Raw genomic sequence first — 71,610 nt, 5'->3', positions numbered from 1 at the left:
GGTTCAGAAATTTGATTCAATGTACATATATCTATATTGATCTGCTCCATCATGTCCTTTAAATAATATATAGAGCTGAACTTTATTATTCTATAAGTTACATTCATGTTCCCTGTATCGACCTTTGCTTCTCCAACTGGCTATCCTATATTGTAGGCTAACATCTTCATTGCAACATGCCATCCCTTTCTTGGAAACCTCCCATACACTTAGCAAATTAATTTAATTTCAATTCTTAATTAAGAAAAGAAAGAGAATTTAGTTAATAGAAACGTTAAATGAAGACACTCACAATATTGTTATACTTTTCTTGAAATGGGAAATAGTGTAGGCTAATTAGGCAGGGACGAAGGAGTAATTAATTTAATAAGAAGGCATTTAGATGTTGAATCTCTTTAAATCTTACGTATATTTCTACTTTTTCATATTTTGAATTTCTTTAGTGAAAATAATCATGTTAGCAGGGGCGGACATGGAGCCATGGGGGTTCACACCAACTCAATTGTTTTTGCTCAAACCTTGTATATCATGTATTAAAACATTCAATAAGTATCTATAAATATTTGGAAGTGAACGCAATGATTATTATATATCAACTTGAGATTTTTATAGAAATCTATAAATTTTAAATCTTGAATCCGCCGTTTATCAGTCATCGAACTAGGACAGTGAAACAATGACACTAACTTGAAAAATAATGCATCACTATATTAATTTTATAGATAAGGATATCTGATATTCATGTAAATGTACCATGTATTATTCATATATAGAAAGAAATCAAATAAAATCCCAAGATGCAAGGTACCCAAAACATATCTTAAAGCATGTATAGTTGCCATAAAACTGTACTGACAAGGAAACAAAAGTGTCCAATAACCTATATTAATTATATAATATGTATAGTTGCTTTATAATTACTTTAATATAATTGTTAATATTATTATCATTTGCTGCCATCCTAAGGAAATTGATCTATTTAATCAAACCATTGATTTCTTAACTTCCACATTATTCTCAACTTGTCATACACCCTCATTCCATTTCCTAGTTTTTCTTTTAAAGTACATCTTCAAATTCCCTATTTAATTCTACAAAATATGGCATATTTGTCATCAGAAAACTTATTAGATTATATAGAGATATTAGAAAATGACGATAGAGACATTCTCATGTCATTTCTTGATGAACCCCAAATGGAATATTGCGATGATGAGAAATTAAAAAGTTTAATCCAATGTTTAGAAGCAGATATTGAATATCCCAATATTACGTGTAGTCATAATAGTACTTATCCAAATTTAGATGGTTATGAAGGGGATTATATATTTGTTGATGATAATTCGAGTTCGAAATTCTACAATTATGAAGATAACGTGTACACTAGATTCGCATCTGAAGACGGTGAAGATAGCTCAGAAGAACTAGTTGATGTGGATGATTTTAGTTGGATGGATATGGAGATGTCATTTTCAACTAGTCCTAGTAATAACAATATGATTGAATTTCAGAATTTTATAACATGCATTCCAATTGAGGAGGAAGTATATGATTCTTTATGGCTACAAACTGACTTGTCAATGGTAGATAATTATTAGCCAATAGTTAGATTTTTTATTTTTTATTTTTTCCTTATTGTTAAAGATCTAATCCAATTTGGATTCTTACTACTAGTTCAAATGTTAATTTTGTTTGATATTATTTTATAGATTCACATTTAATTTTTCAATAAAAAAGTATTCTCAATACGACTTAAAAAACTGACTTTTTACAGCTTATCAGCTCAATTATAATAATAACACAGTTGCTCTATTTTTATAGTAAAACATGCAACTTTAGTACATACGGATTGTATGTTTTTCATTCATTAATCACTCAACAACTGAAGTCTCAAATTACTACTATACTACCAATAAAATGAGCAATTTTCAGTTTACACCCACAAACTTTGAGGTGAATAACAAAATACCTCATACACATTAGTAGAAAGTGGAGTTATTTTTGTTGGGGTAGCTAAAATTAAAATACAAAGATACTCTTAATATGGTGTAATATATCTGTTTTGTATCAAATAGTTTTTTTTTAATTTTTTTTTAACTTTACATGTGGAACTTTGTTCACGCACCTAATAATCTCTCCCTTGAATTAAGTTTAACATGACTCATCATCATTCATGGGCTAATTTGAAGATTAACTGTGTCCATGTGCCATCCATATCAATCGAGTATTTATGGCCAATTGGCCTCTAAGATGATCTTTCTTTTTGTGTGTGTGTGTGTATAGGTTAGCAAAGCTATAGGTAAACAGGTCCGTAGACGGGCAAAAGTACTAAGTTGAACCCTATGTGATCACTCCCTCACTTCTATACTCACATCTCGCCGAATTATTGATTATGATATCAATTGTTGGGATATATCAATCCATAGGTACTCTTAGTATTCGTTTTGGGCCAGACCTACACATTTTTTTTCAAAAATCTCATAATATTAAGAAAGAATAGAAAAAACTACATAATTAGACATATAACCCTACCATATCTACAAATTCAATCCATACTTTCAAATAATAGCCTATTATCCTCCTACTCCCTCTATTCCATATTAACTGAATTTCTAGAGCTTTTTTCATTGTTCAAAATAGTTAAATTGTTCAAAGTTCAAGAGAAATGTTTGAATCCTTTTCCATGTTTATCCTTTCCATAATGAGGTTTTGTAATTTTCTAGGAGTCAAATTACACTACTTGCAAAGTTATACTCTAATAAGGGACTATTTGTATTTACGATTTCACATTTAATCATTTTTATGAAACTGATTAAACAAAAGGGTAATAGAGAAAAATATGGTTCAAATTTTGTTCTTAAATATTTTTCTTAATATGTGTGTATTACCTTAGAAATTCAGTTAATATGGAATAGAGGAAGTATTTATTCCACTCTCTCCTAATACTTGCTCTCCCACGTTCATCACCAAAATGAGATAGTTAAGTTTTAACAGGTCTAGCTCAAATCTATAAACTTATTTTGAGCCTGATTTTTCTCGTTCGTAGAAATCGTAAATGAATTGCATTTGTCTTTTCTGGAATACAAAGGAGTATCATTGGGATTTTGGTGTCTTACCGTGGTTTCGTTGATACCTACTGGAGATGAATCCGCTTAGCATGTGTATTTGGATGCACCAGATACATGTATCTAGGGACCGAAATATAATAAAAATTGTAATATCAAAAACTTACAGAAAAACAAATAATTAGCCTCTAAACTAATGAAATTTGTTTTGTTTGCACTTAAAAATATCTAACACCTTATAAGTAATTTCATTTTCTTTTCTACTTTCCTTGTGAGAAGGTCTACACACATCCAACAATCTTGATTTACCTAAATTCAATTAAAAAAATAAAATCAAAGGTCTCCCAAATGTTCTTCATTTGTCTTATGCCAAGGTTACAAGAAATAGACAAGGAAAACAAGTTATAGAAAACACAAGTCGGAAAAATAGAAGTTTCGTAAGTTTGAAGATTATATTATATATGTTGTCTCTCTGTTCTATATAATTTGTCAAATTATTTACCGTGTCATAAACAATAGGATATATAATTATGACACACAATTTGTTCCAAAGTTAAGTACTATTAGCCTATTTGTATTGACTTATTTTTAAGCAGCTTATAAGTTGAAAACTGTTTATAAGTTTAAAAGAAAAAGTAGGTGCAGGTCAATTTTTTTTTTTGACTTATAAGTTATTTTCAACTTATAAACTGCTTAAAATAAGTTCATCCAAATAAACTCAACTATTTATTGGGGCTTATTTTAAGCACAAAATGACTTTAAATTGGCCAGCCAAATACTCAAAAAAGCTAAAAATAGCTTATAAGCGAATCCAAACCGTCTCTATATATGTCTTCTAAGTTAAAAAATAATTCATATAATAATGTGTACATGTGCTTATGATCCATCATATCATAATTGAATTATTTTGAAGGTCCCTTCCTGATTCTTGAATGACAACTCTCCAACTGCAACGAAAATCATGTTGGGAAAAATTAAGACAATTATGTTTCTCAGTACTTGAGGACAACTATTAAGTGTCACGCCTACAATTATTTGACTACTAATTTACTTCCATTATAATGTACTACTCCATCCGTCAATTATTAAGAATCTAAGGCGCACATGATCTGTTGAATCATCAATAATGGATGTACCTATCATGTCAAATGGACAAGTTCAACTGGTTAAAATGAATTGAGTAAATAATTAATCGTGTCATCAATTCTTAGTCAATTTGAACTATATCAGCTTAATTTTTAAATATGTTAAATTAGACAGATCAAAATGACTAAGTTAATAAATGAGCGAGCCATTAACTTCCTCAAACTTAAAAATTTTAGATAAATCATATTTTAATGAGCTAATTTCAGCGTCTATCATATACACCCCATGTGGTAGGATAGTTGTCGACTTTGATATGCCTATTTATAGACCTTTTTTTCTTCTTGAGAGAATACATAGTCATTTGCATTCTTTTTTCCTCTCTAATTTATCAATTGAAGGAAATCTTCTCCAAAAATCTTGCAAATTTTCAACATGTCTGCAGCCACATGCACTAATGAAAATCTTGTAGTAAGCAATATTGAGAGTGATATTTTCATGTCATTTCTTGAAGAACCAGAGTTTGAGGCAAGTGATGAGGAGTTATTAAGAAGTGTGATTGAGTCTTTAGAAACAGAGACTATTGGTGTTAATACAAATGATTCAATTTTGTTAGAGCAAATGAAAGCACAGGAATCAACAAATTTGTCTTATGATCTTGAACTTGAATATTGTTGGATTGATTCAGACATGGACTGTTCCACTCCCAGTGATGATGAAATGAATATTTGGTTCAAGGATTGTTACTCTCATGAAAATGGAGTTGAAGATTTGACTAACTTTATTGGTGCATGTAGGGAATTTTCTTGGGAAGAATCTTGTGAATCTATGCTTTATGAATAGTCATTGAGATACATATAGGAGTATTAATTATGAAGTTTGTCATGGCAATTGTAAATCCCAAGTCAATGTAAATTTCTATTTATTGAAGACCTATTAACTTTTCTTCTTTTAGATATTAGTGTAGAATGGTCATCCCTAAAGTGAAGTTTTCATTTTTCTTCTTCTTCTCATGCTTTCAATTCGATGTGATCTAATGTTTGAGTTAAGTTAGTTTTAATAGTCATTTTAAAAAAAAATGATATCAGAGTTATGTCCATCTCAATGCATTATCATTTGATCCAAATGTCCATTCTTAGACATGAGGGGTTGGGGTGTTGAGTCTCATATTGGTGGATAAACATAAATTGATCTCTTTATATGGTGTTGGACGATTCTCTCCTATTGAGATTGTTAGGGTGTTAAGTCCCACATCCATGGGACAAGGAGAAATTAATTTATTTATAGCCTTGAGCAATTCTCTCCTTTTGAACTAACTAGACTGTTGGAATTAAGTTAGATCAAAAGTCATTTCCTTAACAGAATCCAACATACGATCCATAAGCTCTTCAAGCTTACTAACTCCCGTGAGGTCAAGTTAGATTCAAGATTCATTTCCTTAACAAATTCATCATACAATCCATAAACTCCTCTAGTCGACTAGCTCCCATGCTATGACATATAGGATTGGACTAGCATATATTAGAAAATTGAAAAGGAAATCAATATGCAGCAGCAAAAGGTCTGCCATGCTATTGGGCTTAGCTGAAAGCCTTAACTCCCCAACTTTCTAAAATAAGTAGTATTTTTTAAAGGAAAAACACTTTTGACTTCTCAAAAAACTTAACTAAGAAGATCGTAAAAACTTTTTATACGATCCGATACTAAAACGAAAAATAAAAATAAAGAACACACTTCATAGAAATTTTATTCATTGCTTTCATCTAAAAATCTAATTTTTCTATTTTAAAAAAAAAGGATTAACTACACCCTTAAAGTATTAGAAATTGAACAGTTATGTCTTTCGTTAATAGTTTGACTTATATATGACCTTATCGTTTAATAATTGATTTGAATATGCCGTTGATTTAACTGAAGCCCCCAATTGACCTTGTTTATCGATTCACAAGGAAAAAGATAGTCAAATATGCCATTAAGGGGTCATTTAGTGTAAAGGATAACATCAAATAATTTCGGAATTAAATTATAGTGCCGCTAAATTTGTTGTTTGGTTGGCAAGTCCGGAATAACTCATCTCGGAATTAATAATTAGTACTGAGATAAGTTATCCCTCCTCTTGGTTGATATAGTAATCTCGGAATAACTTATCTCTGGATAAAATAGAGAAAATGACAAAAATATCCCTTTAAACCCTTTTTATACATCACTTTTCACATTCATGTATATTCATATTATTTTTAACACCATGTATAATAACATTTACAATCTTCACTACTCCGTATTTTTATGATAATTCTTTATATTTTTTAATCAAAAAATTAGACTATACAAATAAAAAAAAATTATTAATTTATTTGACTAATTCTCATGTTTATTTATATTTTGATTTCTCTACTACTAAATTACATATTTTTAATTATATATATATATATATATATATATATATATATATATATTTAGTCACTTGAAAGCTTGTATTTTATATATCAATTAAAATGAAAACTTGAGTATTTTACAATTTAAGAGTGATATATGCTTAAATGAAGTGATATAAATAATAAATCCTTTTTTTACTTTAACAAATTTAAGATGAAAGTTCTATTTTTAAGTTAAATAAGATGAATGTTTTATTTTTAAATACATATGATACCATCATGGGAATGCACACACAAAAATATTTAAGCTAAATAAGATGAAAATTTTATTTTTAAGAATGAATAACTACAACTTGCAAAGAAAATATAAAAGACTAAATAAAGTGAAGAGTATTTTTATAAATAAATAATTTGTTCTTAAAATCTATGCAAGACATATTATTTTGAATACAACAAATCAAACAATCAATAAAAAATAATCTCAATATAACTTATCTCATCATAACTAATTCTAACCTAACTTATCGCATCATAACTTGTATTCGAATCAAATAATGTATTCAAAATCAAGCAATGTGCTCAATTTGAAGTACTGTAAGGGCATATATGGGTTTTCCATTTTCAATAAGTATTTGGTAAATTTATTTGAACAAATAATATGAATGCACTTTGATAGCCTTCGGCCTTATTGTGGATAACCCAATCCAAAGGTTTTGCAGTTTGCTCCTTCACTCCAAAAATGGCGACTTCTTTATCTTTCTTTTCTTCCACCATTTTCTTCTCTAACCCCAACACCATCCACTCCTCAAAGCAGCAGCAGAAGCAGAACCACCTCCTTTTCAAATCCCCCAACTCCAAACAACAACAATTCTCCATCCGTTCAGATGCCGCCGCCGCCGTCGCCACTATTCCAATCCTGTCCTTTGATGGTGCCGAAGTGGGCTCCACCACTCTCAATCTAAAATCCGCCCCTCTTGATACCGCACGCGCCGTCGTTCATCGTGGACTCACTACTGACCTCCGGAACCAACGCCGCGGTACTGCTTCCACCCTTACCCGCGCCCAAGTACGGGGTGGTGGTATCAAACCTTACCCACAAAAGAAAACGGGTCGAGCTCGACGTGGGTCGAATCGAACTCCTTTACGGCCTGGTGGTGGGGTTGTGTTTGGGCCGAAACCTAAGGATTGGTCAGTTAAAATCAACAAAAAGGAAAAGAGACTCGCTATTTCTACGGCGCTTTCGAGTGCTACGGAGAATGCTATCGTGGTTGAAGAGTTTAATGATAAGTTTGAGAAACCAAAGACTAAGGAATTCATTGATTTGATGAGAAGGTGGGGATTGGACCCAAAAGAGAAATCTTTGTTTTTGATGACGGAAGTTTCAGACAATGTGATTCTCTCCAGCAGAAACATTAGCACATTGAAGATGTTGACTCCCAGAACTTTGAATCTTTTTGACATATTGGATTCTGAGAAGCTGGTTTTCACTAAATCAGCTGTGGAATTCTTGAATGAACGATACGGAAATGATGATAATGATTGGGAGGAGGAAGACGAGGAGGAAGAAGAAGATGGTTAGTTTTTGCCTCGTTTTGGGTCTGAAATTTCTTTTCAACTTTTTCCTAACTCGTTAATTTGTTGTGCATTCAGGTGGCGAGGCGGAGGAGAGTGCTGAAAGTTCTGAGTAGTATATCAGCACGGGGGCAAAAAGGGTCTATTCCATTTTAGAGGAGTGTATCGCCAATGGCTTTACCTTACAGGGGAGCTTTTCATATTTTCACTTTGAATTGTATTTTATTGTATGATAAAATTAGGTGATTTTGGTTGATTTCCTGTCACTGACTGCATTTGTCCATTACCTTCGTTGGATTAGTTAGTCCTAATTTTTGTTGCTCTCTCATTACCGCTTTGAGTGCTTGATTTTTTATGATAAGATGATTAGTTACTTTATTAATGAATTCTTATGTTCCTGAAAAACTACAGTAATTGCTCAGTAGAAGATGCCATATATAAGATTTATGGGTTACAAGTTGTCAGCCAGGCGAGATTCAGCAACCTAAAACAAATAGGAAAGCTCTGTGCTTAAGTCTTAGGCTTGAAGCAATTATGCGAAAAATTAAGAAAAGTAAACCTTTATTTGGGTGGAAAAAGCTTCATCGCCCTTTTCTTTAATACTTGCACCAAATAATTGACAGGAAAAAAGTGCTCTTACATTGTTTTGAGTCATTAGGGGCATATGGGATACTTAGCATTATTAACCTTGAAAAAGACCTTGTCAAGTAGAATGTCTATGGAAGCAGATGACTTAATACATTCGGACTATCAAAATATGTGATGAGTATATGTGTATCTCTACACTTTTCTAGAAATTTCGAGTTCGAGACCTAATTGCTACTCTGCTTTTAGCTTCAATATAGAAGATTTGAGAATGATCAACGAGTTGCACAAGCTATCTTATAGATCAATTTTATATGCTTCAAAGCCAAGTTGTTTAAATAGCAAAAGAAGAACAAGAAAAGTGAAATTTGACATTGTGGATGGCGATGCTGCACTGATGTCTAGAGAAAAGAAGTAAACTGATTGTATAGTTTCATTAAACTCATTTGCTAGTCAAATATTTTATGGGTGACACTGAAACATAGTTGTCTTAAATTTGCCAAACATGATTTTCATTGCAGTTTGAACATTGTTACTGTATTATTCTGAGTCTCCTTCCAATTTGGCTATATACCATCATTTACTATTTAGTTTTTACACAAATGATATCACTTTTTGTCGAGCATGGTAAATGCTGTGAAAAATACAATAGCAAACCTCATGATTCCAGCGGCAAGCATGTCTAGCTTTGACATCGTTAGTGTAGCATCCTTAGTGATCCACTTGTCAGTAGGTCTACAAAGAGCAGGGTGATTATATCGAGCTAACTCAACTTCAAAGGATGGTTATTTGCATCGATGACTCTGCCAGAAAATGTTTGGCAAGCGACATGGAAATGATTGTCAGAAGATATCCTCCGTGAAGAAAGAATATTATAGACTAATCCAGGTACAAATATAAACCTTCTTATTTTAAGTTATGATATGATTTCGTTTTACGTGATTTCAGTATGGAAACAAATAGCCTTAGCACTGATGAGCAGATGTCGTTAAAATATTGTATGCTCTATTGCTCTTGACACAAATCAAACTCTACAAATGCATTTAATATGTCATCTCTGTTACAATAGTGGCCTTCTTTTCTGGTGTTCCTACAATGAGCAGATTATAATCTCCGTCAATTTCATTTTTTTCTTCTTTCAAGAACTGTGAGAATGTAGACGAAACTATCCACAAATTTAACTTAGTTTACGTAATTTTATTCACAGTCAAGCATCAGTTTGACTTTGACACAAGCAGAAGAAACTAGAGAGTCAGGAAACATGAGAGAGGAAACATGAGAGATGTCAGTATATATATATATATATATATATATATATATATATATATATATATATATATATATATATATATATATATATATGATATTTCTGTATTTCTGAAATTCAAAAAGAAATGTATAAGGTGACTAATTTGTCACCCCCTTTGCAGTTAGAAAAAGGTTAATGGGGAGGATTTATTATACCTAGAAGTGGCTTTTGATATGATAGATGGTTAGGTCTTCATGAACTTTAACTTCAACACTCCCTTTCATGTAGCTTCTGTAGAGTTAAATCAATCGGATATAATAATATTAACCTGGACTCTTACTCCTCCTAATTGGTAAAATCATCACCTGAACATAGCTAAGATTAAATAAAGATGTTTTGGATGGTTGGTTTTAATTGCAGCTAGCATGAATTGTTAGGTTGTTATTCTAGCTTGACAAGTTTGCTTGGAATGTTGGAGTACATTCACTGTCATGATGTAGGCTAGATATTATGAATAACTCAAAGTGTTTCACTCTATGATCTATTCTTCTGGTATTTTGTCAACGATCTCCATTTGATTATTTGTACTAAGGTCTTTGAGAAAAAAGTAAATTGAATGAGTGATAGAGGTCATTCGTAATTGTTCGAATAAGATTAAATCATTGAAGCATCTTCATCACAATTATCAAATCCAAGCATTTTATAGTTTCTGTTAGGGTGTCAATGGGCAGGTCGGATTGAATTTGGGCGGGTCAAAGTTACTTGGGTTGAAATGTATTGGGCTTAAATGGGCTAAAAAACTAGATCATTACCCCACCCGTCCAAGTTTTACTAAATTCTAAATTCTTTGTTTGATTACTTATAAATTGTTTAAGTACCTAATACGACTTTTTTTGTTTTATTATGGCTATGTATAATATATCAAATAAAAAAATTGTCATTCTTAAAACTATTAGTTAGTTTCTCATGGGTCAATTTGGGCTGCATGTCAGCTCAATTTTTGAATGGACTGAATTGGGAGATCAAATGAGTTGAATTAGTAAAATAAGTGGGTCATTAACCCCCCAAACCAAAGCGGGTTGAGCGGATCATTAGCCCGCCAAACCTAAGCGGGTCATGATTTTATAGGCTGATTTGTCACCCCTAGTTTCTCTGAATTCACAAAGCTTTTTAGAAGTTAGAAGGTTTCCTTTTAATAAGTCTTCCCATTCATGAGAATAAATTTTCTTTCCTTGCCGGATCTAGCTAATATTATTTAAAAGAGGTATGAATGTGATAGTGTGAAGAGTTTGAGATCTAGAGAAGTACTCGTATATTTCTTTTAAACAATTTGAATGAAGCTTTTCTCTTATCCAAGTAAGTAATCCTCTTTCTATGAATACTTTAATGAGCAATTTACTTTTGCCTTTAACGGTGAGCTGCTTTTGTATGTGGATTTGGTAAACTTAGCTGGAATATGTTTAAGTTAGAGACAATTGATGTCCATATCCATTCGGCCATCTAGTTTACCAAATATGACCCAATTACTCATTTATTATCTTCTTGTTTTTATTTAGAGCCTGTTTGGATTGGTTTTTGGCTTATGACTTATAAGCCAAAAACCATTTGTTAGAAATCCTAACTTATGGCTTTTGGTTTATTTTTATTAATTTTGGCTTAAAGTTAAGTGTTTAAAAGTGCTTATTTATTTCATCCAAACACTATAAAAGTTCTTAAAAGCATTTAACATAAGCCAATCCAAACTTGCTCATAGCCAAGTTTTTGTAAAATCCTAGTCCCCAAGCTCTATTCCCTTCTTTTTCTGTTCTCAATTGTCGTTGCCGCATAGAAAAGGGTAATAAATGAGGAATATAGCCATATTTAGCCAAGTTTTTGTAAAATCCTAGTCCCTAAGCTCTATTCCCTTCTTTCCCTTCTTTTACTAATCTCATTTGCCGCTGCCACAAACCACCACTTTACCATTGTTTGTCGCCTTATCTCCACTGGTCGAAAATCACCGCCACCGATTGATAACCTCTGTTCACATTCAAAATACACCACTCCAATCATCTCCTTCTCCTCCACCAAGATCCATAACCCAAAAACCTTCAATTCACTTCATCACGAATTTCAGAAAATCTGACATCCCTAGTTTCGTTCTTCTCAAATTTGTGAAGCTACTCTCATCTCCACCACACAAAACCTACACAAATAGATAGATCTTGGACGGATCTATCATCTGGCATCGGTTTCAGTGCGAAACTCCGACAACCAATTTTTCCGTCGAGTCACCGGCAACCATTGTCCTCGATCATACAATGACAAGGTACGTGTCAGTTATCAAAAGTTGTTGAAATGTTTTGTGTTGAATGAGCTGCATCATAGACCTCCCAATGCCTAGAATAAGTTCCTTTTTTTTAAAAAATAAAATAAAAAATTCATTGGGGTTAGGGAAGAAGGGGAAATGGGGGAGAGAATTACAAGGTAGGAGAATTACCTCTTCCGCTCAATAGTTTCTTCCTTCTCCTCTACCAAGATCCATGACCCAAAACCTTCAAAATTCACTCCATCTCTACGAATTTCAGGATACCCGAAATCCCTAGTTTCTTCTTTCTCCTCTACCAAGATCCATAACCCAAAACCTTCAAAATTCACTCCATCTCTATGAATTTCAGGATATCCGAAATCCCTAGTTTCTTCCTTCTCAAATTCATGTACGCTCATCTCCACTACACAAAACCTACATAAATAGATAGATCTTGGACGGATCTATCATCTGGCATCGGTTTTAGTATGAAATTCTAGCAACCAATTTTTTCGGTGAGTCATCGACAACCATTGTCTTCCATCATATCATTCATGTCAAGGTGCATGTCAGTTATCAGAAGTTGTTGAAATGATTTCTGGTGAATGAACTGCACGTAGACCTCCCAATGCTTAGAAGGAGCACCTTTTTTTTAAAAAAAATTACATAGGGGGTAGGGAAGGGGAAATGAGGGAGGGGATTACAAGGTGGGAGAAGTACCTCTTCCGCTCATTAGTTTCTTCCTTCTCCTCTACCAAGATCCATAACCCAAAACCTTCAAAATTCGGTCCATCTCCATGAATTTCAGGATATCCGAAATCTCGATTTTCTTCCTTCTCAAATTCGTGTATGCTCATCTCCACCATGACCACACAAAACCTACGTAAATAGATCGATCTTGGACGGATCTATCAACTGGCATTGGTTTTAGTATGAAACTACGGAAACCAAGTTTTCCGGCGAGTCGCCAACAACCATTATCCTCCATCATATCCTGTCAAGATGTGTGTTAGTTATCAAAAGTTGTTGAAATGTTTTGTGTTGAATGAGTTGCATTGTTGACACCTCCCAATGCCCCAAAGAAGCAGCACTTCTTTTTTTAAAAAAATTACATTAGGGGTAGGAAAGGAGAAATGGGGGAGGGGATTACAAAGTGGGAGACACACCTTTTTCGCTCACATCAACAACAACAAACCCAGTGATTTGGGGATTGTAGAGTGTACGCAGACCTCTTTGAGGTAGAGGGGTTGTTTCCGAAAGATCCTCGGCTCAAGCACCTCTTTTGCTAACGTCAAACCACATTTTTTTTGACGAGTAAAGATATTTATTAAAATAGTACCAAGATGGTGCAGAGAAGATTACGGAACCTAAATTGCACCTCTCACTCCAAACATACTGCATAGATATCCCTAATAAATGCAAAAATTTCCAAATACTTATCCATCCTATCAAGAGAACTACTATAACACCAAAAATACATGTTCTTGATACATTTGTTTTCGACTCTAGGTATTTGCAATTTCTGAACCTTGAAGCATGTCTTGTTCCTTTTCAACCATTACATATACTCTCCAAAAATGTTGTCGCTCCTATGTATAATCTTTAAAATGTACTACTTTTGAAGGATCTGACACACACTCGATGACATTTTTGAGGAGTCCGAGCAACATAGTGTATAATGATGTGTATGTAATATATACACTTTTATACATCATGTTATGCATATTTTAAAAATGAAAAATAGAATAAATGAAGAGGGCTATAGTAGTTCGGGGAACAAGGTAAAAAAAGAAAACATTAAAATAGATTTGGTTTCGTAAAATTCAATATAAACATATGTTGTGTATTCTAGTTATAAAAATTTATTAGGCTATACTCATTGTAAACTGTTTGTTTGGGTAGTACACATGGATAAGTATCCCTTTAAGTTACATGTAGAAAACCAAGACAATATTTTGCTACTTGGTAACCTTAGCCTGGAATCTGTCAGTAGCTTATGAAACCAATTGTTGAAATTTTTTATGGATTCATCAACCGTCTCTAAATCTTATTGCACATGAAACATGATCTTATGGAAATTATAGATGGACGAAATATTTTTTGTTTCTCTGGTGGCCTCTTATCAATGGTACTAGATCAAATGGTTAAACTTTTATTGTTGATCAAATAATAAAAATTTGATGTGATTAAGAGAATAAGATAACAATTTATTGAGTATGACTTTTTTCTCTTTAATATATTGTGCATTGCGCGGGTACTATAGTAGTTAGAATTTGATTTAGATAAAATAATTCCATCTATGAATAAGGGCATAAGTGAACACTTTTGCTAACAGCGGGGCTCATTTGATTCATACTATGAACAGAGGGTAAATTAAACCCTTTCACATAGTTCAAAGGAATTTTGGACTTGTTTCCTTCTTTTTAACAGTGATGTCTAATGCAACTTGCACGTACCTCGACTATTTTAGCGGGTACTTGTAATCTTCCGCCAACATAGGCACTGGAGTTACTCTGTCATCAAGACTTAAACAAAGAAGTCATCTGACATTTTCTCTATTGAACTCAAGTCTCCCAACTTCCATGGTTTTCGGTCACTTTATTGACCACTGGACCAAACCCTCAGTGCACTTCCATGGTAGTTGTGTAGATGGTAAAACCCCATTGCAAATCCAAAAGATTTGATATTGCTGCTATTATCTCGCACATGTGTTATTCCTCTTAATCATTAGTGTTGATTGTAATAGTCCTCGAAAAACTTAATTGACAGAGATTTGCATTATTAGCACTAGCATCACAACTTTACTTATTCAAGTTAGAGTTGCAGCTACAAAGAAGTACAGAGTGGAGAACTCCACAATTGGTGGTAGAAAAATGCCACACACCAATGGTTTCAAGTGCAGAAATGCAATTAGAAGTTCAATCCAATATGGCAACAAACTCTCATACTTGTGACTTTGTCATTCATAAACCATTAACTGTAAAAGTCACATAGAGCTTATCCCATAGATGGTCTCTTCAGCATTCTATAATTATGCACTAAAAATAATTTTTTTCATGTTGCAGGTTCCAAGTTGGAGCAGCTGTGGTGATATTTTAAGGAACTTGACAACCAGAAGCAGAGTGATCACAGCCAATGGCGTCTTTGCCCTATTCACAAGTTGAAATGATCAAATGTGTTTTTGAGACTGCTGCCGATTTAGCTCTGTAATGATCTACTCTGCAGTTTCCTCACAAATGGCATCATGCTTTGTCGAGCAAGGTGATGCCATGAAAACTACACAAGTGAACTTCAGGATCCCAGCAGCAAGTATGTCTAGCTTTGACATCCTTTGTGTAGCACCTGCCATATTTCTCAAACACGGAGTTCTTGATCCACTTAGGTTTAAGAAGAGCAAGGGTGACCACACTGAGCTAATTCAACTTCAAAGGATGTGTATTGGACTGGTCACAACGGCGATGGCTATGCTTTCGGTGGGAATTGTGGAGCACTATAGGCTTCATTATGCTATAAATGACTGCAAATACAGTGAAGGCTCTAGCTCGGTAAAGTTATCCTTGCTCTTCTTAAACCTATTGACAAGTGGTCAAGAACTCTGCGTTTGGGAAATATGACAAGTGCTACACTAAGGATGTCAAAACTAGACATACTTGCAGCTGGAATCCTGAAGTTCACTATTGTAGTTTTCATGGCGTCACCTTGCTCGACAAAGAGTGATGTCATCTGTGTGAAAACTACAGAGTATATCATTACATAGCTAAATCTCTATTAGCTATGTAATAGTAGTCTTTTCCGACCAAAACATTCTCTGTTATCAGAATTTGAACCTGAGTTTTTATTAAAGCAGAGCGATCACATCTATTTCCACCATAACCCTTGGTGGTAGACACTTAAACTTCTAATTCACCTGCATCCATTGAGATTCTACTTGTCTCTTACCCTCTAATGTTTCTATATTTGCAAAACTTGTTTTAACAGATACTACCAATGCAATTGATGGACCTGTGGATTTTACGGAAAAGATTCCCTATCAGACTTTAAGTTAGAAGAAACTGCTTGAAATTGATCTATGCACTATTTCAAATAAGAATTTAATTCATGTACATCTTCAATTTTAAAAAGTACTTGCGTTATTAGGTCATCAAAGGATATCTACATTGTAAACCTTTTTTTAAAAATGAAATTTTGTACTATTGAAATAAAATTAATTGCCTGCTACAACAGGAAAAATTAATTTGATGATATAAAAAATTTTCAGTGAATACTCTTCAAACAATTATAGAGCCCCTGATTATCACTGATCCTTTTTTAATCCTTAGCATGGAAGAAATAGCTAAAGGCAGTCATACTATAAGTTACTTTTCCAATGTCTTGCAAGTACTTTTTGATTGCCCCATGGCCTATAAGTAAGAAATCCAACTACTTTTCTCTTTTTATTGTAATTGCAAAAAAAAAAAAAGAAATCTCATATTCTTTTTTAAAGGTTAATAAAGCTGAATACCCCACAGGCACTCCATGAACAACATTGTAAGAGCATTTTTTGTGTCAATTATTTGGTTGTGAGTTAAAGAATAAGATAGGTGAAGCTTTTTCCACTCAAATAAAGTGTTCCCTTTTATTAACTTTTGCTTAATTGCTTCAAGTCTTTGTGTTTATTGCTTAAGCACATAGCTTTCCTATTTGTTTTACTTTGTTGAATCTTGCCTGGCTGACAAGTTGTAACCCATAAATCTGATATATGGCTTCTTCTACTGTGCAATTAAAGTAGCTTTACTAAGACATAATAAGACTTCATCTTGTAAAGTAGCTAATCACTTTTGTCATAAAAAAATAAATTAAATCAAGAAAACCATTAGAAAGGATTATCACGGTGCTGTCTAGATCAACTTATAGGCATCTTGCTTATTTTATTGGGTATTTGTTATCCCATTAACATAGATATGAGATAACTTTGATATGCTTACTCAAGCCAAAGGTCTATCTTCACAAGGTAGCATACAAATTACCATTCCTAGATCCCACTTGTGGGTTTGTATTGGACATGCTGTATACCTTTGTCTACCAAATATTTAGGTAGATGTGAAAAGGTTTAGACAAATGAGAAAGAATTACCAAATATTTTGGTGGTCGTTCACTTCATTAACCGCTAGATTATATCATTGGGTTTAAAGGCGTGTTACTCTAGGCAAATATTATATCAATAAATTAGAGAGGGATGCTAGGTATAAAAGGAAACAAGCTGACCCTGTCACACATTTAAAGTCGTGCTGGCCTAGACTTAAAGCGGACATCGTCATTAATGGGCTGGGCTGTTACATATGGTATTTACAGCCACTCCACGTGCAACCTTGAGCAATGGTAGGACAAAACTGTAGATGTTTCCTTTTTGTTTCATATTCTTGCAGTATCAGTTAAATCAGAACCCTAGTATTCTATACAAGTCCACTACTAAGGGATGAGTCATGATATCTCTTTTCTATGGATTTTCCACTCAACTAAATTTGCCTACAAGTTGACTTGATACAGAGAGAAATTTAAAAAGATAAAAAGAGAACTAAACAAAGGTGAGTTTATTTTAAGGCCGAATACATTGACATCGCCTTTAACTTGCCAGTAAATTTCAGTTATACACTCGAATTATGATATGTTTTAATTGAGTACTTCAACTCATGATTTTTTTGCTCATGTTCTCAAGCATCAATTATATAGAAAAGTTAAAACACTCCTTTAATTATACACATCAACCTCAATTGGAACAAAGTTTAGGTATTACGACTTAGTGAGGTCAAGATGTATCATATTTTAAATGGTTTAACTTGTTTAGGTAAAGATGCTTTAGAATATTCGCAAAAGCTTTTTCAAAATTTTGAACTAGGGTGTCTAATAGCTAGGACCACTTTATCATGTGTTCAGGTGCTGAATCAGAACATACCCTAGTTCGAGTATCTAAATGAAATTTACTCACAAAGTTTAAGGACTGTCCATGTATTCAGCCTAATTCTGAATGGTTTCTTTATGTAATGTCATGCCTTAACCAGGTGAACAATGGCTTTTTCTTGGCCCCATTCTTTATAGTAATATTATTTTAACATTAAAAAATACCCGCTTAGAATTTCATTCAACTTCCTTTTTTGATTTCCACAATGGAAAAGATCCCTCTCTCATTCAGAAAACACAAGCATCAAAAGCAAAAGTGAAAAGATTACATTCCAAAAGCAACCAAAAAGCAAATTCACACTTTGACACCAAACATGTATATACAGTCAAGATCCTATTTTTATACTCTCAATCTCATGCATTCTTGTTCCTCTACATTCCCAAGTTTGTTTCTTGGCCTTTACCAAAATGGCAGAAATTGTTCTTGCTGAACCAATTCAAGAAAGTACTGCTAGTACCAGCAGGAGAGTTTATACCACAAGCAATGAAAGACAATTCACTAGATCAATCACTTACGGGCGTGACCATGTGCCTGAGACCTTTGATAGTGAGAAGTTACCAGTGACTTTGATTTCAGAGATTCAAAGATTTCTTCGAGTTGCTAATCTTATCGAGTCAGAAGAGCCTCGAGTGGCTTATCTTTGTAAGGCTTTATCTAAAATTTTCTTGTATGATAACTTGTTTTAGTTGTTATAGTGAAAGTGGCAGAGTGTCATTCTTGTCTGTGATGGGTTGTAAAAGAGATTATTAGTATAATTCATTGAATTCGAAAATGGAGTTCTATTATGACATGTCCGTTTGTATGAGAAAACAGTCAAAGTATACACAAACTAGATATTTTCCAATTCAACTTTTCCAATACATTTCTCTTAGCTCCGTCCCAAAATAAGTGTCGTTTTAGCTCATTTCATGCACATTAAGAAAAATAGTAAATACAAGGTGTAGTTTACTATGTTACCCCTATTTATTAGATTTTTCTTGAGAATTGAGCTATGTTACCCATATTTATTAGATTTTTCTTGAGAATTGAGCATTATTAATAAGAAGTAGTTCTTTAATACTCTTTCCATTCCATATTAAGTGATTTTTTGAGGGATTTTTCATTGTTCAAAATAATTGAATTGTTCAAAGTTTAAGATAGATGTTTGAAATTTTTTTCATATTTGTCCTGAAATTTTATATTTTTTAGGAGATAAATCACACTACTTGCAAAGCTATATTTATGATTTTAAAAAGGCCAATAGTGGAAAGTATGGTTCAAATTATGTCCTTGAATATTTTTCTTAATATGTGTGCATTGTCTCATAAATTCACTTAATATGAAATGGAGGGAGTTTAAGGATATAGTTAGAAACAATTGTTATTTTTTGTCTTGAATTCCTAAAACGACTCTTATTTTGGGACACTTTTTTTTGGGACAGTGTGAGTACTATGTAAAATATTCTCCAACTTGTTTGGGACTGAGACGTAGTTGTTGTTGGGGACTTGTTATAGTAATATGTAAGTTTTTCCATTGACCATAAATTGTGGTCACAATTGTGGAATTTGAATTCAATGTGAATAATTGTTGGCTATTTGAACATTTATGTAATTGTTCTTCTAACAGCCTGTAGTTCTCTCTTCAACCATGCGTTTTTCATTTCCTGCAGTAAGGTGGTTGTTTGAACTTACAGTTTGATTAGTAAACATTTTTGTATTGTTGAGATTTTACATATCACAAACAGTATGAACTGATTTTACACTTAATCTTTGCTAGTTTCTAATTTAGGAATAAATTTTTGAGAAATGTAAAGAGTGAATAGTAAGCATGTGCATTGGTGAAAATTCTTTTCTCATCTATACAACCATAATGTACACAGAGGAAATGAATGGCCTAAACAAATATTATTCATAATTTGGGTTTCTCATTCTTCTTCTTGATGTTATAGTACTTGACTTTCTTTTTGGTGATAAGTGGTTAATCCAGTTTTCTTAAGCAGGTCGGTTTCATGCTTTCGAAGTAGCACATAACTTGGATAGGAATTCAAATGGCCGAGGAGTACGACAGTTTAAAACTGCTCTTCTTCAACGGCTTGAACAGGTACACTCTTATGGATTTTGGACCAAGTCTTCTTTTACAGTCCACTAAGAGAGATTGAAATGTAAATATCAGTTTTTGCTTCAATTCTTCGTGGTCCACTTACAATAGCACCATTTCATTTCATCCCGAGACCTACCATCACAGTTGATAGTTTTTGTAAAATAGTTTCGTGGTACTTCATTTCTGTCTAGATTCATGCTATTGAATTGCCATGTTGTCTAATTTTATGAACTATAGGATGAAGAAGTTACTCTCAGGAAAAGAAAGGAAAGGACTGATTTACGTGAACTTAGACGTGCTTATCGTGAGTATAAAGACTACATCATCAAACATGGTGGAGAGAGAAATCTCGAAAATAGGTAATGATTCCACTCAGTTAGGAATTATCTTTGTCACCAAGAATGCTGCTGTCCTTAAAATCATCAGTAACTTTCAGTAATATTCGTATTCTGTTCTCTTACTTACACAGAGAAAGGCTGACTAAAGCACGTGTTGTTGCTTCAGTATTGTTTGAAGTATTGGATACAGTTTCCAGAGCAGCAGGTGTTCAGGTTTTGTTTATGCGATTTCCTTCTCTTAGTATTTTGATTAGCTCAATCGTTGGTTTACATGCTAATAGAAACTTCTGCAAGTCTTCTTATTAGGGTCTAGCTGCGAGTGAGAGTAGCGATGCCAAATCTGAACTATTTGTGTCATATAACATTCTTCCTCTTGATCAAGGAGGAATTCATCACGCAATCATGCAACTCCCTGAGGTATGTATAGATAATTATACGAGTTTGACTGTGGCAGTTGCTTCCCCTTTTTTCCCATGTTAGTGAAAAAAGCCTATTTACTGGCCAATTTTGTTTTCTTTCCTTCCCTGTGGCAGCTCATATGTAATGAGCTTAATGTTCCACAGGTTAAAGTTGCGGTTACTGCAGTTCGCGATGTTCGTGGTTTGCCTTTCCTGGAAGATTGTCGAAAACAAGAAACCAACCTGGATTTGTTCAAGTGGCTCCAGTTTTGCTTTGGATTTCAAGTACTAACCTTTCTAGAGTTTTCAGTTCATATATTCTCCGTTCCACCGCCATTTCTTTCTTTATCCATTTTTGTTTGTGTCAACATTATCAAATCTGGAAATTTTATCATTTCTTATGGACTTCACAACTTTCTAAGTCAAGCATGTTATCCTCCCTATCTATGGCATCTATAATTAATATCACTTTTCTCTTATCAGAAAGGGAATGTGGCCAACCAGAGAGAGCATTTAATTTTATTACTTGCTAACATGCATGTTCGGCAGACTCAGAAGCAAGTATTAGTACCCAAGGTGCTGTACTAACGTTTACCCGGCTCTTTCAAGTTTAGGTGTCATTTTAATCGGCTTTGTTATGCTTACTTTCCTGGTATTAGCTAGGGGATGTTGCTGTTGATGAGCTGATGAAGAAGTTTTTTAAAAATTATACAGATTGGTGCAAATTTTTGGGACGAAAAAGCAATATTAGGTAAGATAATCTGTGAAATGGTGATAAATTTTGAATTCTGCTGCTTTCTGAAGTTGTTGTTGCTCTTCTTACTTCATGTCACTCTCTCACATATTTTTCGTTATCTTATTGCTCTTCAGGGTACCATATCTGAAACAGGAGGCCCAACAGTACAAACTTCTGTATATAGCTCTTTATCTTCTAATATGGGGAGAGGCTGCTAATTTAAGATTTATGCCAGAATGCTTGTGTTACATGTTTCACCATGTAAGCTGAAAGTTTATGCCATTTCTATAAAGGCGACTCTATATAAGATTGACTAGCAGGGCAAGTAGTTTTGTTTTTACTCTGAAATCTGTCTTTAGAGGTTCAAATACTTGCATAAGTTCCATCAGTCCATTCTTCAACCAATGTGGGACTCTATAACCAACTCTAACACCCCTTCACGTTTAGGCCCAAATGGACCACGACCGGAAGCCCAAATAGGGATGAACATGGTTCTGATACCATGTAAAGACATGACACTTGAGTCTAAGACAACCCCAAAAACTAGCTCATGAGGGGAGGATTGCCAAGTCTATATACGTAGATCACCAGTCCATTCCTCAACCGATGTGGGATTCTAACCCACTCTAACACCTCTATTTTAAATACAATGCAAATATGCTGAAAAAAATATATACTCCCGTGCAGATGGCATATGAGCTGCATAGCATGCTAACCGGTGCTGTAAGCATGACAACCGGAGAAAAGGTCATGCCAGCATACCAAGGAGATTCAGAATCTTTTCTCAACAATGTAGTGTTTCCGGTGTATGATGTCATATATAAGGTACTTCAAGGTTGGACATGCATTTACCTCTGATCTCCATAATTTCAGTTTCTAACCTTGTCCCTAAAACACTTAAGGAAGCAATGAAAAATGGAAAAGGAACAGCTGATCATTCAACATGGAGGAACTATGATGATCTGAATGAATTCTTTTGGTAGAGCTAACTTTCTCTCAATGCCAATCTTATATTTCAGTTGAGTTACTCCTAAATATATCAGGAATTTGTTGTGGTCCGCTGGTTGCTTCGCTATTCCAGGTCTCCAGATTGTTTTCAAATAGGTTGGCCCATGCGTCTGGACCATGATTTCTTTTGTGTAGGATCTCCAAATAATGTCAAAGTTAAAAAAGAAAAGGCTCCTGTTTCCAACCTTCAAGAAAACAAGGATGCAAATGAAGATGAAGAAATGGGGGTAAGTTACCCTGTTCACATTTCAAATTATAGTAAATAGTGTATATAGACACAAGAAAGCGTCCTGACATTTCATTGATAATACAAGTTTGCTTTTTTTCTCGTATTTGTATTGTTAATAGCCCTTTTCTGTAAAATCAAGAAAAAATGGGCTCAAAACCTTTCGATCGCTCAATGTCTATATAAGGTCTATGGGAAGGGGTACATGTCTTTTCTCTTTCAATGATTCAGCCTTCTGTCTATCAACGTATTGTAGTCCTGTTTGTTATGTGTAGCATTGTCACATATTAGCTTGAAAGGTTCTCTGTATTGGTTCAAACGACTCGTATATTTTATGATTTTATCAACTAAAATGGTTATTATTTGTATTGTAACTACAATGGAAACCTTCAAAAAGGAAATGTGAGTTAATATATGCTCTAAGGTGGCTTTTGATGTGGCAACATAAGTAATTTGCTTCTCGCATACGTGTGTGTCCGTCTTTACAATGAGTTGAGCTTGTTGCAACACCAGGACTAAGCACGTGCAATATCAATTCTTTTGTCCTTATGTTTATGATAGTAAATTCCAAAATTGAAGGGGAGCCTCAGAGCAATGGTAAAGTTGTCTTCGTGTGACCTATAGGTCACGGGTTCAACCTATGGAAGCAGCCACTAATGCTTGCATTAGGTTAGGCTATCTACATCACACCCCTTGGGGTGCTGCCCTTCCCCAGACCCTGCTAATGCGGGATGCTTCATGCACCGGGCTGCCCTTCTAGTAAAATTCCATAATTACAGTTTCATTCTGTGATCTTCAGATCCTAGTGGATGAACGGCGTGAGCCAAAGTGGCCGGGGAAGACAAATTTTGTAGAAGTTCGCTCATTTTGGCAGATTTTCAGATGCTTTGACAGGATGTGGAGCTTTTTTATCCTATCACTTCAGGTGTGTTTGTGTAAGAGAAGATAATAACAATAGCTTAAGTATACATTCTTACCAAGCTCCATTTTCTTTTCTTCATTTCTTGACTGTTTTCTTTTAGGCAATGATAATTATGGCATCTCACGATTTGGAGTCTCCTCTACAAGTCTTTGATGCAACAGTACTCGAGGATGTTATGAGTATCTTCATCACTTCAGCGGTTCTTAAACTTTTAAGTGGTCTGACTACTAAGTCTCTTGTTATTTTATTGTCCACCTTTTTCATATTTTATAATCTACTTCCGTATCATAACTTAAGCCAAAACGTATGAAGAGATTCTCATTCTTGCAGTTATTCTGGACATCATCTTTACATGGAAAGCTCGATGTACAATAGACCCTAATCAAACTTTGAAACATGTGCTGAGGATGGTTGTTGCTATGTTGTGGACCATCATTCTTCCCATATATTATGCTAGTTCTCGCAGAAAATATACTTGCTATTCAACACAAAGTGGGAGTTGGCTTGGAGAGTGGTGCTATTCTTCCTATATGGTTGCAGTTGCATTCTACTTGATGACCAATGCAGTTGACATGGTTCTATTTTTTGTGCCTGTGGTTGGAAAATATATCGAGACCTCCAATTACCGGATATGCATGTTCTTATCCTGGTGGACTCAGGTAAACTTTCACTGCCCTGATCCTAGCATGCACAACTGTGTTGGATAAAGGAAGTCCAAGATTAGGGCCTGTTTGAATATAAGGAAAATAGTTTCTTTTAGTTATACATTGTGTCAATTATTCACTTTTCTTAGTTTTCAAAATGCAGCCTAAGCTATATGTTGGGCGAGGAATGCAAGAAAGCCAACTCTCCCTTCTGAAGTATCTCCTACTACTCCTACTCTGAGCCTATTTTTTTATTTGAAGTAATCTCTTGATGGGTTTCTCATTATGCCTTATTTCTGATTTTAGGTATACCATTTTTTGGCTGTTCTTATTAACAAGCAAATTGATATTTAGCTACACATTTGAGGTGAGTCGATCTAAGCCTTCTTATTGGTTTAAAAGCTAGTTATAAATCTAAGCCTTCTTATTTGAGATGAAGAAATAGTTTTACTTATGCTCTGCAAGACTTTGGAACAAAAGTCTTTTCGAGTTTCAATTGGAATGTGTAGACATCTGTGCCTACAAGCTAGTTAACTTTTCATGAAATATCCAGATAAAACCACTTATATCACCTACAAGACAGATCATGGCAATCGGAGTAAAAAGTTATGACTGGCATGAGCTTTTCCCCAAAGGTAATTGTCTAAACCTTTTTATCTTCTTGAGTAGCTGAAGAGCGTACATATGTGAATCCTTTGAATGAATTTTTTCCAATTTAGTTAAGAGCAATGCTGGAGCAATAGCTGCTATATGGGCTCCAATAGTACTTGTAAGTTATATATGTTTGCATCTTTTGTTTCTGAAGCTTCATATTTTCTTTTTAAAAAAAAAATCTTCCGTGCTGAATCTTGTTGTTACAGGTATATTTCATGGATGCACAAATCTGGTATTCTGTCTACTGTTCCGTCTTTGGCGGAGTGTATGGAATCCTCCACCATCTTGGTGAGGTGAGTTTTTTTTAGTTAATTTTTAAGCCACTATATGGACACTCTCATCTCTTTTGTTTACCACAGATTCGGACGCTAGGAATGCTGAGAAGTAGATTTTACTCATTACCTGAAGCTTTCAGTGCTCGTCTTGTCCCACCCAAAGCAAAAGATTCTAGAAACACCTTAATGAATTGGCTCATCCCTTTGACGTTCCAATTCCAAAAGGTTTTTACCATTGAAATTTTTTAAGTTTACTTACTAATTTCTTTATAATTCTATCTCATCCATCCGGAGTTACGTTTGGCAGAACTTTCACTTATCAGAAAGGGAAAAGAGCAATGTTGTGAAGTTTGCTCTCGTGTGGAACCAGATCATCAGTAGCTTTCGGGAGGAGGACGTGATAAGTGACAGGTTAATTATTTCTGTCTAGCTTATTTGGACATGCTGTTCTTTATAAAAAGCTATATATATATATATATATATATATTTCCTTTGCAATTTTCAGAAAATGCCTCCAAGACATGCTGTTCTTTATAAAAAGCTAAAACTTTTGTGTAATAACTGACAACAGGGAGATGGATTTGATGAAAATACCTGTATTACCAGAATTATTCTCTGGTCGTGTTTATTGGCCTATTTTTCTTTTAGCAGATAAGGTACCATGCTAATCTTGAAGCTTTGTCTAGTTTTGGTATTAGCATTGATTACTGTTTGACTTATCGTCCATCTTCTGGTAGCTTGCAAATGCATTATCTATTGCACGAGACTATGAGGGAAAGGATGAAATGCTTTTAAGAACAATAAAGAAGGATACATACATGTATATGGTTGTGATAGAGTGCTATGAATCACTGAAATACATCCTCGAAATTCTTGTTGTTGGTGACCTAGAGAGAAGGTAATTTTTGACTATTATTTCAAATGCAATTTATTACTCCCTCCGTTTCAATTTGGTTGTCTTACTTTCCTTTTTAGACCATTTCAAAAGAATGTCTCTTTCCTTTTTGGGGAACTTTTTAATGTTAATTTTCCACCTAGCATTTTTAAAACAACAAGATTAAAGGACATTTTGGTAAATTTTATATATCCTTAGTTTAAGACCATAAGATTCAAAAGTTTTCTTTACGTTTTTAAACTCCGCGTCAAGTCAAAACTAGACAAACAAATTGCAACGGAGGGAGTACTGAAATCAGTACTAGTGACAGTGCTTTCTGCATTTTCTCTTTTTTCAATTTTAGACTCCCATTCATGACATGGTTGTCCACTTTTCAGGGTTATTTCTGGTATCTTAGATGAAATTGATGAAAGTATTCAAAAATCAACACTTCTCAAGGACTTGAAGATGAGCGAACTGCCGGTTCTGTGTGATAAGTGTATTACTTTACTTGAACTTCTGGTAAATTCGCAAACAAACATCAACCTTTTGCTCCCTTCCTATTACCAATCTCTTCATTTGTCCGACTCATGCTTTCCATATTGACACATTGGTTTATCAAGATTGAGGGAAATGAAAGCCTTCATAACAAAGTCGTATTGGCAATTCAAGATATCTTTGAGCTTGTAACAACCGATATGATGTTTAATGGGTCAAGGTTAGATGCCTAAAGAATTTCAAGTCATAACAATTCTTATATTTATGTTGTGTCTAATCAACCCTTCGTGGTTGCAGAACGTTGGAGTCACTTGATGCTCACCTGCATAGTGGGGAAGAGGTTGCTGAATATTTTGTCTGGATTGAAGCACCACTGTTTGCATCTAAGGATTCAATCCATTTTCCATTGCCAGATAGTGATTCCTTATTGGAAAAGGTGGTTCCAAATACTTTACTACTTATGGTTTACTTTACTTATAGTGTACTTGTGAGTACTTATAGGCATACCTAAAAACATACGTGTAGCTGCACAAACCTATTGCAAGTATGGAGACTGATTTAGTTTCAATTGTAGATCAAGCGGTTTCGTTTACTGCTTACTGTCAAAGATAAAGCACTGGATATACCGACCAACTTGGAGGCTCGCAGGAGGATTTCCTTTTTTGCCACTTCTCTGTTTATGAACATGCCAAATGCTCCAAAGGTGCGGAACATGTTATCATTCAGGTCAGATCTCATAACATTACTTGATACTTTTGTCACTTGCATAAAATTCCTACCCGTATGTGGAATTCGGTTTCATATCATCAGAAAAAATGTACATACTCCACCTATTAGGCATATATCTGATGTACTGATATCTGGCCGATCATACTTTTGAATCAGAAGGGACATTTCATGAAATAGCAGTGTTTCAATTTAAAGTTCATCCTTTGTGACATGACCAATATTTAATAACTCACATGGACCCTGAGAAATAAACAAATGAAGTAAACCTGTACAAGTGTAACAGCTTACGATGAGTATCAACTCTTAATACTTTTGTAAACAGATTTCAACAAGTAAATCTACTTACAGGGACATGTTTACTTTACAGTGTTCTAACTCCACATTTAATGGAGGAAGTCAAATTTTCAAAGAAGGAGCTCAATTCAAGAAAACAAGGGGTCTCTATCCTTTTCTATATGAAAAAGATATTTCCAGGTTGCCACGACAAAACTTCTCTATGATTTTAGAGAGTGAGAGAGAGCTGCTTCCATCTCATAAGTTTTGATTAACTAAATATTTTTATTAATTATACATTCTCAGATGTATGGGAAAACTTTTTGGAGCGCATGGAAAGGGAAGGAATAGATGAATCTAGTGATGAAATTGAAGAAGAAGAGAGAAATTGGGCTTCTTTCCGAGGACAAACTCTAAGCAGAACAGGTGGATTTATCTTTCCTCTAAAAGTTATTTCTATATAAGCTGAAATTTAAACTTTGTCCTTGCTAGAAATGTTCTTTATATGTTTTGTTTCATTAACCAAAACAGTTCGAGGAATGATGTACTACAGGAAAGCGCTGAAGTTGCAAGCTTTTCTTGACATGGCTGAGGATGAAGGTTTGTCATATTCAGATATTTTGATTTTCTCCCTACCCCGATATTCGACTCAAGTGAACATCATCTGCTGGTTTCCGTCTTTCCGCAGATATCCTCCAAGGTTATGATGCAATTGAGAGGAAAAACGATACATTATCAGCTCAACTTGAAGCCTTGGCAGACATGAAATTTATACATGTTGTGTCTTGTCAAATATATGGATTACAGAAGACTACTGGTGACCCTCAGGCCCAAGACATACTTAATTTGATGAGAAAGTACTTTTTCCAAGTGAAACTTTAATCCAGGGTACTTTTGTACTTGAACAGACGTTTTTCATCAATTTAATCGTGTTATTTTATCAATGTGTTACTTAAAGGTATCCTTCTTTGCGTGTTGCTTATGTTGAGGAGAAAGAAGAAATTACGGCAGACAAGCCACGAAAAGTTTATTCATCTATTCTAGTTAAAGCTGTTAACGGTTTTGATCAGGTATGGAATCCTCCAAGCGGTTGAATATATTAGATAGAAAAATTGCTTCGATAGTGTAATTACACCATGCTTTTCAGATAGGAAATGATTTTTTACCCCATTTTTGTGTCCATGCACTGTGACATTTTATTAAGGTCAAGGATTATAGTTGTGTTAGTTGCAGAGTCTCGTAGTTAATAGCTGGATTTTATCGAAAGAGACTTATTTTATGACTCGTAGGTCCAAATCTTTACTAAATGCAAGTTCTTATATGTCTTCAATATACAAAATTTTGTCCTGTTTCAAAATTTTAACACATAACTTGAGGTAAATAAAGGTATCATTTACCGAGATCTCGATTCCTAGTATCATCATCACTTGTTGAACTTTTTGTGGTTAATCACTTTGACTACATACTCTATATGCTTAGAAAGTTCAAAAAGCCGTCTTTTGCTCAATACTTTTGGATACTTCACTGTCAATATGCACATAGCTGCTCAAGAAAATGCAGTAAGGAAGATCTATCTGTTTGTTTTGTGTCGTGTGTCAAAATGAACGATGTCTTGTAATTTTAAATTTTTGGTCTATGTTTATTCTTACAGATCTTTTTCAACTGTTGTAGGAAGTATACCGCGTAAAGCTTCCAGGTCCACCAAATATTGGAGAAGGAAAACCTGAAAACCAAAATCATTCCATAATTTTCACACGCGGTGAAGCTCTCCAAACAATTGACATGAACCAGGTATTCACTAGCCTTAGCATTTGAAAAAAGAATAGTCTCACTCTCATATATTTTGTTCTAATAGCTTTTTTTACAGGATAATTATTTAGAAGAAGCTTTGAAAATGCGAAATATCTTGCAAGAGTTCCTGAAAGACCATGGTCGACGTCTTCCTTCAATACTCGGCATGAGAGAACACATATTTACAGGAAGGTTAGCATCTAAGGATTGTGATTATTGTGACCTGATTATGAAACTATATAGTACGTTTACCCCAGTAAATGGCCTGATTTACTCTTTCATACTTTGACTATCTGTTTTCAAATTGTCTAAGAAATTAGGCTTGGGAGAACCTAAACCAACCACCATTTTGTTACAATTGGCCGATCGTTCTATAGCTAGAGCTGATGGTATTATTGAGGATGTGTTAATTCAAGTAGGATCACTCATTTGATTTTGTTGTATTAGACTTTGAGCCTAATCCAGAGGTTCTCACACATATACAAAGGATCAATAAAATGGCCTAATTCATATGAATTATAACGTAATTCCTAATTTAGGCCACACCCATGATCCTAACCCCCATTGATTATGAAACTATATAGTACGTTTACCCCAGTAAATGGCCTGGTTTAATCTTTCAGACTTTGACTATCTGTTCTCAAATTGTGTAAATTTTAGCATTTGTGGTTTTCTCTAGCTTCTTTTTGTTAGTCTTAAAATTTTCAAACCTTTAGTTTCAAAATTAAATTGCCAATGTTCGTAATCAATCTTAATATTGTTTCAATTAAATTGCCAATGTTCATAATCAATCTTATTATTGATCTTTGAAACGAATGCCATCTTTAAGCTATGAATGTGAATTAGGAATTCCTTGTATCAACTGCATTATCAACAAGAATATTTTTGCGTGTTATGCAGAACGAGTTAACTCTAGAAAGAGGAAAATAGTTATTAAAAGAAAAATAAGACTAAAGAAGAGAAATTCTTGAGTAAAATGCTAAAGAAACTCTCATCCTGATTGCAGTGTTTCTTCTTTAGCTTGGTTTATGTCCTATCAAGAGACCAGCTTTGTCACCATTGGCCAGAGGCTTCTGGCTAATCCACTCAGGTAATTTAAGCCCTATTTTTACATGCTTAATTTTATGTAATAGTGGTCAATTAACTAATAAGGAAATTATCTATGGGGGGATAAAAGATTAGTTCTAGATTCCTTTGAGTTAATGGTAAAACACATACCTAAACTATCACATTTTTGCGAGGTTTTACCTCAACTATCACTCCCTTTGTATTAAAACATGCCTTGATGTTGAGTTGTCCTACACGCGCCTGTTGTCGATTGGGAACAAATATTTGGCCAACTCAGCATCGAGGTGTGTTTTAATACAAAGTGAGTGATAGTTTTAGGTAGGTAAAGAGGACAACGAATAGTTGAGGAATGAAACTCACGAAAAAGTGATCATTTAATTGTGTTTTTGACCATTAACTTTATTCCTTTACAATGTCACACGGTGTTTTTCTTGTTTAAAAGCTCCTTGCATAAAAGAAACAAGAAATATATAATGTTGTGTTCAGATTGCTTATAGTAATTTTTCCTTTTCCATCGGAAATTTCAGGGTCAGGTTCCATTATGGGCACCCGGATGTGTTTGACCGCGTATTTCATTTGACAAGAGGTGGCATTAGCAAAGCATCTAAAACAATCAACTTGAGCGAAGATGTTTTTGCAGGTTTTCCTGTTAATACAAAATGTTTATTTGACATCATTGAGTTGTATAGATAAGAAAACACATGACAGTATCTGATGTAATGTAGGATTTAACACGACTCTGAGACGGGGACATGTCACATATCTTGAGTACATGCAAGTTGGAAAAGGTCGTGATGTAGGCCTTAACCAAATTTCAAAGTTTGAAGCTAAAGTTGCAAATGGAAACAGTGAACAAACAATCAGCCGTGATATGTACCGCCTTGGCCATAGATTTGACTTCTTTCGAATGCTCTCGTGTTATTTTACAACGGTTGGCTTCTACTTCAACAGCCTGGTAACTACATTAAATCTTATAAGTTTTCTTCTTTTGCCTGTCTTTGAGCATGGAATTTGTTTATTAAGTCACTAATATGCTATGTCTTGATATGCTGATTTATATGTCTCTTTTAATCCCTGCTGTCAAAACTTTGCAGATATCAGTGATTACGATTTATGTGTTTCTATACGGTCAGCTATACATGGTATTAAGTGGTCTACAAAGAGCGCTTCTCGTTGAGGCAAAACTGCAAAACATAAAGTCACTAGAAACAGCTCTAGCTTCTCAATCCTTCATCCAGCTTGGACTTTTAACGGGGTTACCAATGATCATTGAGTTGGGACTTGAACGCGGGTATCTTAATGCCCTTAAAGATTTTGTTCTCATGCAACTGCAGTTGGCTGCTGTTTTCTTTACTTTTTCCTATGGAACAAAATCTCATTACTATGGCAGAACAATTCTTCATGGGGGTGCCAAGTATAGACCTACTGGTCGTAAAGTTGTGGTTTTTCATGCCAGCTTCACTGAAAACTATAGGCTTTACTCTCGGAGTCACTTCATCAAAGGATTTGAACTTCTGCTTCTGTTAATTGTTTATGATTTGTTCAGGCGATCATACGAGAGCAATTTGGCATATGTTTTAACTACATATGCAATATGGTTCATGTCATTTACTTGGTTGTTTGCACCATTTCTGTTCAATCCTTCTGGATTTGATTGGGGCAAGATAGTCGATGACTGGAAAGATTGGAACAAGTGGATTAATCAGCAAGGTGGTATAGGGATACAACAAGATAAAAGTTGGCAATCTTGGTGGAACGATGAACAAGCTCATCTTCGTCATGCAGGGCTATTTTCGCGGTTAATTGAGATACTCCTTTCACTAAGATTTTTCCTTTACCAATATGGACTGGTGTATCACCTTGACATATCCAACCAAAGTAAAAATATTGTTGTCTATGTGCTCTCATGGGTTGTCATTGCTTTTATTTTCCTCTTGATCAAGGTAAGCTTCTTCCTGCACATTGCCTTCAATTTTCAAAGTCTCTTTACAATGCTGACATACCTCCCAAGACCCCACTTTGCGGGACTACACTGGGTATGTTGTTTCTTGCTGAATTTTCCTTCATGACACAGATGCTGAATATTGGAAGGAGGTTTTTAAGCGCAAACCATCACTTAACTTTCCGGCTGTTTAAAGCTTTTCTGTTCCTAGGAGTTGTGGCTACTATTATTACCCTGTCAATCATATGTCATCTGTCTGTCAAAGACTTGATTGTCTGCTGTCTAGCTTTTCTACCAACTGGTTGGGGCTTGATATTGGTAAGTCCAGTATATGTTCTTGCCTATTTTGCTACACGATACTTTCTCCTCATCCTATTTTTTTGTCTCGTTTTTAATCTATTTCATTGGCGTACATGGTGTTGTTTTCCTCAGGTTGGACAAGTAATGAGACCCAAGATTGAAGGTACTGGATTGTGGCACTTCACTCGGGTGTTTGCTCGGGCTTATGACTATGGAATGGGTGTTGTTCTTTTTGCGCCTCTAGCTTCATTGGCTTGGCTTCCAATAATTTCGGCTTTCCAAACTCGGTTTCTGTTCAATGAGGCTTTCAGTAGGAGGTTGCAAATTCAGCCAATTCTTGCAGGAAAGAAGAATCATTAGTGATCTATACTTGAGTTTGCACTACATAACTAGCATGTACACATATTTTTCTGTTACTGTAGAATAGCAAAATAGTAGTAGAAACATCTTGTCATGTGGATATACTCCATTGGGAAAGCAATAGGTTATATAATTCTTTCATTTACAGGTATAGTACTATAGTAGGCTATTGTGCATAGACATTGATAAATACTACACATTCTTAAAATCTAATCCTTCTGAAAAGTTATGATCTTTTCATCTAAGTGTTCAATCACACAGAATAATTGCACCATTTATGTCATCCTACCTTAGGTTATGAGGATAAGGAATAATAATCTCGAGATAAAATATTAAAATATGGGATTGTTTTATCTTGCATTGAGTTTAACTTTTGATTCCTGCATAAGCAAACCAAATACATATTATCTATTATATCTCGAATATCCTGATTTTGGTCCAATGAACTATATACCTATTAATAAAAGTATATTCGCTTAAGTAATTTCCTCATTACCAAATCCCCAATCATAATCTTGGTTATAACTTGTTCACAAACCAAACTTGAGGTAATGAGACCTTTCTCAACACATAGGGCTACATCAAGAGAGAAATTAGTACAAGAAGCCGTCGATGCACTTACTCATAAGGCAATATTCACACTTGATTTTTCCAAAAATTCCATGATACAAAACTTGAAACCACAACAAAAACCATGTACTTTGAACTTATGGTACATTAGATTTAGTTGACATGAAGCTATTACATGCAGGACATAACAGCATATACATTCAGAGACTGTACAATGGGGGAAGCTGAGAAAAAACATCCTGTTATAACACATTCAGACCTCACCTCGTTGGTCTACCTAGGACTTTCAAAACTTGAAGACTGACTGGAGGCATGATTTTCTTTCGAGTCCCCTGCTACCTCATCTGGAGCTTTGATGCTTTCATCGTCTACCAGTTCACTAGTCCTTATTGTGGTGTCAAATATCACAATACCAGAGCTGGCTGTGGAACTGTTGTCAACTGAAGGTGCTACAACTTGAGGTGAATCAACTGATGAAGGTTGAGACTCTGCACCAGAAGAATCAGATTCCACCGAGCTCAGTCTTTCTGTCTCTGATGATTCTAGTTCCTCTTTAGATTTTCCTGATGACTTCCCGGACATCACTTTCTTTATGCCACCACCAACAGACTTGCCAGCATGTTTAAAGATTTTCTTTGTCTTGTTTCTCACTCTCCCCTTTTTGGGGGGTTTCCCATTTCCTGCACGGCTCTCTTTTCCATCTTCTGTAGGTGTTGTTTCTAATGATGAAGGCAAAATGGTGTCATCCACTATAATCTTCACTCCAATATCCTTGGCATTAACTGCCCTAAGATTCACACGCGGAGATGAATCAGGCTCTCCAAGATTGCCCGACTTATCCTCTTTACTTGAACTTCTCCGGAAAAGCGAGCTGAACTTATGTAAACCCCTGTGAAAACGACCTGGAGAATCTGGCTTACTTCCATTAACACTTTCATCAAGCCTGCATTCATTATAGAGAGAGGAGCCGCCTGATGTTGACTTACAACTTCCCTTAGAATCCGCAGTCCCACTAATAACTTCTCCATTAATAACCCTGCTCTTTCCCTTTCTTGGTTCCCATAATTGTGCTACTTCACTCCCTGGGTGGTGTACCCACATACCAGTCTCCCGCTGCCCTTCAATATTAATAGGTTCATACTTATCTGCAGCTTTTGAAGATTCGTCAACTGATTCAGTGGCTAAGGAGCTTCGTTCAGTTTTATCCATCTCAGCAGATTTGCTATCCTGTTCATTGACCACAACTCCGCTATCATATGACTGCTCTGCGCCCTAAAAATAGCTGAAAACTTAGTACTTCCTTATTTTCTGTCATTATTTATCATTATAGTTCTATTCCTCAGCGCCATTATTTTGGTTTAGTGCAATCATCCATTATAGAAAAATGAGTAATGCAAAGTATTTTCAGGTGCAAAGAAGATGATACATGAGAAATCTTTGCTTCTTAACACTCTATTTTAGTGTTCATGACAAATTGCACCAGGAGAAATATATACCGTTTTGGAACAGTCAACAACAGTTATGGCAAGATGCAATCTCCCCATTTTGATGTTCTGAAGAGACAGCCACATATCATGCCTCTGGCCATCCCTAAAATCACAGATATTGATGGAACATTTTCTGTTCACAAAAAACAAAAAAGTAAATAAGCTGGTCTATATCAACTTCGAATAATATTCCATTGGAGAACATACTGATGTCGAAAGAAAAAAAGGGAAATTATAGGTAACTCATACACCTATAGGAAAGAGTCTTAGCATTTAAATTGCCAAGAGGAGAATAGGACGAACCCCAATGTATCATCAATAAAATGGTCTTTGTCACGAACTTCGACATTGAGCATGTTGTTAGGAGACTCCCATGTACAGACTGGAATCTTGAACTCCTCATGCCACTGTGGATTCAATGTCTTCTTCTTAGTCTTAGTCCTGAATCTGTAAAGGCCAATGTTCCCCTTAACATATGGATCAGCCAATCCTGAAAAAGACCACCCAGCTTTTAGGCATAGATATCTAATAATTTGACAGCAGTACAGTAAGCCTATTTTCTACATACCATTTAAATCTGATGGCTTCATGTCAACTGCTTCAAGAACTTCTAAAATCACAAAAGCGATGGGCTCCTTAGCATCAACTGAAAACCAGTTTTCTGACAAAATGAAAAAGAAGAAACTTATGTAATTGAATTCAATCACTTCAAAAACAGAAGCCCAACAACTCTAATCTCATATTTCCATCTAGACAGGTTATGCAGCACACACAAATGCGTGATTAATTAGTATTATACAAACGAAAGATGATAAGTGTTGCATCGAAAACTATCAGCATGGAATATCAAATCTGTGAACCATGTCCACCATAATAGAAAAATACTTGATGGTATCCCATCCTGTCTTATGTATTAGACATCAAATAGACTAAATTCAAGTACATTGAGGTGCTAATGCTTTTACTTTCCTGGGGGGAGGGGGGCTTGAATGGTAGAAAAAAGTTCATCATTTTATGTAGTTTAAATTATTAATTAGGTCAAGACACCCACTACAACACACTAAACATTTTAGTGAACACTGACCTCCAGCTTACACTTCTTTTATAGTTAATCCCCTCAAATACAATCCTATCCCCTACCAACGCAGTATGGCGCTTAAATTAGAAAAATTTATCAACAATATGTTGTGTATCAGCTAGTTCAAGTTCTCAAAGATGAATAACTGACACAGTTCGCTCACTGCCTAATACCACCTTACAACATTGTGGATAATGATCTTAAAACATATGAAACATTCCAGGCTTCCATACATTCAAATTAACTTCGCTGCCATTCATGGAATCAGGACTTCTTCCAACAACACTAGCACAGAATCATATATTGGTAGAATAAAAATGTTTGCAAGCCGCTATAGTCATCCCTCTGTCACAGCTCACTCAAACAGGAAGTGGCCAACTAAATCTTCTTTTTCTTGATTGACTTTAATTCAGATAACTAACCTGATATCTGAATGGGTTAAGTAGGTTAAAAATTCAGGGACAGAAAAGGTTTAGCTACCCTCTTAACAAAGGCGAAAGAACAAAAGCAACAGAAAAAGGCATAACACTGTAAATCTGTAACATTTACTGGTGTCACCTTTTGGATGAGAAAGTGATGTGCCATGCAGATGACTCTTATTGTTAGCCTTTTCTCAATCCATTCAATTTGAATTGGTATTTTCTCCATCACAATTATTGTGAAGAGACATCTAAAATAATTAGTCTTGGACATTTTATTTGTGAAAATGTATGTATAGCCAAAAAATGAACTGCTTTTAGCTGCTCCCATTTTCCTCCTACTACAGGAATCACTTTTGCTTTCTTTTCCTCTAGCTACTAAGATGTGTTTCACTTCGCCAAGTTGTCTCTTGCCCAAGCCCATTTTCATTTTTTTTGTGAACAGAACTTAATAGACTGAAATCAAATTCCTTGAATATTAAAAAAAAATTATCATCAAACACTATTTTTAAGAATTTCAACAATATTTATAATGATTTTCCGAAAGTGAATTTCCATCGCAACTAATTGAAACATTCTCTAATTATAATTGGGTATTAAGTATTCAAGAAATGAGAATTCTTTTAGTTTCTCGAATATCTTATATTTAATGTTCAGGTCAAATTTCCAGTCAATGAGTTGGACTCAATTATCTTGGAAACCAAACGACAAAGGGGGGAGCTAGGGTGACCATTACCTGCTTGTGGCGACACAAACTTCTCAACATCCACCACCAGCATGTTGGGCTGCAAGATATCATGAATAACTTAGTCTAAAAATTCTTCATGTCTTTTTTTTTCCTTTTCTTTTGGGCACATGGATACCACAATACCTGATTGTAAACTATTCAAACCATTTTCAGCAACTGGAAAAAAAATCATGCAATTTTATTTCAAAAGCGTAACTTTTATTTATAACTTCTGTCGCCATCTAAGTTGCTCGAACTCGGGTGCGGGTGTCCGATACGGGTGCTTCATGATCTAAATTTTAAGATTTGGCGGTAAGGATCCAAGTACGGAGGCAGGTGCGGAATTTGGTTAAAAATAGAATTATATGTCTAAATTATGAGACATGGAAAATTTAAACGGTATTCCGAGGAGAAAATATTGATCAAGAGGCCATTCCAGAAGGTGATATAACGAAAAGGACTGATGTGGAAATTACTATATACAAGGTGCTCCATTTTCTTCAACTTTACCTTATCTTTTGTTTAGATTTCAGAATCATTGTATTTGTCCCGAATTTCTCTGTCAATTTTGGTCAAAGTACCCAAAATTGGTTGACCAATTATGGTACGGATCCCACCCGCATCCACGTCGTGTCAACACGGGTGCGGCACCAAAATTGAAGAGTCCGAGCAACTTAGTTCTCCATTCTTAAGCGCATCAAAGTCTAAATTATGCTTCTACCACAAGTATATTAGGGGAATAACATTAAACAGAAGACGGACTCAAATATGAACGAACCGCACCTCGACAAGTGTCTGCTCAAAGGCAACAGAGAGAAGTTTATCCTGATAAAGATGACAAGCAAATCTTAGGAAGATTGTACATATGTCAATTCAATGTTAGACAGGCATAGCGATACTCATTGAACTAACCATCCATCCAGCAATTCCAGGAAGTTCTGTTACATCAAGTCCACGTGTGAAAATTGGCTTCACAGTCATCTGAAAATAAGGAGGCTCCACAAAGCACACCCGCAAACGACCGAGAAATGGCCACTTCCTTAAGAACTTTACCCCAACCAAGACCTATATCGAACAGTGACACCTCCAAATATATTATTTTAGGAACTAAAATCTGATCATCAAACAATACAATGGAACAAAACAATTGAGAGGAGAATGACTATATTCAACCGCTAAACTACCAACACTGAACATAGAATTCTCTAAAATTGTCATGAGTTTCCTCATTCCTTCATATGCCGTATGCGTGCCTAGAACACCTAAAAAAAGTGTGCTAGTTTGCTTGGCTAGCAGCACCGAAAGACATTCCTATAGCTGAAAACTTAGGAATAGAAGGGTAGCTCATTTCATTTGGTGCTTCATGTGCAAGAAATCAGGAGAAAATGTGAACCATTTGGTAATTTGTGTCATGTAGCGCATTCATGCACACCCACTGACTGTGGAGCACAATATGGGATATTTGTGGTATTGAATGCGTAATGCCTAATTCTACACAGGCTTGCGCTGAGTTATGAATTTAGAAAAGAGAAGTACAGCATGGGAGATGGCCATTAGGGCTATAGCAATAATATCAATAAAATAAATGGGGATTCAAACTTTTAAAGTCAGTGTGTGCAAAGTACCACTACACCTACAATTCTTTGGATACAATGGGTACAGATTTAGTATAAATATACCATTGAAATTTTCTTACAACTATATAGCTAGCATTGGAACATTTAGGCTTGTGTACGATTATATATATACCATGTTGTTACCCTATATAATGATAAAGATAATATAGCAATACTATGAAACATAAGAATATCTAGAGGGGACCGTATATCCTAAGCATACAAGAGTAGGGTGCCGCAAATACTTGAATTTCAAGTCCTAAAATTCAGTCTCGAACTATCTTTTTAGCTAAATATTTTTTTAATCAGGTCTTCTTAGCTACATATTGCTCACATATAGAGTGAGTAAAGCAGTCCTACGTGAAAAGAGCCATGCGCAACAGACTTACTAAAAAATTTAAGGACTTGATGCTAATAGTTAAGACCTTCACAAAATCTGCAACTTTAAGTACTGAACATTAAACTGATACTAATAATCCCCCACCTCATCTCCCTCTTCGGTATCAGATTTTTACAATGGAAGAAGATTTTCACAATATTAATTGCCATTAGTGAATCACCTTTCCCTCAACATGCATGCCCAACAGATGCAACTTCGCCCACATCCCAAAGCCCAACCTTTTTCTCAGTTTCACAGCAAGAATTGCACTCATGTCATCGGCAGCACGAAAATTCATTCCCAACTCCAGGACCTGCACAAATAAATTTTTAAGCCTCACCAAATAGAGCACAAACAGGCGGAAGCCGAACCACTGATATATATAAACATTCTTGAGTCAAGACTACATACCAAGTGATCATCTCCGGTAGATTCACGAAGAACCCTCATTTCTGTGAACATAGGTGGGCTTCTTCCTAAATAGAGGTGCTGAACTATAGCTTCTTTCTGTATGCATTAGGGGGAAAAAATTACTCTTGATAACTCAACTCGGCAAACAAATTAATTCTTCAGAGTAAGTTAAAAATTTGCTGGTTATGGCATAACATAAGGATGACAACTATAATGTTGAAGAAAGCAGAACAGCGAGAATTCAAGAACACTAAATAAAGGGAAAATATAGAAAATAGAGGCAATGAAATGTAATGCGTAGAATTCAGCAAGTAAGAAAGCAATTAAAGGTACACGTGGTTTGAACACCTACAGCAGTCCAGGGTTTGTACTTCTGAAGAAACCATGGAATGATAGAGAGCAGAATTTTCTGTGAAACAATCTCCTCCATGCAGAGAGGCCAAATCTTTTCAATCGCATAGTTTAACCATCTCACTGATTCAGAGTCTGAAAGTACCTGGTAAAATCCCAAAAACACTTTAAAACCCAAAAAAAACGAAAAAGGTGGTAACTCCAAATTACTCTAGCGTCGGCAGGGAAGCTGCTGCTTATTCTAGCTGTTAATCGAAATTCGCTTAGTAATGAATGACTCGAGTCAAATCTTTGTCGGAAAGGAACACAGGGGGAAAATAGCCAATATTTAAAGCTTGGAACTTGTAAGTAACTGCAAGAATCAGAAGAAACTCAGGCATACTACACTTCAGCAAATCAGAAGAAACTCAGGCATACTACACTTCAGCAAAACTGTTGGTAAATCTTAAAAAGTTCCTGAATTTAGAATATTCTTCTGCTTTCTTGCAGTTCAGTATCTTTTCTCTTTGAGAATCACCCAAAAAAAAAAAAACTTTTTTTGAGAATAAAGTCAGTATCTTTTCTTTTGCCTGTCAAATCTAACGACAACAAAAATAATAAAGTTTCCGTATCTATCATATTAACTTCTAAGTTCCAGTAAAAGAGAAAATCAAGATATTAGAGGTGCTGCAAAATGCTTACTCGACGCTGAGAAGACTGTTTTTTTTCCTCAAACTGTAGCTTCCTCCTTAATTTAGTCACATACTGCTCATGAACCTTCAAAATTTTAAGAGCATAACATGATAAATCCACATCAAATACTGAAAATTAAAGCAAAAAAAAAAACAGCATAAGACCATCAAAGCTTGATAGTCAACAAAGAAACAATAACAACCTATCCACTGTAATCTCTGTAAGAAACAATACATAAAAGAGTACAAAATTGAAATAAAAACTCAATCTTTTGCAACTTACCATATAGAGATAGATAAGGGAGAGGAAGTAAGCAACAGGGTGGCAACAATGGAAGGAATTAAGCAACCATAGTGCAAGCAACACAATACCCACATGATGAATTATTGTAGCATCCGTTATACTCGACATTTTAATCAAACCCCCAAAAGCCAAAACCCCTCCTTCTCTCTACTATACACAGTTCTTGATCCAAAAATGACAAAGACCCACTAGGCTAATTAAATACTTACGATTATCAAAGTCCATTTGACTTGACTCCCATTAATTGGAATAGTATTTAAGACATTTATTCAGTGTATTTTACGCGTAAGTTTACACTTTGTATATTACTGAAACTGATGTAAAAACGATTCGAAAATGGGTTTTAGATTGGGTAATAAAGTTTCGCGACAACGAAGAAGTCAAGCAAATCGGCGGAAGATTTTCATTTTTGGAGCGTCAGCCGTCAGATAGGAGAAGTTTATCAGAGTTGGAGGATTCATGTTTATCAGAGTTGGAGGATTCATGTTGCAAGTTGGGAAAGTCTCTGTCTTTTTGGTGTTTTCTGTTTTTTCATGCTTTTGACTGTCAGAATTTACCCAGTTGTGATTTGTGGGTTCCATCTAACGTAGACGTCTGTTAGGAATGGTAATAATAATTAATTATCATTTTTATTTATCCATTATTAATTTTACACATTTTTAAAAAAATTATAAATAAAAGAGTGATTTTACCATATCACTTTTTGAATATAATATATTGAAAAATGTAATAAAAAAATGACTACTAATTAATGATAAGGGTAAACTAGAAACTAAGTTAAAATTATCTCTTAATTTCATAAATTGGACAAGTATTGTTGGAGGAAAAAGGCATAAATTCCCTCTTGAAATTATACTGAAAAGTCAGTTACACACTTAAACTAACCTAAACTATCCAAAAGTGAATTTATTACCCCTCATGAGACGTATAACAACACTCTCACAATATGTGGTGAATTACATTCGTCGACCTAGTAAGAAATTATGTTTTTTTTTCTTTTTTTTTTATTAATTAACTTTTATTTTATTAACTATATTCTATACTAATTAACTCATAATTAATTATTAACCACTCATCCAATTTTTTATATTCTTTTCTTTTTTTTCTTTATTAATTAACTTTCCTTTTATTAACTATATTTTATACTTATTAACTCCTAATTAATTATTAATCACCCATCTGACCCCCCCCCCTTTCTACCAACCCCAATCGTCTTCTCCACCAACTACCAACCCCAATCGTCTTCTCAACTAAAATTTTCTTCTTAATGGATTTTGAAAGAAAAAAATCAAGATTCAAAATGAAAAGTAAATGGAGGTGAGTGTGGAGAAAAAGAGGGTAGGTGGATGTAAAGAAGAAAGAACGTGGGGGTGGGTGATTTTATTTTTTTAATTTTTTTTTACTTTAATGGATTTTTAAAGAAAAAAAATCAAGATTCAAAATGTGAGTAAATGGAGGTGGGTGTGAAGAAGAAGAGGATAGGTGGTGTGAAGAAGAAAGGACGTGAGGGGTGGGGTGATTTTATTTTTTTATTTTTTTTACTTTAATTTTAGTATCTGTTGTGCTATATTTTTTTATTTTTTATTCTTTTGCCACGTCAGTTTTAGGGGGTAATAAATTCACTTTTGAGTAGTTTAGGTGTCTAATAGGCCGCCATGATAGTTTAAGTGTGTAACTGACTTTTCGGTACAACTTTTGGGAGAAATTTATACCTTTTCTCTATTGTTGGACATCTATTTTTAGTATAGTGGACAAGTAAAGATAGACGGAAGAAGTACTTAATTGTGGTTATATAAAGGGAAAATGCTTAAGTAAGCCATTGATTTTTGAAAAAAGAATCATTTATGTTATTTGTTGAAAATTTAGCTTATTTATGTCATTGGCGTTTGAAAAAACATCATTCATGCCATTATTTTTAATTTTAATTTTGTAAAATTATTTTTTACACGGAAGACACAAATAAGTTTTTTCTCAAAATATGATGATATATTTGAACCTTTTCTATTATATAAATTTAATATATTATGTATTCATTATTTGATTTGGTATATTAAAAAATATTTTCACTTTAACTATACTTATTCATGTATTAATACTATCATATTACTAATATTATACTTTGCAATGTATTAGCTATTCACTCCATTTAAAATATATAGCTATAGTCATACATAAACTATAAAATTGATCAAACTGTTATAAAATAAACTAAATCTAGTAATTTGAGACGGAGAGAATCTGAGAGAAGAAAGAACAAAAGAGAATTATCGTATGTATATTTTGTACTAATATGTTTTCTGTGTGTTCCTTCCATGTCAATTATGACCTCTATATATAGGCATAATTTAGTGGGCTGCCCATTTTCAGTGGGCCCCACTTATTTAAATAATTTTACTTAGTGGACATTCCACATATTCTACTTAACACTCCCCCTTGGATGTCCACGTGTAATGTGCCGCTATAAAAACACTTTACAAGAAATAAGATACATAGTTATTCTGATGTTGTGCCTCGTTAAAACCTTACTAGGAAAAAACCCAGTGGAAAAAGCCTAATGAAGGAAAAAGAGTACACAGATCTGGTAATACGCCTTGATTGCTGCCTCATTAAAAACCTTGCCAGGAAAACCCAATGGGACAAAAACTGTGGTTAAGGGAAAAAGAGTGCAGCGCGTATTTTACTCCCCCTGATGAAAACTTCATTTGATATTTTGGAGACGGCGCATTCCAACCTTATGCCTTAGCTTCTCAAAAATTGATGTTGGTAATGCCTTTGTGAATAAATCTGCAAGATTATCACTTGAACGAACTTGTTGTACATCAATTTCACCATTCTTCTAAAGATCATGTGTGAAGAATAATTTTGGTGAAATGTGTTTCGTTCTGTCTCCTTTTATGAAGTCACCTTTCAATTGAGCTATGCACGCGGCATTGTCTTCGAATATAATTGTGGGTATTTTAACATTATTTTCCAGACCACATCTTTCTTTGATGAACTGTATCATCGATCTCAACCACACACATTCTCTACTTGCTTCATGAATTGCTATTATTTCAGCATGATTTGAAGAAGTAGCAACAATGGACTGTTTTGTAGATCGCCATGATATAGAAGTCCCTCCGTGTGTAAACAGATAACCTGTTTGAGATCGAGCTTTATGTGGGTCTGATAAATAACCTGCATCTGCATAACCAATAAGGTCTGCGCAACCTTTGTTAGTATAAAACAAATCTATATCAATAGTACCCTTCAGGTATCGCAAAATATGTTTGATACCGTTCCAATGCCTTCGCGTTGGGGATGAACTATACCTTGCTAGCAAATTGACAGAAAATGTTATATCAGGCCTAGTTGCGTTAGCAAGGTACATAAGTGCGCCAATAGCACTGAGATATGGTACTTCAGGACCAAGAATTTCTTCATCCTCTTCTGGAGGTCGAAACTGATCCTTTTCCACTTCAAGTGATCGAACAACCATTGGAGTACTTAATGGATGTGCTTTGTCCATGTAAAATCTTTTTAAGATTTTCTCAGTGTAGGCAGATTGATGGACAAAAACTCCGTCTGCAAAATGTTTAATTTGCAGACCTAGACAAAGTTTTGTCTTTCCAAGGTCTTTCATTTCAAATTCTTTGTTTAGATATTCAATTGCCTTTTGGACCTTTTCAGGGGTTCCAATGAGATTTATATCATCAACAAAAACGGCGAGTATAACAAACTCTGATTTTATTTTCTTAATAAAAACACATGGACAAATGACATCATTTATATAGCCTTCATTTATCAAGTACTCACTGAGACGATTATACCACATACGCCCTGATTGTTTTAAACCATATAATGATCTTTGCAGTTTTATTGAGTACATTTCCCAAGACTTTTTACATGCTTCAGGCAATTTTAATCCATCTGAAATTTTCATGTAAATTTCATTATCAAGTGAACCATAAAGGTAAGCTGTAACTACATCCATTAGAAGTATTTCAAGATTTTTATGTACAGCTAAACTAATGAGATATCAAAAAGTTATTCCATCCATAACTAGTGAATATGTTTCTTCATAGTTAACTCCGAGTCTTTGAGAGAATCCTTGTGCAACAAGGCGTGCCTTATATCTTACAATTTCATTTCTCTCATTTCGTTTTCTAACAAAAACCCATTTATAGCCAACTGGTTTTACACCTTCAGGGGTTTGGACTACAGGTCCAAAAATCTCACGTTTAGCAAGTGACTCTAATTCTGATTGAATTGCCTTTTTCCATTCTGGCCAATCACATCTACGTCGACATTCTTCGACGGATTTAGGCTCAAGACTTTCACTATCTTGCATGAGGTTAAGTGCAACATTATATGCAAAAACATTATCAATCGTGATTTTAGATCGATCTAATTTTATCTCATCACCGAAAGAACTTATTGAAAGTTCTTCATTCACTTGAGTCTCGGGTTCACTGATTTCTTCAGGAATATCAGGATTACTCAAATCTTGACCTTCTTCAGGAGGTTTTATTGTAGTATCATCTTTATTGTTTCCCACGCTTTTCTTTCTAGGATTTTTATCCTTTGAACCCAACGGTCTACCACGCTTCTGGCGTGTTTGGGATACAGAAGCTATGATACTTGTAGATGGTCCTTTTGGGACATCAATCCGGATAGGTACATTCACTGCAGGGATATGTGACTTAGTTATCCGTTTTAAATCAGTAAATGCATTTGGCATTTGATTTGCTATTTTCTGCAAGTGGATGATCTTCTGGACCTTTTGTTCACATGTGCGGGTGCGTGGATCAAAATGTGATAGTGATGAAACTTTCCACGCAATTTCTTTTTCTTTTTCGGGTTCCTTTTTCTCTCCCCCTAATGGCGGGAAAAATGTTTCATCAAATCGACAATCTGCAAATCGAGCAGTGAATAAGTCTCCAGTCAACGGTTCAAGGTATCGAATTATTGAGGGTGAGTCAAACCCAACATATATGCCCAACCTTCGTTGAGGACCCATTTTTTTACGTTGTGGTGGTGCTACAAGCACGTATACCGCACAACCAAAAATTCTTAAATGGACTATATTTGGTTCATGACCAAATACTAATTGTGACGGAGAGTATTTATTATAATATGTCGGTCTGAGATGTACAAGTGCTGTTGCAGCCTGCATGTAAGATAGCATGACCCCAAACAGTAATTGGCAATTTTGTTTTCATTAGTAAAAGTCTTGCTATCAATTGTAGGCGCTTTATAAATGACTCTGCAAGGCCATTTTGAGTATGAACATGAGCAACAGGATGTTCAATTTTTATCCCAATTGATAAGCAATAATCATTAAAAGCTTGGGATGTAAATTCTCCAGCATTATCAAGGCGAATGGCCTTAATTGGATAATCTGGGAATTGCGCCCTTAATCTTATTATTTGTGCTAACAACTTCGCAAACGCCAGGTTGCGAGATGATAATAAGCACACATGAGACCATCTAAATGATGCATCTATTAGGACCATAAAATATCTAAACAATCCACTAGGTGGATGAATAGGTCCACATATATCTCCATGTATACGCTCTAAAAAGCCAGGAGATTCGATGCCAACCTTCAGGGTCGATGGTCTGGCAATTAATTTGCCTTGATAACAAGCAGCACATGAAAATTCATCATTTGTAAGAATCTTCTGGTTCTTTAACGGATGTCCAGTTGAATTTTCAAGAATTCGTCTTATCATTATTGATCCAGGATGACCAATTCGATCATGCCATAGCACAAATATATTTGGATCAGTAAACTTCTGGTTTACGATCATATTTGCTTCAATTGCACTAATTTTTGCATAATATAGGCCAGATGACAGAGTTGGTAATTTTTCCAAAATATATTTCTGGTCTGAGACACTCTTGGTTATACCAAGATATTCAATATTCATTTCATTTAATGTCTCAACATGATATCCATTTCTGCGGATATCTTTAAAACTTAACAAGTTTCTTGGGGATTTAGAAGAAAATAATGCATCTTCTATAACAATTTTTGTTCCCTTAGGCAGAATTATAGTAGCTCTTCCGGAGCCTTCTATCATTTTTGAATTATCAGAAATTGTAGTAACATTTACTTTTCTTCTAAGTAAATTGGAAAAATATTTGTCGTCTTTAAATATAGCATGGGTTGTTCCACTATCAATTACACAAATATCCTCGTGATTTATCATTGATCCAAACAAGATTTGAGATATTTCCATATTTTCTTCACAAAGAAAGAAAGTAAATATTATAATTAATACATAATTTATTATACAAAATTTTATTTTATTACATGGATCTAAAAAAATACAAACATAATATTTAATACATACAACAACAAAGAGAATTGTTTAAATATTATCAGACTTATCAACATTCATAGTTACTTCTGGAAGATTAAAGAAATCAGCTACATCCAGATGCATGGGCTCAATATTGTCCTCAGAGATAAAATTTGTCTCTGAATTATTTTCTGCCCTTTTTAACGATGCCTGATATAGCTGAACCAGACGTTTTGACGACCGGCAAATCCGCGACCAGTGCCCCACACCTCCACATCTATGACATATTGTTTCTGAATTATTCTTCGGTAAAGCTTCTGGCTTTTTACCCTGCCTTTTATATTGCTGGTTATTTCTCGGTGCCAGCCGAGCATCATGATTAAAATTTCTTCTTTGACTACGACCACAACCACGACCACAACTGGGGCCATGGCCTCTTTCTCGTTGGTTAGAATTTGCCTGATTCACTTCAGGGAGTGGCAAAGAACCAACGGACCGACTATCATGATTTTTCATTAATAATTCATTATGGCGTTCAGCAATAAGTAAGTGAGATAATAATTCAGAATATTTTGTAAAGCCTTTTTCGCGATATTGCTGCTGCAGGAGCATATTCGCGGGTGGAAATGTGGAGTATGTTTTTTCAAGTTTATCTTGTTCCGTGATTTCATCTCCGCATAAAGTTAACTGAGCTATAATTCGAAATAAAGCAGAATTATATTCAGTTATATTTTTAAAGTCCATTAGTCTCAGATTTAACCAGTCATGACGTGCTTGTGGAAGCATGACCAACTTCAGGTGGTCATACCTTTCTTTTAAATTTTTCCACAATTTCAAGGGATCTTTTAATGTAAGATATTGTAATTTAAGACCCTCGTCAAGATGGTGGCGGAGGAAAATCATAGCTTTTGCACGGTCTTGACTAGATGCCTGGTTATCATCTTTAATGGTGTCTGCCAGACCCATTGATTCTAAATGAATTTCGGCATCTAGTGCCCATGAGGAGTAGTCTTTTCCAGAAATATCAAGAGCAGTAAATTCAATTTTTGAAATATTTGCCATTTTATGAAAATAAATTTCAATAAAATTCTTACCATTTTTTGTTACCTTGAAACAATAGCCGGAGCCTCGTGCTGATAACGTGTTATAAAATAAACTAAATCTAGTAATTTGAGACGGAGAGAATCTGAGAGAAGAAAGAACAAAAGAGAATTATCGTATGTATATTTTGTACTAATATGTTTTCTGTGTGTTCCTTCCATATCAATTATGACCTCTATATATAGGCATAATTTAGTGGGCTGCCCATTTTGAGTGGGCCCACTCATTTAAATAATTTTGTTTAGTGGACATTCCACATATTCTACTTAACACAAACAAAATAATTAAATAAAATAATGTTTAATACATCCTACCAAACTCCCTTTAGTTATATGATCCTTTTTACATTAAACCAAAAAAGAATAAAATATGTGACAGAGAATATGTTGCACGTCTCGTCAATATTGGGGTATACGTAATTACATATATTCAATTAACTCAATCTTGCTTTATCCACATGACGGAAACAACGCTCTTGGTTCCAGGGACGTGGCATGTGCTGCTCAAAAGTCAATTTGCTCCCCATTCCCCCTACCACACTCGATAAATTCATTTTTATGTATTTATAAATTATATAAAAAACAAAAAGTTACATTAGATAAATTTAATAAGATGAGCTTAATTGAAAAGATATTAACGGTTAAAATTGATTTCTAATATTTTTCACGAGATATCACCTAGCAAACTATTGTCTGCGTAGAAATTAATCGTGTGAGGTCATTGTGATTCAGTATTGATTATTCCAACTTCACTGTCTTGTTACTAGGAGTGTTTATGATTTGGATAAAAATTGATTCAAATTGAAAAATCAAATTAAATTAATTAAATAAATCAATTTTATTTGGGTTTGATTTTAGATTTTTAAAAATCGATAGTATTTGATTTTGGTTAATAAATAATCGAACCGAACTGAACCGATAAATTACATACATATATTTTACTATTATTCATACATAATATATTATTTTTATAAATAATTATAAATATATTATATATGTTTTCATCAAAATTATTTATAATTTATTTATAAAAGCAAAAACGTTCAAGACGAGAATATTTATCTTATTGATTTCATGTATGTGAGTGTCTACTGTAATTCTTGGTGAGATTAGGAATGTCACTATCTTTTTCTTTTAGGCCAGAATGGTGAATTTTAAAGCTTTATTCACAGTTAATTCAATGATCGAAAGTTTTGTAATGTCAGTCGTTCTAACTATTTTTTGTTTTGAATGAATCGTTACCTTTTTTTTTTCTCTTTTGAATGAATCATTTTTTTTTGTGTATAATTAATAATCGAATCAAATCGAAATCGATAACAACCAAATCGATAGATGCATATTATATTTGATTTAATTTGATTATGATAATTTGAAAACTAATTAAATTAATTTGATTTTAATTTTAATTTTAATTTTGATCAATAATCAATCCAAACTATACATATTAATTGAAATGATTTCTTTTTTCTCAATATATATAATTATAATGGATGACCATAGCAGGAAACTCCTCAAGATTTACATCTCACCTAATATTTTGTCCTAACAATACATATTGATTTATTCCCAACGTGATAGTAAATTAAATGGTTGATTGGATATAAGGCGTATGTTTCTACTGAACTTTCTTTCGCAATCGTACTTTTAAAAACAATATATAGTTAATTAAATAGCCCTTTCACCAACCTCGATTGTGGTGTGATGGGGGACTATTTCAGCTTTAATCAAATATCTCGAATTCGATTTTTGGATATGAATTTTTTTTTAGGGAGCGTCATTCCCAAATAGATTTTATAGTGCACAATTCAAATTTATTCGGAGCTCCAATGCAGACTTCAAACATAAGGCGGAAAACTAAAAAAAATAAATAATTAAATAGTCCCTCCTTTGAGTTTTTTTTTTAATATGATTTCTCACACCTTACATCTTCCTACAGTGTATTAAACCATGTTAATGAATCTTATTCGATTGAACAGGTCGGATTCAATGAACTTGCTCAATTAGACATATATTTGTATTAAATTATTATTAAAAAATATAATTAAATTTGATGTACTAGTTCTTAATTTCACATGTTGAGTAGTTAATACAACTGAAACACTATCCACACAATTCAACATATTAACATGCTGAAATATTGAAGTCCAAAATTCTTTATAGCACATTATAATTAGAGTTTGTGCCTGAAAGACAACAAATAAGCTTATCAACAATTTCTTTTAAATCGAGATTTTGTTTTTAAACTTTTATTAAGCAAGCTAAAAGTTCAAAATCATATTCTAAGGATAGTTTAGCATGTGTGATGAATAAGAATAGTAATTTCAAGATAAAATTTGAAATTAATTTTATTTTATATTTGATTTAACATATTATAGATAATATCAAAATTATTTTATCTATTATTTATACTAAAATAGTGGAATACTCTGTATATCGTAGTCACCCCTACTTCAATAACCTTTTGATCTGGCTTCGTTCTAGAAGTTTCAAATGTATGTTTACCGTTCTTTTTTTTGCAATATTTGATATTTGAATTGTATTCTTTGTTACGCACCAAAATAGATTTGAGGTGTGTGACATCGTAACATCAAATTTTAAATTATAACACCGTGGGGAAAAAAGTGAGATAAAATAAACCCATAAAACCATACTTTCATTAGCAATGATTAAGCTCAAGGCTTGCTGACAATGGAGGCCAATGAGAGGCATTGTACACTGTAAAAACCAACACCAATTGGAAAGTTGCATTTCATTGACGTCACTCTTCTTGTAAAATACGGAAACCCCAAAGCCAATAATCATCGAAATCAACAACTTGAGCTTCTTTGATACCCTTTCTTGAGTTCCATTATTGAGATAATCGGCAGCAATTCTATAAGATAATGCTGAGATTCCGATGTCTTCGATTATTCAAATCACCGTTCGACGCCTCTTTTATTCAATCGTTCAGACCCCAAGCTTCTTTCATTCGAGCTAAAATGGGTTCGTATTCTACGACGTCGTCTTCTGCTCATCACTGCCCTAAACTTGTTTTCCGTCAGCTTTTCGAGAAGGAATCGTCTACCTATACTTACCTTCTTGCTGATGCTTCGCAACCACAAAAGCCTGCTCTGGTAAATCTATTTACCCCCTTTTGTAAGATTCTATCAATATCTTGTATTGATCTTATTACTAAGCATATTTTGTTCTTTACTTTGAGTTGATTTGGGTGTGTACAAATTTTCAATGCTTTTATGAATTTAGTTTACGAAAATAACAACATACTCATTGTAATTCCACGAGTGGGCTCCAGAGAGATTGGTGTGTACGGTAGCCTTACCCCTACCTTAAAGAAGGCAGAGATATTGTTTTTAACTGACCCGGCTCAATTAAAGCATATCAAAAGTCTAAATACAACAACATATCCAGTGTATTCGCACAGAGTGAGTTCGGGTAGAATGTATGCATACCGAGAGGTTGTTTCGGATTGACCCTTGGCTCAAGACAAAAACAGACTAGAACAAGATGCAGTGAAAGTACAAGAGACAAGTATGTAAAGAAAAAGACATAAAAGTACAAGAGACAAGTATGTAAAGAAAATAAAAAGTACAAGACCCAAACTCTGATGAAAAAGCTTGTAGCTTTTTTGTCCTCCTCTGAAGTGCAAGGGCTGGTCTTGTAAATGAAAATAGGTGATAATGTTTTTATAGAAATACATAGAGGGTGAAGAAACTGAAGTTTTACTCATAGTCTATTGTTAAGTATAAGCTTGTTATGGTGTCAGCTCATTGAGTTGCTAACTGTTGTTTGGGCCATCTGTCCAGCTACAATTTTGTTTGTTTGATGTACAAAGCTCTTATTGGTAATAAAGTTTCTGAATTACCAAATGGAAAAACATAAAGGTGGAAATGGAAAGGAGAGGACTTATTTAAAGAACTTAAAACTAAGTTAAAATCTATTCTTTTTTTCAATCAACCTTTAGTTGATATCATGTTTCCTATGAATAACTAGATCAACATTTGAAATCTCACGAATTAATCATTTAAAGGAGTTTTAGTAGAATAAACTCAATGTTCACCTTTTCGGTCTGAAGGACTCATAGAAAGAAAAGTATTATTCCGCCAAAAAGAAAAAAAGAATTTCTGTGAAGAAAGCTTTGAACTTCTCAATTACATTTCCCATCCTTTTCAAATCGACAATTTCTTGAAGATACTTTCTGTTATGCAATACCAATGTACTTACAAGCCAAAGCCCATGAAACACTAGTAAAGGAGAGGAATGTCTAACTAAACATGCATTATTAAACCTCAACTCTGGTACATCAGTTGTGACAATTTTCTGGATCAACTAGGAGCATGTGAAGTGGAATTTAAATCCCACACAATAATGGATTGAAAAGTCAAAAAAGGAGACAGTGAAGTTAGTGCAGCTTGTTTATAGTCTTTTTCAATGTTTTAGGGTGAAAACTGTAGCACAGAATTCATTATGTTGCATTGTGTCTATAATTATATTATTCATCAATATCTATAAGTTGAATTTTTTTATTAACATTGCATATGTCTTGTAAATTGAAGGAACTTAATATTGATTAGTTCAATTATACTTAATATTGATTTAGTTCAATTATTTTTAAACACCTCTCATTATCTGCTAATTGCTTCATGTTAGACATTGTGATTTAAAGTTGACGCATGAAAGTAATCCATCTGCAGCTGATTGACCCAGTGGACAAAACAGCAGATCGTGATCTTGCACTTGTTAAGGAACTGGGTTTGAATCTTTTCTATGCTATAAACACACATGTACACGCTGATCATGTCACTGGCTCTGGCTTGATCAAGGTTGGGCTTAATCTTCTTGAATTTGGTAACTAATTAGTTTATTTGTAAATGATTATTTGCTTGATACTGCTTTTCCATTTCCCCAGCTGATTTTATAAAGGTTCATTATAATTTTCAATCCCACAGACAAAGTTCCCTGGTGTGAAATCAATCATATCCAAAGCAAGCAATGCAAAAGCTGATCTTTTTGTTGAACCTGGTGATAAGATCTACTTTGGTGATATTTTTCTGGAGGTATACAGACGTCTGAATTGTTTTAACTTTAGATTTTTCCAAATAGCTTTAGAGGTAGAAAATTATGTCAATGATTACGGTTCTATAGTATTTCCTTTGCAAGGAAAAATTAGTTCCATGTTAGGAAAATCACCATGTTCTAAATGTCTGACCCATGTTCTAAATGTCTGAACATATGTATGTACTACGAAAACATTTATGGGGCTGTGCCTAACGGTTCTTGAACAACTTACAAATTCAGGATCATTGTACCTTTGCTTTTGTGCTCTCATAATCAGTAATCATGGTGAACATGATATTTTGTTTTGAGATAAGATGAAGTTGTTTTAATGCTCTTCGTTAGTTTGGCCTAGTTGCTGTCGCATTTAAATATAGAATGAGCTTGATTTTTTATTTTTATTTTTGTAATTACTTGATAGGCCCTTAATTGAGTTAGTCAGTTTTCTTTGATAAGCATTAGTTCTTTAAATTCCCAGTTCTGGGAAAAAAGATCTATGTTTAACATCATTAGTGTAACATGGATTTCGAGCATTATGGCAAATTAAATTGGTTTAACTTTCATTTTCATATCATAGAAGAAACAATTAAGATACTCAATTTCAACTCGTCCTACAAATCTCTGAGAAAGAAATGTTTATGATCTTGTTAGTTGAATCTTGTTTGGTCTTGAGTCACTGATATGTATGGCTGAGTGACATGTCATCTCAGTAAAGACGTTGATGACACAATTAATACATCTCCTTGGAACTTTCTCTGACCTGCACTTTTTTCTAGTTCATCTCAGCTTAGAACCATTCCATAACTGTCATTTCTACCTCTCTAACACTATCAACATTGCTTTTTCCCCATTTCCGTGCTAGTCATATTGAATCAAATAGAATTGTATAAAATGAATATGAGCTGAAAATCAACTAAACTAGGCTGTGGTGCAGGAACAGTGGCTGGAAGTTACCTACATCTTTGAGCCGTTTTCTAATGTAATAGTGCTTCCATTGTAGGTTCGTGCAACTCCTGGTCATACACTAGGGTGTGTTACCTACGTCACAGGAGATGGACCCAATCAACCTCAACCAAGAATGGCCTTTACTGGTGATGCCCTTTTGATACGTGGATGTGGAAGGACAGACTTTCAGGTACATCCTCTCTATGCAATTTGCTGACTTTTAGTGGACCTTTGGCTAAAGGGAAAAGTTTGATAATGCGTACAACTCATTTATTTATCTGGTAAACTCTTAAGATTGGTTTTTTTAGCTAATATTAGCTAAACAATGTGGTTAGATAGATAAGAATATTCTTTAGCTAAGTGGATTAAACTAGAAAATAATAGGATAATGACAAATGTCATTGTTGATAACATCATATTTGGTATTGATAATATCTCTACTTGAGGTGGTGGGACAAAGAAAGCTACAATCCATGCTAGTAGCATCCTTATCTTGGATGCCTTCCATACATGATACTGAATTGAGAGCAGATTATTTCAGGGGCAAATTTTCTTTTTCCAATTGACTATGGTCCACACTCCCTTATCTTTTATCCTTCTTCTCCTTGTACATTCTGAAAGTAAAATTTATTTGACAAAACAGTTATAAGTCATCTAGGGATTGGGTCATAGGTATTGTAAACAGTATTAAGTCTTAATGCATCAGCTTTTCCTATTTTGCTTCTCATCTTGTTTATCAAGGAATATGTCTTTATTTGTTTGGGTTATAATATCAGTACTTTTTCTTACTTTATGACAGGGTGGAAGTTCAGACAAATTGTATGATTCAGTTCAATCACAGGCAAGGACATAAAAACTGTTAAGTATTTTTAGCACGAAAGAGAAAAAAACAGCATACTATGATGCTGAATGTTCCTTCTATTCTTTCTGATTCATCATCTTTTTTGTGAGGGCAGATTTACACATTGCCCAAAGACACATTGGTATATCCTGCTCATGACTACAAAGGGTTCACCGTAAGGATACATCTGTTAGTTGTTCACTATTAATTTGCATACTTCAGTTGCTTGTTTCAAGTGTATATGTTTTATTTTCAGGTCAGCACAGTGGGAGAGGAGATGCTATACAATCCACGCCTATCAAAAGATAAGGTACTTTTCTGGCATGTTGTTTTTACCATAGTTCCAAGATTGGACTAAATTTAGTCTCCGTAGTTAAGAAGTGGAAATACTTGCTGAAAAGAAAAGGTTTTGATGATAGTGTGATTTTGTTTTTGCTTATTTGTTCAACTTCAGAATTATCTTGCTGTCATATGAAGAGGCATGAAATTTACTTCATTTGCATATTGCAAACACTCTTTGAGTTCCACGAAATTTCACATATAAGCTGAAAATATATGTTCCCTCTTATCTTTTCCTTATGAAACGAGTTGAAGGACTCATATTTTTTTCTTAAATATTCTTCACAGGAAACATTCAAAAACATCATGCAGAGTAAGCCATTCTACCTCTTTGTTTTTCTTTTCTTTTGTAATTTTCTCATTTCCTTTTAGATTTTTTATCATTACTTGCTGATGATAGCATCTTCTATAACAGATTTGAATTTGTCATATCCAACAATGATGGACGTTGCAGTTCCTGCTAACATGGTTTGCGGATTACAAGAGACAAAATCAGAAGCATGCTAAATTTTTGTTTGATTCTCTATTCATTTCATGGTCGCTACGAGTGTAAATGGGAAGCAGGGTATACCCGTTTGAAGTGAAAGCTTACTAAATAATGTTTAGCTGGAGAAGTTTGAATAAGATATACCACAATATAGTTTCAAGAAGCTATGTAGTTTTAATTGATAAGAATCTTGAATATGTGTGATAAGACAAGTCAGTGAATCTTGAATATATGTGTGGAACTTGATTTGTGAGATAGCTAATGGGAATAACAAAAGTGAAATTTATCAGCTGTTGCTGTATTATTTGAATTATAGTAGCAATTCAGATCCAAGTTTATGCCTGAAAGTGTTGTATTGTGTAGAACAATGCTTGGGAATTTGGTCATAACAAAAAAGAAAATTACTAACCTTCAACGGATTTGTGATGGGAAGTCCCACATTTGAGGCAGGCAAAGTGCTTCCTAATGGTCCATGGGGATTCAAAATCGAAACCTCTAATTAACAACCCTTATCATTGAATGCACTTAAAGACTTAAATGCAAGGAGAGTTTGGAGGACAACCCATGTTCTATGTCAAAACTGAAATAATTGTAGAAAGAGAATAGAAGTCTTGACAAAGAAGTATCAATAATTAGGTGACAAATAAATAAGGACAATTTTTAAAATGAAAATTGTATAATTATAAAATGAATAGAGAACCAATCAAAGATGAGAAATAGAAGGTAGAAAATATCCAACTCTTATTTCATTTTAGTTATGATTCTACAATTAGTATTATGGACTTTACAACTGAAAACTATTATCAAAACGCTATCTTCATACTTTATCCTTCTTCTTGTATGATTATTATGTGTCATAGACAAACGCGAATTCAATGTTTAAAATTTAGGAAGTTTGAATTATAATATTTTTAACATAAAATTCATTGTACTTTTGAATTTTCGAGTTTAGATTTATTATTTTTAAAAGTATGGTGAACTTTTACACATATATTAAAACTCTATATAAGAAAAAAATTGGATTTGATTGGACCCCAAACACTGACGCTGCATTAAGATGGATTTAATTTATATACATTAATTATGTAAATTATTTTTTATACTATCAATAAATCTTGTGATAGCATATTAGTTGCATTTTTTTTACATGAATATCCGTGAAATTTGAGAGTCTTTCGAAAATATCTTTTTTATCTCTATAAGCTAGTAGTATGATGTGCATGCACTATATCATTTTCATATCCTACATAGTGGAGTTTTACTGGTATGTTGTTGTTGTAGTATAAACTAGTAATATTTATTAAGATATTTACTTGCAATCTAAGTATATATATTTGTTAAACCGTCTGTGCATGTGAAATATCTTAGGGGCTAACACAGCACTTGGGTACTGATAATTGGTCAAATCGAGATTTTTTTTGAAAAAAAATTAAATCTAATTATTAAAATAATTGCCGGAGACTCAAATGATGAAATATAGAAGCAAATTTAGTCAAACAAGAAAATGAGGCAATGAATATAGTATTTAATTTCATTTTAATTTATTTATTTGATTTTAATTTGATATTGAATAAAATGTATCAAAATATTCGTGTAATCTCATTATTGAAATTAAAGATGGATAATAATATATATGTGAGAGAAAAAAGTCACTCGCTTTTGTTTCTTTGTCTAAAAAAAATTCAACTACTTTTAGTTGAAAACTCCAAATTTCAATTATGAGTGAAGGCAAGGACAGTCATCATCACCACCATGAGGAAGGGCAACCACCCCCACCACCAGTAGTAGCTGAATATGGTACTTTTCAACCACCTCCTCAACCGGTAGTCGGTTTCCCTCAGCCAGTTCCTCCACCTGGGGCACTTGAACCTTCTGAATACTATGCTCGGGGCTATCAGTCTGTTCCAGGTAACCCCTTTTGTCCTCTTCTCATAATTCATTATGAATAGATGGACTTATATTTCTTGAAATGATTCAATTTATTTGATTCTGATTGAAAAGTTTGTGTCTTTTTGCAATATTCAGTTGAATTGTGTTGAAAAGTTTGTGTCTTTTGCATCATCCAGTTGAGTTATGGTGAAAAGTTTGTGTCTTTTGCATCATCCAGTTGAGTTATGGTGAAAAGTTTGTGTCTTTTGCAACATTCAGTAGAGTTGTGTTGAAAAGTTTGTGTCTTTTTGCAACATACAGTTATATTGTGTTGAAAAGTTTGTATCTTTTTTGCAACATTCAGTTGAATTATGGTGAGAATTTTGTGTCTTTTGCAACATTCAGTAGAATTGTGTTGAAAAGTTTGTGTCTTTTGCAACATACAGTTGAATTAAGTAGTTGAAAAAGTTTGTCTATTTCAACATTCAGTAGAATTATGTCGAAAAGTTTGTGCCTTTTGCACATTCAGTTTAATTATATATATTGAAAAGCTTGTCTCTTTAGCAACATTCAGTTGAGTTGTTGAAAAGTTTGTGTCTTTTGTAACATTCCGTTGAATTATGTCGAAAAGCTTGTCTTTTACAACATTCAGTTGAATCGTGTTAGTGTATAAATCAGTAAGCTGTCTTTTTTAGATTTAGTTGCAAAAATTGATTTGTTCTGACTTGCAAATTTCAGAATTCTACTGGATAAGATTAGTGGTACTCTTTGCATACTGCTTCACGCTTGTGGATTCTTTGCTTACTTCCATTTTCTCTCTTACATATTTAGTAAATACAATGATGGATCGAGGATATAAACTTGATCGGTTCAAAATTTATGTTCTCACCATTTATATGCAATGCACCTTCACATTTATGGGTTGAGATTTTAATATTTGTTAAAACTTAATTGATTTTTTCACTTGCATGTTTATGCTCAGCATAAAAAGTGCTGGTTGAGTTGAAGCCGTTCATTCTACATTATATCCGCCTCTGAGTAACTACAATTGCCTATCTATGTTACTATTAATTTTGTATTTTTTTTTAGTAAAAGTGTTACTGAAGAACTGTGTGCAGTGCAACAGGTAAAGCGGTTTAGCGTTTGGGATTGTATTTGTTCTGTTTGGACACTCAATGAGATCTGACATTTAGGTCATAAACTTGCTATTCGTTTTATAGAGCAGTTCACATTTTAAATTTATTGGCTCATTTCCTTGTATTTTAGGTTATGTGGTTGATGAGAGGAGACCTGTGAGAGAGCCTCGCCTTCCTTGCTGCGGTATTGGTCTTGGCTGGTTCTTGTGAGTTCCCTATTTTCCTTTACACTCGTAGACTAATGCCATCACGTCCCAAGTCCATTGTCCACATGTTTAGGTTTAAACTCAACAAAATTCATTTTTGGTAACGCTAATTTTTAGTCTATGACATGATCTCTTTTCCCTAATTCTCTGTTCAACTCATTCTGTCATTTTTTTGGGTACAAGACATGTATCATGTTGTGTTTCTTATCTGTTTCCGGGTCAGGTAGATCTGTATTGCCACTTTAGAGGAGTCAATGACGTTAATAACCAAAAGCCGAAGAAATGAAAGAAACGTTCTGTTATGCATTTGAAGGATGTCTCGATACAATGAAGTGATAATTCTATTTTATTTTTTGAAGGTTCATTACTGGTTTCTTTCTTGCTGCCATCCCTTGGTATGTTGCTGCATTTATCCTGCTTTGCACTAGATCAGTTGATCATCGAGAGAAACCAGGATATGTTACATGCACCATTGCTGTAAGTGATCTCTTGCATTCTTTTTAGGTGATGTTCTTAACTTCTCTTTCATTTCTAACGAGTTGTTCCTCGTGGCATCAGCAGGCCTATAAAGTCACGGTTAATTACAAAAATTTGGAAGTTATTTTTGAAACTGTTCGCGCTATAGTTTTTGACTGTTATGGTTATACTGATTAACTATCAATAGATTTACAATGTTTCATAGAGTTAGCTCAATTACAGTAGACATGATATTGGTGCAGAATTTCAAGATCCTTACTTCAAAAGAAAGACCATTACATGCTTAGCATGTCCAATCTTACTGAATTAAGTGTGTCTCTGCATTCAATTCTAGATTCAATTTAAGAATTTTGTTAATGAAATGACAGTCAACTAGTATAGCGCGATAGATATATCATGACCTGACACATCTTGATATAGTGCGATAGAACTCTTACAACGTGTTCTTCGTAGCTTAATGCCTCCGTCAAGTACTCTGTTGTGTGTTGCAGGCTGTTCTGGCAGCAATTGCTCTCGTATTTGGCTTGACAAGGATATAATTAGCATACATGGTGATCAATTTGTATGGAATACTCGTATGTGTGCTAGCTAGATGGCTTGATTAATGCACATTTATTCATAACATGTCTGTAAAAAAATTGCATATATGTTTTATTTAGATATTTATGTGCTTCCTGTATTTTGATGAAACCATTCAAAACTGTTCTTGTTTGACTAGGATTTGGTTATGAGAGTGACTGCTTTAAACATGGCCACGAAAATGCACAAAGGTTTCTATTTACTCCCTCCGCCCATCTTTTACTTGTTCAGTATACTAAAAGTAACCAACTGTCCAACTTTACTTATCTAGTTTAGAAAATTAAAAAAAAAATTGTTCATTTTATGTCTATTTTACCCTTGTTATTAAATACTCCCCAATATTTAAATGACTTATAATTAATGAAAGTGATAGTGTAAAATTAAGTACCCTTTTATTTATTGTTTCTTATAAAATGTGTCAAGTAAAACATGGACAAGTAAATATGGATAGAAAGAGTATTTATTCTGTTGCCTGCAACTCTACGAAGGAAAACTAACTAGTTAGTACCAAGGAAAAAGGCTCAAATATGCTATCGAACTTTTAGAAAAGGCTCATTTATGTCATCCGTTAAAAGTTTGGCTCATCTATGCTATTATCGTTTGAGAAAAGGTTCATATATGTCATTATTTTTTAACTCCGATTTGCAAAATCACCCAAACAACTTTTAATACTTTTCAATTGGAGTTTTTGGATTAAACGTACTCTTTTGCTCCTTCAAGATCACCAAAAACACATGAAGAACATCAAAAACTACAAATTTTCAACTTCTTCAATTTTTCACGAAATCACCTCAAAATTCAATAGTAACGTACCTCTGAGCTAGATATCAAAACTCAATATCTTTTGAGTTTGAATTCAACCTAACTCAACAGGACACAATTGAATTTTTTTCAAAACTTCAACATCTTTTAATGGTAGAATTTTCTCCACAACTCCAAATCACTTGAAATTTTGAACATAGACTCAAAAAAAATAGAAAGTTATGGTTGCTTTAACGAAATATGACCGGACTGAAAATTTCAACAATGACACCTATCAATTCGTCGGATAGCCAAATAGTTTGGCGTATCGCCAAAATGCATTGCCGAAGTAGACTCAAAATTTCAAAAATCTATTTTGATTCACATTTTTGTTATTATTTTTGACATTCGATTCTTGTTCACTAGTGTTTTGTGAGTCTATGTTCAAATTTTAGAGTTGTGGAGAAAATTCTACCATTAAAGAAGGTTAAAGTTTTGAAATTTTGAAGAAATTTTAAGTGTGTTTCGTTGAATTAGGTTGAATTCAAGCTCAAAAGCTATTGGATTTTGGTATCTAGCTCAGAGAGATGCTACTCTTGAAATTTAAGGCGATTTCATGAAAAAACGAAGACGTTGGAAATTTATAGTTCTTGGTGTTTTTCATATGTTCTTGATGGTCTTGAAGAAAAGAAGCAAAGAGAGTACATTTGATCCAAAACTCTACTTGAAAAGTGTTAAAAGTTGTGTGGGTTATTTTGCAAGATCGGAGTTTAAAAGTAATGGCATATATGAACTTTTTCTCAAACAGTAATGACATAAATGATACATTTGATCCAAAACTCTAATTGAAAAGTGTTAAAAGCTGTGTGGGTTATTTTGCAAGATCTGAGTTTAAAAGTAATGGCATAGATGAATTTTTTCTCAAATAGTAATGACATAAATGAGCCAAACTTTTAAGGATGGCATAAATGACATTTTCTGAAAGTTTGATGACATATTTGAGTTTTTTCCTTAGTACCAATTTTAATATTTTAAAGGGAAAATTATACCTAATTGTGAAACTATTTACTCAAATTGGACTCAACTCAAACTATTTACCCTTAATAGAATTATGACCCAAAATATTTACCCTCTTACCCCACTGCATGATGTCATGTTGACGTCAGTATCACTGCTCTTCTTTGATACCATCAGAGTATAATATACTCTGATGGTATCAAACAGTTTCGCTGAAGCACTGTTTCTTCCTTCTTGATACAATCAGAATATATATATATATACACTCTCATAGTATCAAACGTGTATTTATGCCAGTGCCCCTTTCCTTGTTCCTCTTTGATACCACCAGAGTATATTATACTCTGATGGTATCAAGCAATTTATCAAACAGTTTCTTTTTGATACAATCAAAATATATTATATACTCTCATAGTATCAAATGCTCGAAATAGTTAAAAATAAAGAGTATGAAAATAATGGAGTATTCAATAATAAATAATTTCTTTTTTTTTAATATAACAATAATTATTCCTATTTTAAATTACCAGTATACTCACTAAAAAAATTAGTTAGTATTGCAATTTGCGCTATTTGCTGTCACGGCAGTTGAGTAAACCCCATATTAACCATCGCCGCAATCGATTAGCGGCAGATTAATGCGGAGGTTTTGTGAACCAATAAATAGAATGTATATTTAATTTTGGCACTCTTAATATAACTAAGGAAAAAATTTGCACGCCCTGCACCAAATTTCTGACACAAATGTCATGAAGGGAAAACAATGTCGTCATCTGCAGTGCTTTTTTGCTGTCCCTTTATTACCCTTAGGAGTAATTATTATAAGCATGTTAATACAACTTCATTGAATGTGTTAGAAGATACCTACACAGTACACACAACTTTTGAATCATTCTATAGTTTCAATACGAGGAGGCATCCTTAAAAACATATTCTAGAACCCCCCAAAAAAACATCGACTGGTGTTCTAAAAATCATATACTAACGAATAAAGAAATACACATTATCGATCATCTCACCTTATACTTGTTATCTTTGTATTCAATAAAGTAAAATATCAATACTTTTAAGATAAAAGAAAAAGATGGTATTCGAGTCCATAAAATTTATTGTATGTTCTTAAAAAAATTAGTTTTCTTACTGTATTTAAGGTTACGAATTATTTTCTTTCAGAATAAAACAGATAAATCATTAAAGAAGTAGCGGTACCTCAAATTTCGATAATTCCAGTGAACTCAAAAGTCAGCAACAAAATAAAAATAAAAACATAATTTTGTTTGTAAGAAAATATATGCAAAAGAGGGAGAAAATTCGATGTTGAAAACAGAGATGAAGCCTCTCTATTTATAGCCAACACAATGAGTGCATACTCACTTGTTCAGAACAATCTCATTTGTTCAGGCATAGTGTCTTTTGGGAGAGGAAATTATTTAATTAATTTCGTGATTTGTTAATTCAAATTAGTTCTATGAATTAATTAATCCCTCCCTCTTCCAATTTATAAAGTAATTTTTACTTTTTGAGATTCAAATTATATAAATTTTGATTAATATTTTATTTTAATTATTATATTAGATCTGAGAAGAATTACAATTTATAATATTTTTGTATAGTCTTTAAATTTTAATTTTAAAATATTAAATATCGAGAAACGAAAAATATCACATAAATTGACACGGTGAGAGTACTATTCCACATTTTTGAATGCATGGTCCAGCTAACCCCCCACGACGGTCTTTAACGATTGTGTTCATTTCAAACCTTCTTTCAATAACAAATTAAACCACAAATTTCTAAAATCCAAAATTTGTGGCTCTAACTCCACAGTCCACATTGATATTATAGTTCCTAGACTGTACGTAGATATAAATAATTTTATTTCATTAGGTGTAATAAAATTATATACGAATAAATGGTCCCCATACTATACGTTATAGGCATAACATGATGATTAAGTTAAAGCATATTCCAAATAAAATTGTATTGCTGTGAAATAATAATTGTGACGGTAATAATATTTTCTTTTAGGAATAGGATGCTAAACGTTAAAATTTAGGTAAAGAATAATTTCTTTTCTTTACAAATGAAAAAGAAGAAGATGGAACTGTATTCTCATGGCATATCCTTCTTTTCTGCCTCCCCCCCCCCCCCCCCTTTAATTTCCATTGTCCCCATTTTGTGGTCGAAATTAAAGGAATTAATACGTATGATATAATTCCATTAAGTTAATTAATTAGATGCCAAACTTCTATAGTATATATAAGGGTGTTAACGGTTTGGATAAAAATCGATCCAAATCGAAAAATCAAACTAAATCGATCAAATAAATTGATATTTTTATTTGGTTTGTTTTGATTTTATATTTTTAAAATCAATAATATTTGGTTTGATTTTGGTTGCATTCAAATAAATCGAAGAAATAACTGAATCGAACCGACAAATTATATAGATATTTTTTATAATTATATATACATAATATATTATTTTTTATGAACACTTTTTATGCAAAAACATGCAACACACTAATTTAAAATAATAAGATATGATACATCTTTTATTTATACAACCATATCATTAGCTTATGTCTTATTCAATAAGTTTATATTGTTAGTATATTTAATTAGCTAATAATATAAGTAGGAAGTTAAACATAATTAAGTTCTGGTATAAGAATTATAAGATCCAAAATGGCACGAAGACAATTTATTTTTTCTCTTTTGAATGAATTATTTCTTTTATTTTGTGTATGATTAATAACCGAATAATCGAACCGAACCAAATCAAAATCGATAACAACCAAACTGATGGATGTATGTTTTATTTGGTTTGATTTGGTATTAATGATTTTAAAATCTATTAAATTGATTTAATTTTGATTTTGACCAATAACCGATCCAAACCGACCCGTGAACACCCCTAATTATATGTTATGTACTACAAGATAATATAATCTAGATGTTTAAGGACGGAAAAGAAAGGCAGGTCAACTTTTTTTTTTAAATGAAGAAATAACAAATTAAAGAGATATCTAAGCTACTCATCTACTTGAAAATGTGTCCATTGAATAGAACCAAAGCCTTCTCTTTTCTTTTGTTGTTGGTGGTGGAGTTATAAGTTTTTTTCCGATTTTTTTTATTTATAAATTACTGAAAGTGAAAAAAAGTTCATTAAAATTTAATCGAAATGTCTATGTGAAATTAAATTTTATCTCTCGAATGTCCAACATATATGAATTTGTTTTTATATTAATGCCAATTCTTCTTGATATATATACACATTGAGGTTAAGCCTAGCCACCCACATGGTGGACCTTGTGATTAAAAAAAAAAGAATATATCTCTAAGATCTTTGTTTTATATACACATTTTGAAGTTTAGTGTATTTTTCAAGATATTAAAGGGTCAAGTAAAATCACGAAGATATAATATTTGTGTCTAACTTAATTTTAGAAATTAGATCAAGAGATATATGAAGATTATCAACGTCATATTAAAGAGATCACCTGATGTGAGACTTTTCTACACCCATATCATACCCTGGGGTGGATATTTGATGCATGAACAATTTAATATTAGGAGTCATCATTAAAAATGTGAATTGAGATAAGTCCTGCTCTGATATCATATAAAGATATGACACTTAGGTCCAACTCAACTCCAAAAGTTAGCTCAAGAGGTGAGGATTATCCATATCATATTAAAGAGACCACTCATCCCTTAAAGACAGTGGTGAAGCCAGAAATTCCTTTAAGGGTGTTCAAAATTTAATATATATATATATATTATATTTTTTGATGAAGGATGTCCAACTGGCCACCCTAAGCTATATGTGGCTACGCCACTACTTAAAGAACCGATGTGTGGGACTCTTCACTCGCCCTCATGCTCAAGACTGAATATCTGATATAAGGACAATTTGAAGCTCAACATCAAAAATGAGAATTGGAATGAATTCTCCTCTGATACCATGCAAAAAGATAATATATCGACCTAACTCAACCTAAAAAATCATATCATTAAAGAGATCAATTATCGATTTCTTAAAGGGCCAACATGGAACTCTTCAGAAATTTACTCTAATATTATATTAATTTTTTTTTACAAGAGAGCACATGGTGAACCCATGTAAAAGAAAGTCAACCCATAAAGTGATGTGAGGAGGGAGGGGAATCACATTTTTACGTAAAATCGACCTTTCTGTTCTTCAATAGTCCCTTCTACTCATTGGACAATTTTGTATAATATAATTAGGCATGTATTTTGAACTATTGTAAGTAACAGGTTATCAATTTTATTTTTTCATCTAGTTATTAATTACATATATAATAATCTCTTAAGGGAAAGTCAATAGAGCTAGTTAAGATTCTTAAAAAGAGGAAGATTAATATAGCTTGTATCCAAGAGGCCAAATGGGTAGGTCCAAAAGCTTAGGAGATAGATGGGTATAAGCTTTGGTTCTCTGGTAGATCGAAGTATAGGAATGTGGTAGGCATTTTAGTAGACAGTGATTTAAGAGATCACGTGGTGGAGGTTAGGAGAGTCACTGATAGGATGTTGTCGATTAAGGTGGTCGTTGAAGGGATCACTTTGAATATTATTAGTGTGTATGCGCCGCAAGCGGGCTTAGGCGAGGAGGAGAAGAGGCGCTTTTGGGAGGATTTGGATGAATTAGTGGGAGGCATACCACCTACTGAGAAGCTTTTCATGGGAGGAGATTTCAATGGGCACATCGGATCTTTTTCGAGAGGGTATGACGATGTGTATGGAGGCTTTGGCTTCGGAGATAGAAATGGAGGAGGAGTTTCACTTATGGATTTCGCAAGAGCTTTTGGGTTGGTGATAGCAAATTCGAGTTTTCCAAAGAAGGAGGACTACTTAATAACCTTCCGGAGTGCGGTGGCTAAGACTCAGATAGATTTTTTACTCCTTAGGAAGGATGATAAAGGTATGTGCAAAGAATGTAAGGTCATCCCGATCGACAACCTTACAACTCGACATAAGCTCTTGGTGATAGATTTAAGGATCAATATGATGAGGAAGAAGAGGGTCGGGGATGATCGACCTAGGATTAGATGGGGGAGTTTGACCACGGCAAGCGCTATGGAGATGGGAGAGAAATTGAAGGATATAGGGGACTGGGATAGTAGTGGGGATGCGACCACTATGTGGGATAGGACAGCTAGCTATATTAGGGGTATAGCAAGGGAAGTGTTGGGAGTCTCGACAGGTAGTCGTAGTGGGCATCGATGGGACTGGTGGTGGAATGGAGAAGTGCAAGGAAAGGTAGAAGCAAAGAAGATGGCGTATACGAAGCTGATAGAAAGCAAGGATGAGGTGGAGAAGTGGACGAATAGGAAACTTTATAAGATAGCGAGGAAGGAGGTGAAGTCGGCGGTTTTGACAGCAAAAACGACAGCTTTTCAACGCCTTTATGCTGAACTAGAAGAGAAAGGCGGGGATAGGAAATTGTTCAGGCTATCAAGGGCACGGGAGAGAAGGGCACGCGATATGGTTTAAGTGAGGTGCATTAAAAACGAGCATGGAAAAATATTGGTAGAGGAGACTCTCATTAAACAGGGATGAAAGTCATACTTCCATAAACTATTGAATAAAGAAGGGGACAAAGACTTGGTGTTGGGAGATTTGGAACATACAGGGAGGCTTCACGATTTTGGGTGTTGCAGGAGTATTTCAGTTGAAAAGATTATGGGTGTTGTGCATAGGATGCGTTGGGAAAGAGCGACCGGACCTGACGAGATTCTTGGGGAATTTTGAAAGAGCACGAAATCAATAGGTTTAGAGTGGCTGACTAGGTTATTTAATATCATCTTTAGGACAACAACGATATCCAAAGAATGGAGGTCGAGCGTAATGATCCCTATATACAAAAACAAGGGAGATATTCAGAACTGCAACAACTATAGAGGTATCAAGCTTCTAAGTCATACTATGAAAGTATGGGAAAGAGTGGTGGAGATGAAGGTTAGGAGATGCATTTCTATCTCAAAGAACCAGTTCAGATTTATGTCGGGACACTCAACTACAGAAGCCATCCATCTTATGAGGAGACTGGTGGAGCAGTATAGGGAGAGAAAGAGGGACTTGCATATGGTATTCATCAAACTAGAAAAGGCTTACGATAAAGTCCTATGAGAGATACTCTGTAGATGTTTGGAGGCTAAAGGTGTACCTGCGGCGTACATTAATGTGATCAATGACATGTATGAGGATGCCAAAACCAAGGTAAGGACAATAGGAGGGGACTCGAACACTTTCCAGTTGTGATGAGGTTGCATCAAAGATCAGTCCTTAGTCCATTTTTATTTGCCTTGGTGATGGATAGATTGACGTGATAAATTCAAGGTGAGGTGCCATGGTGTATGCTTTTTGCGGATGACATAGTTCTGATCGATGAGACTCGTAGCGGAGTTAACGCTAAGCTGGAGGATTGGAGACATACCTTGGAGTCTAAAGGATTTAAGATGAGTAGGACCAAGACAGAGTACTTAGAGTGCAAGTTCAGTGAGACACCTCAGAAGACTGGCGCAGAAGTTAGGCTTGGTGACCATGCCATCCAAAAGAAAAGTAGATTCAAGTACCTTGGTTCTATCATGCAAGGCAGCGGGGAGATTGACGATGATGTCACACATCGTATTAGGGCAGGATGGATGAAATGGAGGCTTGCTTCCGGTGTGCTCTATGACAAGAAGGTACCACCACAACTTAAGGGCAAGTTCTACAAAGTGGTGGTTAGATCGGCTATGTTATATGGGGTGGAGTGTTGGCCAATTAAGGTCTCTCACATTCAAAAAATGAAAGTAGTCGAGATGAGAATGTTGAGATAGATGTGTGGGCATACCAGGAGCAACAGGATTAGAAATAAGGCTATCCGGGTCAAGGTATGAGTGGCTCGGTGGAAGACAAGATGCGGAAAATGCGACTGAGATAGTTTGGGCATGTGAAGAGGAGAGACGCAGATGCCCTAGTGAGGAGGTGTGAGAGGTTGGCCATGGATGGTTTCAGAAGAGGTAGGGGTAGGCCGAAGAAATATTGGGGAGAGGTAATTAGACAGGACATGGCGCAGTTACAACTTACCGAGGACATGACCTTAGATAGGAGAGTGTGGAGGACCCACATTAGGGTAGAAGTCTAATAAATAGTCTCGTTATTCTTCCTTATTAGTAGGCGCATTAGCACATTATAATTTCTTGTGCTCTGATTTCTGTTATTATCTATTACTTTCTGTACTTTGATTACTCTATTTTATCTATAAAGCTTTCGTTATTTGCTTTCCAAATCGCTTTGAATTTCTTAGCCTTATCTGACCTCTTTTTATGCTTTTTTTGAGACGAGGGTCTTTCGGAAACAGCCGTTCTACCTTGGTAGGAGTAAGGTCTGCGTACACTTTACCCTTCCCAGACCCCACGTTGTGTATTTCACTGGATTGTTGTTGTTGTATATAATAATCTCTTAAATGATTTGATTAGTGTTGACTAAAATAACATGCATAAATCATAATGCAGTGTACGCAACGGGATTTAAAACATAACAAGTCAACTTATATTAAAATAATTGTTAAATCATTTGTATTTTGTAATGCCTCTCGACAACCAGCAGATCTAAACTAAATATTATCATTGAATAAATAAAATGCATGTGAAAGATTTGTAATTTGTACTGTGAAATTAAAAAAAAAAAAAAAAAAAAACCTCATCATCTTGAACTCGTAGTTGATAGACAACCATGCAAGTTAATTAGTAGTTGATTGAAGCTGGAAATTAATAAAGAATTATTAATTTAAGTACGAAAAATTATTATAGAAAACAGCTAGCTGCTAGGCTACAAAAAACAATGCAATGTAAAACTAAGTACTACGTACTACGTACTACGTACTACTGCTACTGTAATGTATTGCTACCAGGCTCCCATTTCCTCCTCGTAAAAAAAAATTGATATATTTCTATATTTTTAAATTACTTAGTTTTATCGTATCATTTTTTGCTTAATGACGTGTACAATCTTCACAAAAATTACAATTCTTATTTTTGTGAGAGAGAAAATATAAAATATCACTATTTTTCAACTAAAAAAGGTTTCGTGGCTATTTCCACGAATATTTTGATTGAATTGGTAAAAAAAATTACGTTTTCATATGAAAATAATTTCAGTGAGAATTCGTTTTTCACCATGCATTTTTTCAATAAATTGATTTGGTGGGAAGTTTATGATATATAGCGCAAATTTCTCACTAATTCGCGGTGGGAAAAATCTTTATTTCAAATAATATTAGTGTTCTTATCACTATTCACTACTCATTTAAATCTCGATAGATCGAGCAGTTTCAATTATATATATAGCTTCTATTTTGATTTTTTTAAAAATAAATTTAATGTCTAATCAAATATTATCACATAAAACGGTGCGCAATTGATAAAGCATTATTACTCGCAGCGTGCAAAATGAGAGAAGGGTCAAGCCTCATAATATACTAAAGCAAATTAAGATTAATCAGTCTTACCTAGTACTTAACTAAACTACTGATATTAATTTTGTGATAAAGGGCTATAGCTAGCCATAGCTAGCTACAAGCATACAAACCATTAGTTTTTATAAACACTAATTAGTGGTCCATAGAGTGAAAGAGATTCCCAGAATCACTACAGTGCAAGCTAGTTATAAAACAAGGCTAGCTAGCTAGCTAATACCTACACTAAACTTGCCTCCTTCCTTATACACATGTTACTCTTGCCGTGCAAATAAAGTCTCGTATTATTATTTTTGTCGATTGTTTTAGCTCTAATATTAATTGATTGACTAAAATAGTTAGAGACGTATCAAGAATTTTAAAAGATGGTGTACTAATATAAAAAGGTGAATCTTCGCACATAGGAAATTGAGACACTTCCTCAGGGCTATGGAAAAAGATGTAGATCGATCGCCTTAGATAGACAACTACATAGAGGGTCTCTAAGATATAAATTTGATCGATTTGATCTTTAGGTTCTTATCATTTAACCCGTTAAACTTTTAAAATTATAAGTCCAAAATTAATTTGTATCTATTCATATATATATATATATACACTTTATGGAACCCATTGACAATATATGATATATATATCATCCAATATTATTAGTTTTAATATACACATTTAGTTTAATTATATTAAAATCTTACATTGCTAATTTTCTTTAGGAATTTCTAATATGATAGATTTGAAAATTTTGAAAGATTACAACAAAAAAATAAAAATATA

The 71,610-nt window shown here is 34.0% G+C and overlaps 6 protein-coding genes across 7 annotated transcripts; 5 read left to right on the top strand and 1 right to left on the bottom strand.

The window, feature by feature from the left end:
- Positions 1–1,100: 1,100 nt before the first annotated feature.
- On the top strand, positions 1,101–1,598 carry LOC129891836 (uncharacterized). Its single transcript, XM_055967317.1, has one exon. The coding sequence runs from the start codon at positions 1,101–1,103 to the stop codon at positions 1,596–1,598; it is 498 nt and encodes a 165-aa protein (XP_055823292.1).
- Positions 1,599–7,172: 5,574 nt separating this feature from the next.
- Positions 7,173–8,423, top strand: LOC129891767 (50S ribosomal protein L4, chloroplastic). Its single transcript, XM_055967249.1, has 2 exons — positions 7,173–8,097; positions 8,174–8,423. The coding sequence occupies exons 1-2, from the start codon at positions 7,263–7,265 to the stop codon at positions 8,209–8,211; spliced, it is 873 nt and encodes a 290-aa protein (XP_055823224.1). The 5' UTR covers positions 7,173–7,262; the 3' UTR covers positions 8,212–8,423.
- A 9,817-nt stretch (positions 8,424–18,240) lies between these two features.
- Positions 18,241–33,511, top strand: LOC129893415 (putative callose synthase 8). The gene is made up of 41 exons (XM_055968940.1): positions 18,241–18,793; positions 20,130–20,230; positions 20,468–20,589; positions 20,700–20,781; positions 20,875–20,985; positions 21,132–21,251; positions 21,450–21,542; positions 21,626–21,717; positions 21,837–21,963; positions 22,390–22,527; positions 22,605–22,681; positions 22,784–22,937; positions 23,736–23,861; positions 23,959–24,076; positions 24,189–24,517; positions 24,666–24,718; positions 24,809–24,869; positions 25,056–25,137; positions 25,222–25,271; positions 25,363–25,449; positions 25,516–25,656; positions 25,739–25,842; positions 26,003–26,087; positions 26,169–26,329; positions 26,704–26,827; positions 26,929–27,023; positions 27,101–27,239; positions 27,378–27,529; positions 27,900–28,006; positions 28,112–28,231; positions 28,337–28,405; positions 28,494–28,662; positions 28,764–28,875; positions 29,477–29,596; positions 29,673–29,788; positions 30,603–30,686; positions 31,192–31,304; positions 31,390–31,619; positions 31,759–32,607; positions 32,739–32,924; positions 33,039–33,511. The coding sequence occupies exons 1-41, from the start codon at positions 18,559–18,561 to the stop codon at positions 33,264–33,266; spliced, it is 5,862 nt and encodes a 1,953-aa protein (XP_055824915.1). The 5' UTR covers positions 18,241–18,558; the 3' UTR covers positions 33,267–33,511.
- Positions 33,512–33,881: 370 nt separating this feature from the next.
- On the bottom strand, positions 33,882–41,773 carry LOC129893416 (C2 domain-containing protein At1g53590). 2 transcript variants are annotated; one of them, XM_055968942.1, is made up of 12 exons: positions 41,259–41,773; positions 40,986–41,060; positions 40,306–40,449; positions 39,954–40,049; positions 39,724–39,855; positions 38,460–38,612; positions 38,331–38,372; positions 37,557–37,605; positions 35,892–35,984; positions 35,627–35,813; positions 35,333–35,456; positions 33,882–35,063 (listed from the first exon to the last, which is right to left on the bottom strand). In XM_055968942.1, the coding sequence occupies exons 1-12, from the start codon at positions 41,385–41,387 to the stop codon at positions 34,110–34,112; spliced, it is 2,178 nt and encodes a 725-aa protein (XP_055824917.1). In that variant the 5' UTR covers positions 41,388–41,773; the 3' UTR covers positions 33,882–34,109. The 2 variants fall into 2 exon arrangements, with proteins under 2 accessions (XP_055824917.1, XP_055824916.1); XM_055968941.1 differs by having other exon boundaries at positions 33,882–35,108; positions 41,259–41,772.
- Positions 41,774–51,313: 9,540 nt separating this feature from the next.
- Positions 51,314–56,625, top strand: LOC129892558 (persulfide dioxygenase ETHE1 homolog, mitochondrial-like). The gene is made up of 9 exons (XM_055968141.1): positions 51,314–51,779; positions 53,358–53,486; positions 53,613–53,720; positions 54,719–54,853; positions 55,463–55,504; positions 55,620–55,679; positions 55,761–55,814; positions 56,132–56,156; positions 56,259–56,625. Exons 1-9 carry the CDS (start codon positions 51,549–51,551, stop codon positions 56,348–56,350), a joined length of 876 nt encoding a protein of 291 aa, XP_055824116.1. The 5' UTR covers positions 51,314–51,548; the 3' UTR covers positions 56,351–56,625.
- Positions 56,626–57,975: 1,350 nt separating this feature from the next.
- LOC129891985 (60S ribosomal protein L18a-like protein) lies at positions 57,976–60,799 on the top strand. Its single transcript, XM_055967496.1, has 4 exons — positions 57,976–58,238; positions 59,466–59,541; positions 59,901–60,018; positions 60,510–60,799. The coding sequence occupies exons 1-4, from the start codon at positions 58,049–58,051 to the stop codon at positions 60,555–60,557; spliced, it is 432 nt and encodes a 143-aa protein (XP_055823471.1). The 5' UTR covers positions 57,976–58,048; the 3' UTR covers positions 60,558–60,799.
- The last annotated feature ends 10,811 nt before the right edge of the window (positions 60,800–71,610 follow it).

The sequence above is a fragment of the Solanum dulcamara genome, chromosome 6, assembly GCF_947179165.1.
Source record: "Solanum dulcamara chromosome 6, daSolDulc1.2, whole genome shotgun sequence".
Classification (NCBI taxonomy): Eukaryota; Viridiplantae; Streptophyta; class Magnoliopsida; order Solanales; family Solanaceae; genus Solanum; species Solanum dulcamara.
This window is presented reverse-complemented; position numbering and strand designations above follow the sequence as displayed.

What these genes read in the sequence shown, in the direction of transcription:
- LOC129891836 (XM_055967317.1), top strand. Translation starts at nt 1,101, where the DNA reads ATGGCATATTTGTCATCAGAAAACTTATTAGATTATATAGAGATATTA.
- LOC129891767 (XM_055967249.1), top strand. Translation starts at nt 7,263, where the DNA reads ATGGCGACTTCTTTATCTTTCTTTTCTTCCACCATTTTCTTCTCTAAC. An exon ending in CGAGGAGGAAGAAGAAGATG is followed by an intron (nt 8,098 to 8,173) that starts GTTAGTTTTTGC and finishes TTGTGCATTCAG; the next exon opens with GTGGCGAGGCGGAGGAGAGT.
- LOC129893415 (XM_055968940.1), top strand. Translation starts at nt 18,559, where the DNA reads ATGGCAGAAATTGTTCTTGCTGAACCAATTCAAGAAAGTACTGCTAGT. An exon ending in TGACGTTCCAATTCCAAAAG is followed by an intron (nt 25,657 to 25,738) that starts GTTTTTACCATT and finishes TACGTTTGGCAG; the next exon opens with AACTTTCACTTATCAGAAAG. An exon ending in CTGGTTGGGGCTTGATATTG is followed by an intron (nt 32,925 to 33,038) that starts GTAAGTCCAGTA and finishes TGTTTTCCTCAG; the next exon opens with GTTGGACAAGTAATGAGACC.
- LOC129893416 (XM_055968941.1), bottom strand. Translation starts at nt 41,387, where the DNA reads ATGTCGAGTATAACGGATGCTACAATAATTCATCATGTGGGTATTGTG. An exon ending in GCATGCATGTTGAGGGAAAG is followed by an intron (nt 38,613 to 39,723) that starts GTGATTCACTAA and finishes TGTTCGATATAG; the next exon opens with GTCTTGGTTGGGGTAAAGTT. An exon ending in TTGAGCAGACACTTGTCGAG is followed by an intron (nt 37,606 to 38,330) that starts GTGCGGTTCGTT and finishes GATATCTTGCAG; the next exon opens with CCCAACATGCTGGTGGTGGA.
- LOC129892558 (XM_055968141.1), top strand. Translation starts at nt 51,549, where the DNA reads ATGCTGAGATTCCGATGTCTTCGATTATTCAAATCACCGTTCGACGCC. An exon ending in AACCACAAAAGCCTGCTCTG is followed by an intron (nt 51,780 to 53,357) that starts GTAAATCTATTT and finishes ATCCATCTGCAG; the next exon opens with CTGATTGACCCAGTGGACAA. An exon ending in CTGGCTCTGGCTTGATCAAG is followed by an intron (nt 53,487 to 53,612) that starts GTTGGGCTTAAT and finishes TCAATCCCACAG; the next exon opens with ACAAAGTTCCCTGGTGTGAA.
- LOC129891985 (XM_055967496.1), top strand. Translation starts at nt 58,049, where the DNA reads ATGAGTGAAGGCAAGGACAGTCATCATCACCACCATGAGGAAGGGCAA. An exon ending in GGGCTATCAGTCTGTTCCAG is followed by an intron (nt 58,239 to 59,465) that starts GTAACCCCTTTT and finishes CTTGTATTTTAG; the next exon opens with GTTATGTGGTTGATGAGAGG. An exon ending in ATTGGTCTTGGCTGGTTCTT is followed by an intron (nt 59,542 to 59,900) that starts GTGAGTTCCCTA and finishes TATTTTTTGAAG; the next exon opens with GTTCATTACTGGTTTCTTTC.